The sequence below is a fragment of the Nothoprocta perdicaria genome, unplaced genomic scaffold, assembly GCF_003342845.1.
Source record: "Nothoprocta perdicaria isolate Ctin4 unplaced genomic scaffold, notPer1 scaffold_28, whole genome shotgun sequence".
NCBI lineage: Eukaryota > Metazoa > Chordata > Aves > Tinamiformes > Tinamidae > Nothoprocta > Nothoprocta perdicaria.
Window position 1 is genome coordinate 1,596,178 of NW_020455510.1, and position 72,089 is coordinate 1,668,266.

Here is a 72,089-nt window from a genome sequence, read left to right on the forward strand (position 1 = left end):
TGTTGCTTCTATACTTGGAGTCTCTTAGTTTACAGTATATAAAGAATAATATGCGGACTAATTGTGGGCAATAGTTTATTAGAAACATCTTACATTATGTTGTAAATTTAAAAGTGAAAATAAAAAATATTTTCTACTGTCTATACTCTACAATAAGGATCTATAACTATCTTTGGACTCCTTGTCTGCAGTTCTTCTCTGTATTATTCACATTGTATCTGGATTGTAGAAGAAGTTGATCTAATTAGATCTGGAACTTTGAATGCAGAGCAGTTTTTGGTATCAACATCTAACAACTGTTTCCATAATCAGATGCTCTAGAGTAGTTGAGCTGATGGCCTTGGTGGTGTTGAARTACTCTCTTCGCTGTGCACTGTGCAAAAAGGCATCTTTTAGAGTAAAATACATCTTGTTTTTCCCTGCAAAGAACATTCCAGTTTCTCTGTATCAATAAATATTGCACATAGAGCACACAGATTTTTCAGTTTCAGCAAGTCATGGCAGCATGAAGTCTTTGGACCTAATTAAAACCTGCTGTTCCAGAGGAGTGTCCAGCACTGATTTCAGTAAATAGGCTTTTTATTGGGCCATTAATGAAACAAGATATTAATCTTGTTAATCTTGTTAAATGCTGACTCCTGAGATAGGCACACCACTGTATTCAAGGGTACTTTTTTCATTGAGAACTTTTTATTCTTGTGAGAGTGGCTTCAGCAGTGAAGTGAGAGAAATTCCTGCTGTCACATGCTGTGCAAGACACCTGTACCCATTCACTTCATACCTCAAAGAATCAAGTAGGAATTTCTTTTTGTTTAACACTAAATAGCAGTCATATAGGTTAAATGATTTAAAAACATATCTTTGAATTTCTCGTAATCTAATACTTTCTGTTCTAGGCCTGTCTTGATAGAAACCCAGAAGCTTTTCTACCAAAGATTGGAAAAAGAAAACTGGGAGAAATTAAACCCCGCCATACCAAAGGATGTAATTGCAAGCGCTCAGGATGCCTTAAGAATTATTGTGAGTGCTTTGAGGTCAGTCAGGTGAATTTCACTATCGTTAGTTGTGATCTTATGGATGAATTTCTGTAACTGTTTGTCACTAAAAGTAACTTATTTTTTTCTTTATTTTGTTCATCATAAAAGTTACTGAAGATAAAGGGTAGAGTCTCTTTCTTGATATGGCTGTAACTTCCAAGAATTAAATCTGGCTGAAGTTGATCAGCTAAAATGTCCCTTATCAGGTTCTAAGAACTCTAGTTCCATAAGAAATGAGGCATGGTTTTCGGCTAATCCTGTTAGTTGACTTTTTATTTATTATTTATTTATTTGTATCTGTGGTATTTTGTTACCTTGCAAAGATGCTGTCAAATTGAGAGGAGGATTGAATTGTCTGTGTACAGGACAAGGGAGAATCGTACAACTCTACAGAGAATCCTTGGAGAGAACTAACTTGCGTTCCTATTATATTGATACTGCTTATCTTAATTTGCAAGTGTCCAAGCCCATCACATCTAAAATAAGTTTCTGGAGATATAGCTCAAATGTATACTAATATGTATATTTAAGATTTATACTTTTTTTTATTCTAAGTATTCTGTATTTGCCAGGCTAGAATTATGTGTTCCTCTATTTGCAAATGCATTGGTTGCAAAAACTATGAAGAGAGTCCAGATCAAAAAAAACAGTTGAATATGCCAAACTACATGGACTTTGGAAATAATGAAGGAAATAGCCCAGTTTTAACATCAGCATTTGAAATGTTACCAAAATTGAAGACAGACAGGTGAATATTTGGAAATGACAGTACATAATCCATCAGTCTATCTGACTTCATTAGTTTTGTTATAGACATTATTATACTTAGCTAAGAAATAGTGACTAAAATGACAGATGACTTGTATAACCCTTTTTCACTTCACATTTTTTTGTTTATGGAAATAAGAGAGTACAAGACTGTCTTAAGGAAAAGCCTTTAGAAATATGGCATGCATATTCCTAAATATGCAGAATTCAGGCTTATATTTATTAGTTCTGCTCACAAAACATCAGGTTTTTTTTTTGTTTATCACATTAGTACAAAGTTTGTGTTGTTCAGTTGATTAGCATGTTTATATCCCCTGGTCCATCTTCTCTGAATTTTCCTTGAGTTCGTACATCAGGGAACACTTGTGTCAATTCTGTAGTGAAATTCTATAGTCTTCCAGAGAATAATGAGAAAAACTCGAGCAATCTTTTGGCAGCAAAAACTATTCACTACAAAACAATGAGATTCCTACAGGGATATATGTTCTGCAGTAACAGTGCAGTAGCTCTGATTCAGCTCTTTGCATTCTAATCTTAGTTAAAAGTTTTAAATACAAATAGTAATTTGTCTTTTAAATTACTTTATGTATTTAAAATGGAGATATTTCATACTAGTTTCTTCTTCCCTGTCAGGCAACCAGCTGTGTGTATATCTTGGGAAGAAGTGAAAACAACATGTGCTTATCTCCTGGTGCAGGCTGAAGAGGCAGAAAAAGGAGGTTACTCTGTCTGTTTAGCTGAACAAATGATTTTGGAGGAATTTGGGAGATGTTTATCCCAGATACTACATGCATAAATTTAAAGGACAGAAGATTAGAAGATGTTCAATATAGTAGAACTCCAATGAGTGTTAATTTTGATATGTTACTACAGTCTCCATAATTTTGCCTCTTGATGTTACTTTAATCTTTCATAGGACTATTTGCATTGACTACAGCTGAGTTGTTTCTGATTATGCTGAGTAAGTGCAATTGTAATCACACCCAGCATTTTTCAGCCATGTTAGGCTAAATTTAATTTATTTTCTACTAAAATGAATTTTTTTTCCCGTACTATCTAGACTTTTAATAATAGGAAGTTTAACTTAAAATGTCTTTGTGAGATGTTTATGTGAGTAGAGATATAGTAAAAATAGAGTAAGAGCCTTAGACTTTTGTGTTATTGCATGAACTGTGAGAAAAAAATCCATTTCCAGTTGTAGTTGGTAGTTCTACTAAATTGAGCTTTGAGACTTTCAAAATTTAGCAATTAATTTTTCCAGTCTGCAGATTTACTTTATTTGTTGTTTAATGTTGAAAACAACATAAAAAACAATCCTGATATCCTTCTCACAACTCCCCTCCCCAATGTTAAACAACAGATATTTTCAGCAGATGATTCCCATAAAACAAGAGGAAGTTGGCCCCCTTCTGCCTTGTATTTTAGAATGCCTTTTAAGAGAATGTGACAGATCTTTGTTTTAATGTGCATAATACATCAAAACTTGCTGAATCCTACATTTGCAGTCTACTTTTCTGTAAAACTCAGAAGAGTTATTGTTTACTTTTTTATTTTTCTTTATGTGGACTTTTCTTTGCTCTTTGTCATTCTTACTAATAGGTTAATAGTTCTAAGTTTCCTTAGAATAAATCTGAAAAAGAAATAAAAACTATTGCAAATATTTTGAGTGATGATAACAAAAAAAAAAAAAAAAAAAAAAAGCTAATGATATTTGGTTCTGACATTTTATGATGCATTAACAATATGGACTTAGGTATTTTTAGCTGTTGTGCTTAAAAGAATAAAGATCTTCTCCTTGTCTTGTTGAGTGATGAAGTTTCTTGCCGGGACATCAGGTAAGACTGATGGCTGTTTCAGTCATTTGCTTAATAATGGGTCCTGGGTGGCCCAGACTGGGGAGGAAGGTGATGAGCTGTAGCTGATATTTGGATGGATTGCATTTGTGTCTGTTTTTAACAAATGCTACTGGCAACTGCTGAAAGTCATGGGAAAAAATGGGTTCCTGAACTCCAGAAGGCACCACGTGTGAACTTTATATCTTCCTGGCTGTTCCACTTTGTGAAAGAATTTTGTTGCCTTTGGCGTGAACACCTATGTAAAGGCATCACCTTAAACTGTACTTATCTCCAGAGAAAGTTCCAGTGAAGTTCACAAAGACTATAGAGCCTCCCCGTAAAGGAAACAAAACATGAAGAAAAGAGGAAGAAATCTGCCCATGTTATTAACCCCTGCCTTGGTGAGTTAATATCAGAAATYAGCTTGCTAGATTCACTCCCAGTAGAGGTGAAGTTCAGTAAGATTAAAGGTAATAAAAAAGAGACTAGGCTTAGGACACCTAAAAAAGATTTAAATAAAATCAGGAATAGAACTGMAAAATACAAGTAAAATGATTGAAAGGAATGAGAAAAAAAAAACTGAAAAAAATTGTCATAATCTTTGGAGAAAAAAAAAAGAGAGACTCTAGTTTCATTCTTGTACAGATGCATCTCAGTTTAGAAACAGGTATCAAGTGACACTGCTATGATATCAAGTGACAAATTATTGAGTCTAAAATAGAGATGACCTCAAAGAGCAAGGAAAAATGAAATAAATAAGAAGAATAATTCTATAGCTAAAATAAAAACATAGGAGTGAAGAGAAGCTGGACAAATATCATAGGAGAGGAAATGAATGAGGGAAGTCCTGGAATAGATCTTTAGGCTCCCCTCTCTTATAAACATAATATAATGCCAAGACTTCCACCCAAGTTGTCATTTAAGAACTCTTAGGGGAGGCCTTCTGCATTTTCTGCATTTTTTTTTGAATAAATTTGAAAAAAAAATCAATGTTACAACAGTAAGGATCATGGTGGGAAAGTGACTGTGTAAATGAGAAGGACATAAAAGAGAAATAGTGAGAATCTGAGCTTCAGGTGATACAGAAGATGAGAGCAGGAGTAGAATGGATAAGGGGTAAAAAAAAACTACAGATGTAAAAAGCTGAAATTCATTATTTTCTGATATTTTGAGACGAGTAAAAACAATTTGAATTAATATACTTTATATTGCAGGTGGTCTAAACTAGATTTTATAGAAACACTGCTGTGTTGAGGAGTGAAGTTATATTCTAGAAATAAATACAGAGCAATAGTTGGCAATATAGGGTGGAACTGGCAAGGCTAGTAGAAACACTTTCTATTAAAGTTAACCAACTTAAACTCTCAGTAAGTTCTATTTTTATAAGCAATAAAGAAAGCTAAAACTGGCTCTATATTGTTGATGAGTTATAAAAGTAAAACATTTTGCAGTCAGTGGTGAAAATGCTTGAGAACAACAGGGGCACAGCCACAGTTCTGAGAGTGTCAGGTAGGAAAGATGTATCAGTTCTCATAACTAAATGTAACCCCTTTYCTACTAACGGAAGGTTCCGTTTCATAACAAATACTGCAAGAGAAAAATTATCTTGGGGAAAAAAGGGCCATAAAGCCAGTTCTGAGTAGGTCAAGGTAATTTGAAGTTTGTACAGAAAAGACTCAGAAAAAAAAAATTGATTACAATGGGAATATATATGTACTCCATTAGGGAAATATTAGCTTTTCAAGTAAGTTCAGAATTTCCCTATTTGCTTCATATAAGCCTACTAAAAATTAGCTGTTAATGAATGAAACTTATTAAAATGACTTTTAGTTAACAACAGGAACTAAATTGCTGCTTCATGGTACTGCTGCTCCATCTAGCAAAACAAATCCTAGCCCCTACAGTTAAATACAAGAGGAAAAGACAGCTTGGAGGTCTCCTTAGAACAGCTATTGTGCTGTTCTTCATAAATGATCCTCTCTCTTGCCAGTGTTTTGTGGATGTGTTCCATTTCTGAATGTAAAATTATGACGTACCAGAAATAATTAGATATTCACATTTCTGAGAAAATTAAGAAGGAATTAAAAATAACAAGCAAGCTCATGGGTTTTTAAATCTATGAGCTATTTACATTTTAACCTTGCAGATAAAGCACAAAGACCTTTTTGAATCTGGGAATGTGTCAGTCTTGTCTGAAAATAATAAATCTTGGAATGTGTCAGTCTTGTCTGAAAATAATAAATCTTGTATCTTAATATCAAAATTATTTAAAACAAACTCTTTTTTTTTCTTTGTTATAGGTATATGAGACAGCACCTTACTGGCTTGGCAAACCGTTTTCAGGATTTTTAGTGCAGAGACTGCAAATCAACTTGTCAAAATTATTGAGAACTTCAAAGATAAAATGTTTCTCCTGACCTGAGGTAGTGGCCTATAATCATGAAATTTTGCTGAAGGATGTTGTAATATGGTTAGTGAATTTTTATTTAGAGGTATAGATTGATACAGATTAAAAATTATGTGGAGACTGAATTTCTCAGTTTTTATTGGATGAGAAAGACCAATTCTAATACAAACTACTCCTTGATATCTCTACATAAAAATTAAAAGCTACTTTATAATGTATCACACATTAGTAAGTTTGTGTTTTTAATTTAAAAAGGGATTTCTCCCTGCAATTCTTATCTTATTTGATCATGGCAGATTTCATCAAATAGTCTCAGCTGTTTCTAAGGATCTTAATGAGTAAAAGTTTCCATTTCAATTTATAGATTAAAAATTTTGTAACAAATCTGCCAGGAGAGCAGAGGAACTTGAAAGCAAGTGGAAGTGTGAGACGGAGACCTGGGAGAGAATCATAACTGGAGCAATGCAGAGAGATTTAGAGAATAGCTTGTAGTTTTTCCATACTTGTTTGGCATCAATTTGAGCATAGTCATCTCGAAGATGACAGTGTTTTCCTAACTCTACTAATAATATGTTTTCTAATATTTCCTACAACAGCCTTATTATTTTTCAGAACTGTGGAACGCTGCTATCTCAGAGTCACTTTTCCGATTGACCACTGGTCGCCAGATGCGTGATGAAGTAAGTCCAAGGTCAAACCACACCAGCGGCTCAGGATCAGCAGAGTACATGCCTGGACACAAGCATATTTATAAAGCAGCTCAGGCAAGAGTAAAAGTCTAAGCTTAAACACAGCTCCTGAGGTAAAACGGGAGGTCCGCCTCACAGGCTCTTTCTTACAAGGACCGTACAGCTCTAATAATCTCATCATTTGGTCTCTGTCATTTGGGCATTATTTCTTTACATTTTTGAGTTTCAGGAACATTTGGTGTTTTTTTTTTCTCCTTTGTTCTTTCCATTAGACCTGCTGCAGTAAGGGTGGTATGTATGCTTGGCACATGGGACGTGGAGCTGCGCGTAATCAGCTAATGAGGCCTGGGTGGGCGCGTAATCAGCTAATGAGGCCTGGGTGGGCGCGTAATCAGCTAATGAGGCCTGGGTGGTCCTACCAGGTGAGCTCCCTTCCAACTGCTGCAGCGTGGCAACCTGCTGGGATGGCATTACTCAATTAAACTTCGTAAGAAAGACATTTTGGGAAGTGCTAATACATTACTTAGCAAATATACTAATTGATAGCACACCACCAAGCTCTATGTTACAGAAATTGTGTGGTCTGGGGCTAAGGAACAGATTAGGGAGACCCGAATTCAGGTCTTAGCTCTGCTACAGGCTTCCTGGCTGGTCATAGAGATATCCACTGAATTTCTTTGAGCTTGATTCAGGAAATATTTAAGTCTACATTGATTGATAAAGTTCAGCATGTTGTAAAGCACTTCATTGAATAAGACTTTTCTTGTTCCCTCTATGAAGTGGGTAACAGGCCATGCTTCTTGTTCTTTAGTCTGCCAATTACTAGGGGCTTGACCCCCTTACCCATCCTAACTCCCTCTGTTTGCTTCAGTAAGCTCCTTTAGGTGGGAGACTCAGATTCTGAGCCTGCCCTCAATACAGTGGGGTTCTGGTCACACTTGGGGCCTTTACTGTAATGTAAAATGTAGAAATACTGTTCTTAGGTTAAGGAGAGGAAGAGGTATACAGTGAATTTGCACAAACCCCATAGCTGTCCTGTAAGCATGCCCCAAAATGCTGCCTTCGTAAATCTTCATTATAGTGTGGATATTTGCCATTCAGTATTACCCACTTCAGAGACCAAATGTGACTCATTATTGAATTACTACAATCTGTGCTGATGTAGAAGCACCCCTGACACTATCTCTCTGTGAGCTGTTTTTTCAGAGTAATTGCATTAGTAATAGCTGGTTACACAGCAATCTCATGTTCCTATGAAATTAAGGTAATTACTGTAGCTAGAAACACATCCCTCTCTATTCTGTGCTGGCAAGGAAGCTGGTAAAAGGCAGTGTAATGTTTTCAAGCCTTTGTAACAAGAGAAACATTAAGGTATAATTATATTATTGACATGGGGGAGGGGAAGTTACGTATTTGGGAAGAGCTTGGAAACAAATTCAAAGCTTAAAATTACAAATTACTGTTCCACAAAGGGAGAGAAATAGAGAAAAAAATTTTTTTTTTGTTTAGGTTCCTTCTTGCCTCTAGTATGTAGGAAATGTATTTGGAATATTTGAACAGAACTGTGTTCTATGCTTTGGAAGAGGCCAGTGTCTGTCTTTGAAGCAGTTTTATTATGCAAAAGGTAGTATGTGCATTTTCAGTTTGAGATGGATTGTCCAGCTAGTGTGGATTTATCATTAAACTAATGTAAATAGCAATTAATTTGTTCTTATGACAAGCCTCCTAAATACTAGTCCACCTGCTATAGAATTTTAAATTAGTTTTCAGTTTTCACCTCAAGTTTTGTATTTTGGGGGAAAGTCTGACATTTTGCATTTTCTTTAGCAAAGTATTAGATGTTTAGCATAACAGCTGAGGAATAATAGGCCATTCTGGCAAGCTTAGCTAGTGAATGTTTAAGTCCTACATAGTTCAAAAGAGATACTGAAACCTCTTATCTCTTCACAGGTATTGTGCAGCCTCAGAATTTATAGACAGAAGGTGCCACTGGGTCCTTTGACACTGACAGCATTAAAAAAAACCCACTGGTGTTTATCTGACTTTTGGGGGGTTGGGGTGGAAGAGGAATGCGGCGCTGCTGCTCTGTTGCTTAGGAGATGTTGATAATTTCTTTTATCTGTATGAATCACAGTACTGCTTAGATAACAGCACATGCCAAAACTGAGACTCTTGCACTAAAGCAATGAGAGAAAAATCTTTCTGCAAAGAGCACAGAGCCTAGCTCACAGATGTAAATAGTAAATAAATAAAAACAAATGTTATTATCTATTTTCTTTGACAAGGAAATCAAAGCAGAAAATAACTATATAAATAAAAACAAATGTTATTTATCTATTTTTTTAGACAAGGAAATCAAAGCAGAAAAATTAACTTTATTATCTTTTTGGAAGTTTCAGGAGTTTTCTCAGCTTTCAGGTTGTGTTTTGCTCCATCAGCACAAAGTGACCTTAAGGAAACCCTCTTTTGCAGTTTTCTAAATATAACTCAAATGCTAGAGAAAAAGAGAGGGAGAGCTGAGCACTGAATAGCTTTTTTTGAGTGAACACGAATCACATCCATCACATTGTTTTTGACTTTAGTGGCAATGAGTATGCATACATTTTTTTCATTTCCATGGGTTAACATTTTTGCTTCTTTCAGAAAGGTTTTTTTTCAGAGCCTTAAGCYACTTTTTACTGAGAGTCTGTCTTCCAAAATGACTTGTTACAGTTTTAAAACTTACACATCCCTGCACTCCTGAGAGACCTGAGCATGTGCCACAGCTGGCTTATTTGTTGGTGCAAGAGGCATAAGGCATTGATAAGATTTCTTCCTTGGGAATTATCCTTGCAATTAGACCTGCCAGTGGGATTTTCATACCCACCTGGGCCATGTTGAATATGTGTTGTTTTTTTTTTTTTTTTTCTGCATGATAGGGCTGGGACAGACAACAAGAGAAAATTTTCCTGTCTGATGCAGGCGCAAGATTCAGTAGTTAGTGAAATCAGTGGAATTCACTTGGCTTCGGTGAGCTGTGGTCTGCTAGAAAGACTTGCCTGTATGGAGCTTTGTCCCTTTACATCTCACCCACTCACAGAGCTGCCTCTTCCCAAGATAGAAATTGGTATCTCTGCAGCATCATTCACCCTTTTGTTGCACAGTTCTGCTAGAGGGAATAGTGAAAACTCAATCTCACCTTTTTTTTTCCAGCTTTGCTAGAGGGTAGAGTGTAGAGCATTGGCTAATCAGCTGTATTATTAAAAGCATCATGTGCAACAAACTGTAGCAACAGCAGAACTGACAGCCAAGGAATAGCTCAGTGTTTTTTTCTGGCAGGACCCTAGGTGATTTTTTAACTGTAATTTGTATGGGAGATTGTGGAAATTATCATTGTGTATTACAATGATAAAATATTAAACTTAGCTGAGAGCTCCAGTGTTACCATTTTATTCATTTATATTACTGTTGTGYTTTAGATTCTCTTCCTGACAGTTAATGGCATAAACCCCACAAAAAATCCATAAGGGTAAATTAAAAGCTAAACCAAAGAGAACTGATTCAAGAAAATTATAAACATTAGTGTGAGCAGTGTAGGAACAGAAAAAGGGAGATGCTTCAAAACAGAGTGAGCTCACATCAACGTTCAAAACTTATGTCTGCCGGATCACATCAGTGTAAATTAAGTGTTCTGTTTTATGGGARTGAGTGGAACAGCTGTCCTGTGCCAGTGTGATGATGGAGCAGCTGACACAAGATTTCCGTGGGTAATAAACAAAACTTGACAACTTGACATTTGCACAGAAAAGTTCAGAAGCACCTTGCTTTCAAGATGCTGTTAATTTTTTTTCTATATATCTAGGGCAAGAATCCAGCTTTTTTTTTGGAGAGAGTTCATCAAATTGGCAACTGCAATTCCRTAAGTATCTGTTCAGATTTTGAACTCTGTTATAGCAAAGTTGTAGGAAAAAAAACAGGCACTGTAAAGGTAGTGGAATTTAAATATATGAAATGGTATCAAGAGAGACACTTATCTGCCTATTAATGCTTCAGGCAGCTATCTAAATGAGGCACAAACACATTCTTATTGAATCTGTTTCAAAGATAATGCATCCTGTATATGTGATATGAAGGTATTTGGCATTTTCTGTGCTAGAACAGAGAATCACAAGGGCTTTCTCTACAGGGAGACACCTCATTCTCTTCAGCAACAGAGTAGCTGGGAGTGAGAGGTGCAACACAGAGAAGCTGAATACAACTTGTGTGGAGTTGGATGAACATTGCCTCATTGCATAGGACAGGTTTGGCAAGATTTTGGAAACATTTGAATTTGTCAGTCTAATGTTCTGAATAGTGCTGCTTCCCATGGTCGTTTATGAAAATTACAAGGGCAATTCTAAGCTTTTCTTTTACTTATGTTTTACTTATATTTACTTATGTTTTACTTACGTTGTTTCTTATAACGTAAGAAAAAAGAGAAGAACCATATTAGTAAACCTCTGTTTTCCATTATTTTCAAATGTAATTTTAATGATATAACATGAGGATTGTGTTGAAACAAGCAAATTTAGCATTTTCTAGTCTCTAGAGAGACTTGCACTGTGACATTTGCAGCAGTTATATTCAGTTAACATTTTTTGATTATTGTTTTTCAGCATGAGGAAAGGTTTGCAGCAAGTAAAGGAAAGCTATGTTTTATTCCAGGTATTTAATATCCATGTTTGGGGCTGTAAATCTTCTTCTAATGTTCAGGAATTCCATTGGTGTTGAACTCAAAAAGCCTACAATGAAAGAAAACAAGCAAATGAAAAGGTATATATTTCCTTGGCATTCTTGGCATGCAACCAAGCAGAGCTTGGTATCAATAGTTAACTGCTATAAATTATTCCAACTCTGCAGAGTTCAAGCTCTAGTTTCTGATATGAGCAGGAGTTGTCTGCGGGTCCTTCATCTGTTCTACAACTGTTGCAAGTGACGATTTGTGTATCTGGAATATTGTTAATTCAGCCCTGAGAACATGCACTCATCGTGCTATAGACAGGATGGAAACCCTGGATGTTCTCTGTTGTCCCAGGGCAGCTGTAGTGCTTTCCACAGTAGTGCCCCAAGGGTGAAGGAAAGATTTCTTGGATGAGTTTTGCCTATTTTCTTTTAGCCTTTTATCGGTGTGCACTGGGACAGAAAAGCCAAGTTGTGTRGTCATTCATTTTCTGAGGCTGGCTGAACTGGCGGTGGGAACAGCTTTTGCTTTCCCATTTAAGGCTTTGTTGCTACCATTATTCCTCTGCTGGAGCTTGCTTATAGGGGCACTGTTGCAGGAATGACCTGTGGGAGGTRTGTAAAGCAATGCCTACTAAGCATGTGCTTAACCACTTTTCTTGTASAAGAATATATTCCTAAACTGTTGTTCTAGTCTGTTGCAAAGCAATCCTGCAAGGCCTTCTGTTTCTTCTCAGAAGCATTTRGGGATTATACTAAAGACTTCTGTCTTCCTCAGAATTCATTTTGGCCTCAGTTAAAATAATGGATCTGGTAACCTGTGTGGCCCCACTCCAGAAAGAGGAAATGTAACGCAATGCGCTGTGGTGCTGCAATGCACTGTGACTCAGTGGTGCTGTGCCTCCAAACAGTCACTTCCCAACAGCACAGCTCTGCTTTGTACTTACTTAGAGGCCCTCTAGCATCATGAGCAGTAGAGAAACTGTGAACTTGCTCTTCCTTTCTGCATCCTAGAGCCATCTCATTTTGCCTGAGTCTGATATTGGGATTATTTCACCACAGCTGAGACTCTGCATCCTTCTCTTGCCAGGACTGCCCCTGCTACTTGCTCTCTTGCTCTGTAGTCTAAACTGTTCAGTGGAGTTAGGACTATTACACAAGCAAAAAATCTTCCTGCTGCTCAAGGATTTTGCCTTTAATGTGTTGAAAAGACAAGAAAAGAAATATCTGTAACTTGTATACTGGTAAGTTATTTATACTTTTTTTTTCTTTAAATACTTATTAAAATTGTTAAAAACATACTGAAGTCCTCCAGGGTAAGCTTGTAATGCTGTTCTTTATTGTCAGAGGCATATCTTCTGCCATCTAGTAATAAACAAGAGAAAAACACACAGTTTAGGAAAACTGTTTCATGAACATTCAGTTTAAAACAACTTCTATACACATTCTGTGAAAAATCATGTATTAAGTTAATTTTGTGGATTTGTGATATTTTTCGTTGTAAGCGAGTAGCAGGTACCATTTGCTGTTTTTTTTAATGCTAGAAGTATGAAAATGTGTGATTCTCTGGCTATGTAGGAAGGAAGGCTGTAGCTTATATAATTTTAGGCAAGATAGAGAGTAAAACTTCAGCTCTTTGGAGGAAGGCACTGAGTCTGTGTTTTCCTGTTCCCAGTAGACAAATAAATCTTTGCCATCATCAGGCATCCTCATCAAGAGAAGTAAAATGTTTGGTTGATTCTGGATTCTCTTATATAACCAGTGTTTGTATATTAATATGTAAATAGAGCCTATTTATGGAAGTATTTGTAGCTGAAGATGTGGTCATTTAGAAATACATAAGCCTTAAGTTTATAAGTTTTTAAGGTCRTAAGTATTAGAAATAGAGATAAGATTGTTGTCTTGCATCTGAAATCTTTAAAATATTTGCAGATTTTGAAATATTGGTGCCAATTTAGCTTACAGATTTTTTTTATAACATGCTCTTTTCCTCTCTTTTTCTTTTTTTTTTAATAGCTGCCACATATTTACAAACTTTGAATAAGTCTCTATATGGTCTTTTCTGAGGAAAGTGGCGAAGCATTGCCGATGCAATCTTTCCTTGCCTGTTTCATTGCAAGTGGCTTGGTGAATTTAGAACCTTAACAAAAGTAGTCATGGTGGCAAAGYTATTAGAGAAATCCATGTGGTTGTACTTCTTCAGCATTTTAGTCCTTTAGGTGTTGACTGTTTTTTGTTGAAGACACCAGCATCACAAGAATTTAGGTTTTGGGGTGTTCTCAGTTTTTTTTAGCTGGTCTGATGCTGGGGCGTTCAGCTGCAAACCTAATGCAAACCAGAAAGAGCAGGAAAGTAAAAGTAATTTTTAATCCATCTCTTTATTCCTTTGGTTATGGACTAGCTGCTGCTGGCCTGCAGCAGTCTTCTACCAGCACAACTCTAGTAGCTTGGAGAAGCTCTAATCTGCATCATTTTCATGGAATTTACAYTGAAATTCCTGGATATTCCAGGAATACTTGGAATTGTTGTGGAAGCAGCAGTTTGTTGCATTTGCAATATGGCATTAAGGTGTTTCTATTTAGTGTTGATTATCCTCCTTGGAGGAATAGTCCTGTGATGTGTTAAACCCCTCAAGGCTATTCCATATACACCTCTGAAATACTTTATTTTCCATCTGAGCCACTCCATGCTTATTCTGTTAATATGCCAATCTAGATAAACCTTCTAAAGGAAGGTAGACTTTGGAAATAATGAATCTAAATGGCATATAGTAAATTAGTAAAAACCCATGAGCCATCAGATACTCTTTCGGAAACATAATATTCCCAAATTTTGTCCATAAAACCWTAAAGTCAAACGAGCAGATCAGGTGTAGTCCACAGTCTCAAGAGCAAATGTCACTGAATAATCTCTGAAGATACTGAGTAGGTGTGCTCAATATTGAGCTTTAGTGTTTTGAATACCTCATTAATTCAAATGCTGTGTTTTCAAAGATAATTTTAGAGGAGCCACCTACTCTGTGACATTCTGTTGTCAAACAGGAACAAACTTTCCACTTACTCGTCACAAGCACTTGTCTTCTCTCAGTTATTTAGTATAATGAGGTGATTACTTTCTGTGAGGATTCCTCTGAGTATCAGCAAAGCAAAACAGCTATTTACCAACTAGCCTTAAAAAATACCAGAACTGGAGTTAAAACAGTGCAATAAAACACATCGATCAGTTTGTAGGTAGGAAGACAGATCAGTTTGTAGGTAGGAAGACAGACCATTATGTTAGGTTTTCTTTTGAAAGGTTGGACAGAAGCAGAACAGTAAGACAGAACATATGCTTTAGTCATATACCATCAAACAATCATTAAAATTATGAGTCTTATAATTCTGCAAGTACTATTGGACAGTTTCTCTATGAGAAAGTGCATATAAAATAAATATGTTTGTTCTTCACATAGAAATGTATATATATTGTCATATAAATAAAAAAAAATTCTAAAAAACATTTATTTCCTGCATAATACAAATATGCTGACAAGTCCTTTGTTTTGGCCATTGCTTAATACTGTRTATCAACCTACGAATTCAGTTAGGCACAATTTTTGTGTCTTAGGTTAACAGGTCAGACAGCTTCCATGTACTGTGATTGCTAAAGAATCTATTAATACTYGTTTGTTTTTTTAGACCAAATAAGCATATATCTTCACTATTCACAGGAGAGGTTTTTGAGTATAACTTACAGCGTCCTTTGAGGTACAACATTGATTGTGGGCCCCAGTTTCTCCCTGCGACTTTACTCTGCAAGTTAGAAAAAAAAAAAAGTGAGTATCATTTCACCAAAAACCAACACTCTCATAATAGTCAGTAGGGACATTTTAAACCCACTCTTTACCTTTGGAGCGCAGCAGCTTTCAGCTACAAGAAAACCCATGAAGATGGCACAAACACAAACCAGTACTGTTCTAGCCTTCTGAAAGAAAACAACAGTAATGATAACTACTTTTGCTTTCCTGCTGCAGTTGGCAAAATAGAGCAATGAGTATGATGAATAGCTTCATGCATATGCCATGGTCTTACCATACTGTCACGTCTCCTCTCACTCCCTTGTAGCATCCAAGTGTCTGTCAAAGATCTGGTTTGCTACTCTTACCCGTACAGAGCTCAAGTAGCTGAAGATCATAAAATACAGAAATCTCAGTTCAGATTATCATGGCTCTTTCCACCCCTCTAACAGGCAACAATATGTGCACGCATATTAGTTTGTGAGAATTAGATAAGTATTTACCTTCTTTTGTGATTGAAACAAGAAAATGATGTGTCAGGCTCTTTTATACTGGGGTAGCTAATGACAGTTGGCCCCAGGAGATCTGGAAACAGCCTGTACCTAACAGAAAAAAAAAAACCCTACAACAACAACAACAAAAAAAAAAGCGCAACACAAAAGTTGCCTAAATGTCAAGCACTCTCAGTAGGTGGTGTACACATAATAATGGTCCCGCTTCCTTCTACAACAAACAAGTGGCTATAAGGTTTGAAAAAGCATTTCCTTTGTACAAGGAGTCTATAACGTGGTTTCATAGCATTTGTGGGTCTGTAACAATTTTATTTTACTCTTATGCGTTTTTCAATGCATTCATTACAGCCATTATTTGTTTTTGTTTTCCCTTTGCTTATTGTACATTCTTATTTCACTTTTTTTTAGTATGACTGTTTCAGGTCTTTAATCACTTGATTGCAGTAACAGTGACTGCATTCATTTAATATTAATATAATTACAAGTAGTAAAAAACTGGGTAGTTTGTTCATGTTAAAATGCCCCCAACTGATGATATAAGGTTTAATACTGATCTGTTAATTTTATGATTTATGGATTTAATGATGAAACAAGAGGTTAATTTACATTTCACTTTTACAGAACTCTCCAGAATTCAAATATATTTATACCATAAAAGAAAGAAAGGTGGTATTTTTAGACACCAGTATATGAAAATGAARCTAAGGCTTATAGCAAAGTATTTTGTAAAATAAAATCAAGTGATAAAGAAATTATAGTATCTTCTGTACGAGGTGGTCCTAGTACTTTTTATAACAAAGTGCAAAAAAAGGAATCTGATCCTCTGTTCCATTTTCCCCTCAAAAGTTCCTGTTGTGGTTAAATTAAATTTTGGACAGGTCTGAAAAAATAAAAAGAAGCCAGGTCAATTTTTTTCTCTAATTTATGCTTTTGCAGAGAGTGACACTGACTGGAGCCTGAGGATCTCAGTAACTGATTCCAAATGGTGGATCTCACCAAGCAGTGGCCTTTCGGATTCACCATGTGTGTGACTAGATGGAGAGGGGAAGCAGCAGGTCAGTGTGCAGGGTATTTAGCCATTCTCCTGCTCAAATGGGTGTTCATTATAACTGTACTGCATCTTTTTTTTTTTTTTTTTTTTTTTTTTTGGATTGGATCGTATTGTTTTGTGATTCATGACAGGGAAGGAGAGATATTTATCTGAACATTTGGTATTTTCCTAACTCTCTGGTCCTCGTTTAAGTCTCTTGCACAAAATATTTGCTGACCTATGAGTGAAAGAAAAGTTATTCTGAGGAATAGTGTGGGCCAGTGCATCTAGCACAGCAGTGGGCCACTTAGACTGGCTAAATACATGGCAGATATCTGGATAAAACTGTACAAGGTTTTTGWGCCATTGAAATCTGTGGTGTGAGACTTCCTTCTACTCTCCGATCCTTTGGAGATTAACAGAGTTATGTCTAGAAAAGTGTGTTCACTAATTCCTGTGGAATGTGTCTGCTTGCATTTTCGTCTGCTTATACTTTTGTTGCAACCTCTTTTGATGAGTTCTGTCATGTAACATGTTGCRTGATAAATTATTTCCATTAACTTGCTTCTTGCTTGTCCCATGTAACTTTTGCATTGTGAGAGTGAAGACAAACTATTCCCTATTCACCTATTTCCTACTGTAGGCCCATGTCAGATTCTAATATACCGATCGCCATCATTCTGTCTGTCTTTCATTTCTCATTTTAATGAAAGGTCTTCCATACTCTGCCCTCTCGTTACGTGTTCTTGCTGCACTGTTTCCTTTGACAGAAGAAGTGAACAAACCTGCATGGTGCTTGGAAGAGGATCRCAGTGCCACAGAGAAATTTTCTGTCTTCTGCTCCATGATTTTCCAGATTCATCCCCATGAGAACTCCTCTTAAAAGCAAAACTGTTTAAATGTGCATATTAATATATTCTTAAAGCTATCAGTTGTCAGGGAAAAGCAAAACTTACATTTTAAGAGATAATACTGATCTGAGTAGGAAAATACAGGTCCGTGAAAGGACCTTAATTTTCAGAGGATAAACATGTATCACACTGAGGAATCCACTCCTTGGAGCTTCTAAAATTTCTTTCTGAAAGTTTAGTCCATTGGAAGTTTGCTATGTGTGTATTGCCAATGCAAGGGATCTCCTCAACTTTAAAAAAACAAACCGAGAGAATTGTTTGATTTTGTTCTACTATCAGGTTTCAGACAGAGAAAAGTGTTGAAATTTGGGGATCTTAATTTCARAAAATGTGAGGTCTTATTTTTAATATATAACACACTCTGTTTTTTCCAAAGTTTCTAACTACAAATAATTAAATCCATTTTGAAAATCAATCTTTTAATTTTTCTCACAAGCCAGACTGCTCAAACCATGAGACTTCCACTGTTTCTTGTTTTGGTCTGTGTGCAATAGCTGAGGTTTTCTTCACTTGTTGATGACTTAGAGAGATGCCCCTTTGGAGGATTTGTCTGTCTCACTCTATTTACRTGGCATATGTTGTTAAGCAAAAAACAGCCATTGGTTTTAATGTCATTAGTCCTTTGCACAAATGCATATTGGGAAAACCTTCTGATTTACTGAGTATCAGACCATGCACATTGTTTCTTTTGCTAACGTTTATTCTGTGTTGGTAGGGATAAGTTTCAGGTTTTGTTTTAATAAGTCTAAAGGGCACAGCTGGAGAACATTCAGTGCAAGTGAYATGGGATCCCCACGCGAACACGTTACTTTGTAGACTGCTAGAGTCTGCACTGGAGGAACGTAGAGGGATAGATCCCTCTCGTGGAAGAGAGCAATCCACTTAAGCTATCCACTTGCTTTGCAGACAGAGACCTGTGCTGCACTAGTGTGAATCATATAAAAAAATGTAGCACAAATATCTGTTCTCTTGCCATTGCAGAGTGATGTCCAGACTATCACTGTGTGCTGAGTTATGCATCCTGTGAAGAGTGGAAATTTGGTTACTTTGTGTGCCTGAACTGCTGCACGTGAACTTCTCTTAGCATGTGTTTTTACTTCCCAATTGGCAAACCTGTAAGTAAGAAAGATAAGATGGTGAGAATACACAAATAATGTTGTCTCTCTCAAACAATCCCGAAGTTTTGTTCAGCTGCAGTTCAAAAGATGAAGAAAATAACTTTTTCAAAGTTAGTCTGCCTATCCTTAGTGGTGATATGAATTGAAGATATGAATGAGAAAAATCACACCCCCAAGGAAAATTCTGATTCATTGGAACTATCTGGAATGATTTACAGAGTCCCAGGAGCTGGGATAGATAATAAACATAGACTGGCCAATTTCAAATGTGTATTTGGCTGTTGAGCAGTTCTTTCTCTCTGGAATTTACCTTTTCAGAGCCAGGATAATATTTCATGAACCAACCCTTGATGAGATGAATTCTGCCCTCTGATAAGTCTTTCATATATTACAGGTGATAAAAGGAAGAGAGGCAGGTGGCTTTTCAAGTACTCAGCTGTTTCTTAATGGAGAAATAATGTCAGCTTTGGAAGCAGCTGCTTCTTGTGTTGTAAGGTGGTGAGATAGTAAAAAATACAAGGAGAATCTTTTCCATAAATTTAGTATGACTTTGGTCATTAAGACTGTAACTATAGTCAGCCTACAGACATGAAGATGTTTAACTCTCTGCTAACTCGAGAAGCTTTCTGAAATCAACGAATTAGTTTTACACCATCTGTATGCTGCTTCACTAAAAGCTGCATCAAAGCCAGTCAAAATCAACTGTTTTTTTTCATCCTGGTGGACTCAAASCATCCTGAAAACAGCAAGCTTTTTCATTGGCCTCAGTATCTTGGAATAAAGACTTCTATGACCAGCTCTCATAATTTTCCTTGAAGTCCTGTCTGAAGGAAGCATCAAATTGTGGATAACCCATGTTATATTTTTTTAAAGTAAGCTTTCAACTTCCATGATTGCAGAGAAAATGAAAAATGGAACTCTTTAAAATGAAGCCTCCYTAGTACCACACCATGTTTATTTCATTTTATTTTTCTTTTTTTAGTCTGCCTCATATTTTTAGTGACTTCAACAACATTTTTTCATTGTCTGAGTTTGGCAATGACTATATAGGAAAGCATAGCACTTGGTTTCTTCTGCATTAGCTGTGATGAGCTTTTCTCTTTCATTTAGCAATGGACAATACTTTTCTTTGTCTTTCTCTGTAAACACAGAAGAACTACCTTGTCTTTTTGGCTCTTGCGATCTTTGCTAGTTCTGAACTGTTTTTCACTGCAGTTGTTCTGATATTGTCTTTACTTGCTGATCTTTTTTCTTTATACTCCCCTTTCATTATATACGGCCTTTTCTCGGGCATTTCTTTTTCAACTTGCAGGCACTTGGGGAACTACTGACACAGCAAACCTGGTTACTTTTCCCTTGCTTTGGGTTAATTTACTCTTGAGCATTTAATACAGTGTCTGTTACTACCTGCTTGCTATCTTGAGTCCTTTATGCCTTAGCTGATGTTTGTAAGTTTGCAATTAGCCCCAATTAGCAGTTCCTGTTTCATTATTCAATTCACTCTCTCTCCTTCTTGTCATTTGAAGATGTTATTGCTTCTACGTTTATCTTCTAACAGTCCCCCTTCAAGTGCCTAAATCTAAATCACCCACTCTCCAAAGAAATTCTTCCTTTTTAAAATCAGTGATATCCCCAGTGTACTCCAGGTGTTTAATGGATCCTGTTTTCCCAGGCAAGGTCAAGGGCCCCATTGCTATACTTTTTGATCCTTGAAATGCTTAATTAGAATCAGGTATCACAGAAAGCCCCCTCTCCTTGAAGAAGAATTTTATAGCATGTGTCCCATTACATCACTGCCTCTTTATCTTCCTGTCCAGACTTTGAACAAGTTTTTCACTTGTCTTCTGAATTTCAGGAAGGACTAGGTACTGTTGATAGAGTCCAAAAACCCTTCCTCATGTCCTGTCCCATCTTTTCCTGAGCRTGCTGTAGCAATCTGTAACAGTTTGCCTAAGCAAGCTCTCGTAACGTCATTTCAGCCATAGCTTTGATTGTCTATGAAGATCGTAATCCCAYTTACGTGCACCCCTCACACTAATGCTAGGCTTAATTGTTAGAGGGAGTTGTCAGGCATTCCCCTCGTACCCACTTAAATCTTTTGTTGCCTTGTTCACTTTAGTCCTCTTCTTTTGATGCTCTTAATGTTGGATTGAAAGGATTTTGATTATCTTTCTGTGATTATCTTCTACAGAAGAACATTAGATGAGTTATGACAAAGGAAGATGTAGCTTTCTACATTGGTTTCTGTGAACTAGCTATTTCAGAACATCCAGAATGTGATGGTCATTCAGGACAATAAGCCAAGTAATTGCACTAATAACGTAACATGATGCTAAATGTATGCACTCCATGATGAAAGATGTAGCATTTAATAAGGCCTGTGAAGCATGTGCTCTAGTAAGGAAAGAGCTCAGGGCATCTACAGCCCTTTTCATTTCCTTCAGAAAGGTTGGATCTTGAATGAACTTTGCAGAGGTGCTGGCTGGTTTAATCCTCCAGAGTGACTTTTAAGGGGAAGCTCCTCACACATGGTCCTTGCCTTACCTGTGTTGCAGCAATTCCTGTGCCTGGCTGCATACCCTGTTGATCTGGACCCCAACCTTGACCTGGGCTTGACTTCTTGGCTTAATTTTGGACCTCCTTCATTGCCATGTGCTTTGCTGGTGAGCTGGGCTGTTGGCTGAACCTGGGCATTATCACTGCACCTTCTCTGCCCTTCTTGCTCAGGTGCTGTGGGACTGTTACCCAGCTGGGTTACCCAGCTGCCTCTGCCTGCCTTCTCGCCACCCATATGCTTTCTAGCATATGCACATCATATGGTGTGCCCATAKTCTAGAAAAAGATACAAATCTTTTATGCTATGCATGAAAGATCTGTATGAACTGATTGACAGAAGAATGCAGGGACAATGTTTGAACAGTTTAAAAGGTTCTTGTTTTGTAAAATCCCTCCTAGTGAAGCCTTTATACTTACTGTGCTATTCTGCATGCTAATTGCCCAGTATTAATGGCCAATTCTGCCTCAGTCCTTTTGAAAGTTGTTTATTCTTGTTGTACTGGCTCTACTGAGAGCTAGAGGCGGTAGTTTCTTCTGAAAATCATTAACAAAGTTCAAATCCATATGTTGGGAACCCCATGTTCCAACAAGCTCTTCCCTGTTCAGCTGCTAAATTCACTTGTGTTGAGTACACCACTAGCTCTTTCACAGGGAGAGGTAGGGACTTACGGTAAACTTTAGAGTGATTAAAACCCAAATCTTTGAGACAGGTCAGTGAGGTCAGCAGAAGGGAAACAACAATCAGGATGATAATTAAATCTCAGCAGAGAAAAATATAATGGCAGAGAAACAGGATATGTGAGCTGGTTTTTAGGAGGGGAAAAAAAGAAAGTCTTGTAAGAAAGGAGACTAGTTACTGTCCTGTTATATGCTTAAGAAAGAACCTCTTTATACCAAGACAAAAGCAAAGTGCTRTAGGGCAAAGTAGTGTGATTTTTTTTTTCCCTGACCTGCCACCTTTGAAGAGATTACAAGATATATCCAGAATGTCATTTAATAGTCTTTTTCTTCAGCCTGTAGTGAAGAAAACTCCCATGTGAATAGGCAGTGATTTATGAGCTGGGTCCTTATGGTGAAGAGGGTGTGAAGAACACTCTTTAACCTCAAATTAGATAGTTGGAAGATGAGCAAACTATTACTCATATAATTCAATAATCCAATTACTGCAGATAATTGATGCAATCATTCTGCTTCATTTGGCCAAGGATAAAAGGCCTGATTGTGATATTCTTTCTAATGCAGGTAAACTCTAATAGTGCAAATAGATGCTTGACTTTACAGAGGAGGATGTATAAGACTAGCTTCAGAAGCTGGATTCACTGCAGGAATATTCAGATGTATCATTTTCCTGCTCACTGGGTAGAACTCCATCGGCTGTGAAGTCTGGTGCAGCTCTCGGGGATTGAGTGCAATGGGARGAGAGTTACAGACCCAAATCCCCACACAGCTGCACCCATAGATCTGAACTCAGTTTTAAATTATGAAAACACTGCCTTTCAAATATTAACTTATACTCAGTAAGACTGTGTATTAGGATGGCTCCCCACATAATATCTGCTGAGCTGCATGATCAGAAATCAAATTTCACTTTGCATGTATAATAGCCTCTATTCTGCTGGCATATAAACTATCACCATTTTCCAAAAATTAATTTTCTTTTCATGCAGCTTTAATACGATTGTATTCTTGGAGTCCACAGGGAGACACAGTCTTCTAGAAACATGTTTCTGAATGTTTATTATACAGTTCAGAGCTGCTGATTTGCCTGAAGGTCAGAAGATTGTCTTATTCCTAGGACTGATTGCAAATTTCCAAATTTAGCATCAAAATTTATGATTTGGAGCTCTCAGAATAAATTTTGCTTAATATTAAAAATAAAATTTAAAAAAGGGAAAATGTTCTTGTGCTTTTCAGGACAGAAAGCATACTCCCATTTTTCCTATAACCACTAAAAATACACAGCTTGTGGTATTATTAAACAAGAACGAGATTCTTGCATATATGTAAGACTACAGGACTCAGAGCTTTAAACAGTACTCTAGGGACAACAAAGCTAATAATATCCCCAAAACAGCTGGGAAAACAGCATCCCCTTGAGATGTGGCAATACTGTTCTCCTGTAACTGATGGGTTTTTCAGAAGGAAGTGACTGCTCAGGCTTTCCCTTCTTTTGCCCTTTCACTTGGCAGGTGACATAAATGGCAACTTTAAACCAAAGACTTCTGGCTAGTATTACCCTGCCAGTAGAGATGAATGTAATGATTGTAGTGGATGTGTATAACTGATAGGTTGGCTCTCCCTTCATTGAGAGTGATTATTCATTAATGAGCTCACTTAATGACATTTTTTACCACTTTAATTCCTTTTTGCTTTGGATGAGATGCCTTAGTAACCTGCGTGAAATTTGATGGTCAGAGAAGTTTGCTTCAGACAATTTATATACATATATACATATGTGTATACACACACACACACATCACAGTCTCTTTTGCCAACATCTCTGATTGTGATTGGCTTCCTAATGTTCACTGTTGGTGAACATCTGATCGTGACTCACTCCATCCTTCTACCATGACTTAGATATATTAGACTGCAATTCTAAGAAAATGCTTTTCAAAACTCTTTCCTCTTTTTAGGTCTGTCAGGTTTTTGGGAGGCCAGTGCCTGGTAWCCAGCACCTCAGATCTGAGACCTGCAAATGACAGTGTTGTTCTGAGTAAGGTAAGTCAGAGCAACCAACATAGAACTTATAATGCTAGACCTTAGCAAGTAAGCAGACAAGATGGTCTTTTTCTCTTCACTCTGATTAGTTGTTCTCTGCCTGCCCTCTATGTCACATCATGTCTTCTTGCTAAATGTTTTCATGTCACATTATGTCCTTTTTACTAAGTTAGAGGCTTTATAAGAGGGAGCTTACAGCTGTGAGAGGAGCTGAGCAAGCTTTGAGAGACCATATAAGTAGAGAGGAGCTTCAGCTTCTCACTTTCCTGGTAATTACWTTGGCGTGGGATAGCACCAGGTCTGCTGTCTAACCTGTACTAAACTTTATCTAAATGAAATAAAAGATGTATTTTCAATGTCGTAGTTTTCCTGTTTAAATATTACTGCAGCATGGCATATACCATATATTGGGCAATGACACCTTCCTTTCTAGCACCCATGACAATGAGTGCCAAAGCTCCATGTGTAGTTTTTGTACTGACATCTCATAGGAACCCCCTCAAGTGCCTGTGAACTGATAACAGTAATTACAGCTCCAGGCTGTTGGGGCCATCTCATCATTAATGACAACCACAACCTCTTAAGTTGACACTTTCCAAATCCAGAAAATAAATCTGTTTCAGTGATCTTCTTAAATGTTGTCATCTTAATGCAAGGACCTAATTTTAATAGCGAGTATCACTTAGTCTCTGTATTTCTCTCCATTAGCTACACACAGTGATTTGTTAATTATTTTTGCGTCCTGCTTTGTAAAATCCCACTCTAGTAATTGCAGTTCTATGTAAATTAGACATTTGTACYGATTTCTATTCTGCATTGAACAGCCTTCAGATTTTTGCTGTAGAACAACATTACCACCTCGTGGCTGTTCAGGTCATCTACTGTCAGTCTCATAGAAGAACAAGACTCAAATAACTGCCTAGTCTTTTGCTAAACTGGCAGCTTTCTGTGTTTTATATTATCTCTTATTTTCACTTGAACAAGAAAAAAAAAAGAACTAAAACACTAAGAATAGTAACAGCAAAAACGTTCTATCATTTTAAAGCTAAAACTATTTTTTTTAAGAAACACAAAGTCTATAAACTTTCATAATGCAAATGCCTGAATTTTATCTGCTGCAAACTGTGTTGCACTCAAACTCTAACAGTACGGGTAGTATCACAAAGTTGTCCCGTTTAACAGTTTTTTGAACTCACCTTAGCTTTTGTCGTATTTCTTCAGGCTGACTCTCCAAATAGTATAAATCCATTTTGTTTTCCAGAAATGAACAAAAATTCTCAGCTTATACCAGTATGGCCTTTGGCTGTCTAGCACAGTCACATTGAACTATAAAACTCTTTTACAAATACTATTTRCAAATTAAGAAACTCAGGGAAAAAAAATGCTGTCATCAAAGCTTTTAAAACTGTGTATACTGCAGATGCTACTGGGCTGTGTARTGGCTTAAAACTCTACCTACATGTGCTGCTTCAGAGCGGGCACCACGAAACAGGAAACATTACCAGGAAAACAGAAGTGTCCCCTCTGGATATGATTTTGCTGGGACTGTTATTAGGTATATTTAAAGGCGTGCTAACAAAGAACAGCTTTTGTCAGGACAAGTTAGTAGGCTTTCTTCTGTAAGAATCTTATTTTTTTAATGTACTTTGACATCCTGAGATTCAAATTAGCATCAAATACTTATAAGTGCACACAAGTTCTGCCCTTAATAATGTTTTGCTTTGCTTATAAATAAAATTTTGACTCCCTTTGGGAATTTGACACTCGACCTCCTTGCACRCTTCTGTAAATCCAGTCATGTGTGTCTGCATCTCAGCATGCCTTAAAGCTTCCAAAAATCTGGCCTTAAATTCCTTTTGAAAATAAAGGATCAGAATCCTGCATCTTCTTGATTCTTCAAAAAAATGTTCTTCCAATCTATCCATTGCACATACGATTCCACTCTGAAGTCAGGAAAAAYAGAAAGGTAAAAAGGTTGTTTTTGTGTTTGCGTAGGGAAAAACAGGCTTTCTGTYTGGCTAAAGAAAGGAATAATACCTATACATAATGACTGCTGTAGAATGGAAAAAGCAAAACATGGTAAATCTGCCTCCCTTAGCCAGTCAAGAAAGCTTGGCTTGTTAACACTATCATAAATAGGTATTATTGATAATTACTCTGTATTATGTGAATATGTAGCTAGACTGGGGAGAAAGATACCAAAATAATGATTATCATGACAAAACTATTATATTTTATCAAACTGAGTCCTGGAAACAGATGTTTGAGGGCTGTGGTGAGTGATAAAATACTGTTTATAATATATGGTGAGAAAAAAATACAAATGAAAATAGCAGAGAGAGGCAGAGAGAAAATGTATTAATTTAGGAAAAGTTTTATATAGTTTGGACTACATGAAATTAATTAAGATTTCACAGATTAGGGCACATTTCTGAATTACCAAGAGAAAAAACAGTATCATTTCTTTMATGGCCTCTTTGAATCGGTGAAGGATTCTGAAGGCACAAAATGACAAGAGGATTTTGTGACTAATGTACTTGGCAGCTGCTGGGAAGCAGAACAGTGCACACAGTAAGAGAGACGATAGCCATTTTTTTTCTGAACATACATTCAATGCAAAATCTGCTGAACTGTTCTGTGATACTTTAAGTATCATGAAAAATAGTGACAATTAAACAAATGTGTAATACCTYTCTTTAAAAACATGATTATTTTACCTGTTTCCTCTAGCTAAGAGCTGAGGTCTGCATTCATCCTCTTTAGTTTGAAGGAKCCAAGGAAAGCACCTAATGGAAAAGGTTCCTCTGAATTCTGAGACAGGCTCTCTCAAGCTAGCACACAGGAAAGGTGATTCGCATCTCCGGATAGCAGAACTGTCCTCTTCAAGTTCTCCAGCTGCCTTCATCAGGGTATGAGCCTGAAGTTGGTGGGAGGAATCCTAACTGAGGTTACCCAGCGTGAGAAGCCCTAAATAACAATTTCACCCTGAAACTGCCGAAGGCCCTTTGTGAAGCAGGATACGATCCCTCTGCACAGAAATCTGAACAAATAGACAGCAAAGAATACTAGTTCTAGAAATGTGARATAGGCACTTAAATTGACATAAATGATCAGAGCCTCAGTTTTAAATCTTTTGGGAATGTATTTTGGCCATTTCCCAAATGCGTTTCAGAATTTCCCCTGAGATAGATTCTGAATGGGAGTTGTGAATGTCCCCTAGCACTCAGAAATGCTCCAGACTTGAGGGTGTTTGATCACTATAGATTCTTCACTGATTCCATCAGTTAGAAATAGCACAGATGATGGGACATACATGAACTCAATCTCAAGATCTCTGAGAAAACRTATTTGGGAGGAATGTAGTGCTTTAAAAGAAAGGACATAAAATAATTCTGCTCTATAACTCACTTTGCAAAGCTCAGAGCAGTGAGGTGCGTACTGATGCACATAAAGTTACAAGTGTCTKTCTTGATGAGATGTCAAATATTGAGCCTGACTGACATTCACACACCCAAGCCCTGAGTCTGAATAGCAGAGCAGTCTCTGAGCTGCTGCTTCCTGTGGGAGGTCAAGTTATATGTTGTCCCCAATCCATCCTTGCTCCTCACAAAATGAAGCAGCAGAACTATTGCTTACTTTAATGTACAAATGATCAATATTGCTCAAAAGGCAAAAGAACAGCTAAGTTTAAAGCTTTTGTGAACTAACTTATCCCAAGCTGCTCAGTTCTCTTAGGAAGTTAGTGTGCTGSTCAGGCAGAAAGGACCGTAGTTCCTTCTTAACTGTTGTAATGCTAAGCTTGAAAGCAGATGAATGTTGATCCTAGTATGAAGCCTTCTCTGTATGCTGAGTGCCTGTCTAATTTTTGTATGCTAATTCTTTTGCAGTCTGACCTTTACGTAAGGAGGCAGGTGGGAAAATACACATATCCTGCCAGCTGCCTAATGACTTCCTCATCTGAATAGGCTGGTTTATGTCAGCTGTGCCACTGGAAATAGCCTCTTCTACAGCAAGCTAATCTTCATTTAAAAAAGTCTCAGTGAGGTTATCTCACAAGTGGAGCACTGTATCCAAAACGTACCTTTTGGGAGAGTGAAATGTAGCATGAATTTCTGCAGAATCGTTAGCCAAAAATGGGGATTTTTAAGTCTCTTGTAAATTGGTGTGGGGTGCTATACACAGGAAGAATCTTCAATTAACTTTAAACTGTGGGTCATGTTGTAAGGGTGCTTTTGTAACTCTTTGCRCACAAATGTCCATAACGTTCTAAGAAACAGTTCAATATGGAACTTTCTGGACCAGCTTGGACCAGCAGCCTTTGATGGACTTTTCTTCCATGAATTTAGCTATTTCCTCTCAGAATGCATGAAGCCTCCAGAACACACTGTGCCTATCAGCACCCAAATTTCATAATAAAGGGAATGGAAAAGGGCGTCTCTTGGATGTGGTCTGAAACCTGTTACTTGATACTTTCATCAGGTGAGTGAAGTGAATTCCCCAGGCCCTTTCTCTGTGATGTTCCAGATTGTCACTCTCCCCTTCTTCTTTCTCTAGCTGAAGAGTCCAGTCTATTTAATCTCTCTGTGTACAGAAAGATGCTCCATGGCACTGAAGATATTCAGCCTTTTCCTATAGCTTTTCTAGCTCTATAAGACTCTTATCTGCAGTGAGGTGACCAGAACCTCAACTGGTGTCCAAGCAGGGCATGGTGGTAGAGTGATGTTTTCTGGGTTGTTTTCAACTTTTTTCATTATAATTCCTAAYATTCCATTTTGCCTTTTAACTGCCACTGTGGTTTAAGCCAAAAATTTTTACAGAGCCAGGTACAGTGAGTGTATGTTTTTTTTCCCTGAGATAATTTAAACTACTATTGCATGTAGGTAAAATGAAGGTTGTTTTTCTCCATGTGCATTACTCTCCTTGTGTGAGCATTTAATATCGTCTGCCCTTTTGTTGTTTGGTGGCTCAGAAGCAGCAAGCCTCCTGTTCACTTTTGGTTCTGAGTTTGACCACTGAATAATTTCCTGTCACTGGCAAACATTACAGCAAAGTTTGACTCGTTTTTTAGCCTTCAGCTTTTGTCCTGAATGCAGATGTGTTTGGTTTGCAGATGTGTTATGCGGAAGTGCGATGCGTTAGGCAGAAATGGGCAACTTAGTAAAATAAGAGTCTCTTTTTTTATTTTCTGCTGAAGCCTATAGTATCTTATTATCATTATTGCTCTGTTGAAACTCAAGTCTTTCAAACTATGGTGTAAAAGTCGTCTTTTATGTGATATTTGTTTGAGAGACTGATTATGGAGATATTAATCCAACCATTTGCAACTTTAGATCTGAGACATGGAGATATAAGAAATTCTTCAAATAAAAAAGCACATTAATAAAATAAGAGTATTATTGAAATTGGCATAGGGAAAAAAAACACCATTTACTGCTTTTCCTCTGATTTTAGAAAATTAAGAGCAGTGGAGGACAAAGAAATTTTAAAAAATGTATCTCTGTATTTTGGAGTGAGTTTCAATGTGATAATGTTGCTTCCTATGCACAGTTCAATGTGATATGCACTATCTTAGGCAATTAAACAGAAATGATTCTTTGTGTTTTTATAATTTATGCATATAACAGAGCAATGAAAAGATCTTGTGGGACTCCCTGCTTAGACGCTGTTGGAAATCTTCCAAGGAACTTGATCTCATGAGATTTTTCACTATGGAGAATTTTAAGCAACCATTGCATAGCAATGAGGCTGATGAAATATATCTTCCACCATGCAGGATGCATTTTAACTTTAATATGGTTGACAGTGTGCTAATAATAATAATTTAAATAATATCAGTTGTTTATTTTAATCTCAAATTCTTGTCTTACATGACAATAAAACAAAATTATGCTAAAAATAACAATATTAACCAATGGTAAGATTATATTCTCTCTTTTTTTAATCGTAGATTCGGCTGCTTTTTTTTATAGGAAGATGCCTTGTGACTGAGTGCTGCAACTGCATACKGCTTTTTAGCAATTCAGAACCAGACTCCACAGAGGTCAGTGGAAAGAATCCTCTTGGTTTTCGTAGGCTCTGGTCAGGTCTCCAACTGGAAAATCTGACTTGCTGGTGAAAGTGAGAGTCTGAAACTCCTGAATTAAATTAATCTGTGCAAGTTGCATTTCATTCTATTCTTTTAGTAAGTTTTGGAATCTCATTTGTTTCTCAGATAGAGTAGGTTCAGAAGGACTTTCAGTGTACACTTTTAGTATTACTTCTGAAAAAAAAATCAAAGAAAACTCAACAAAGCGAAACTCTCTCTGAAGCTCTTGCTTGAAAGCCCATTGAATGTGATGGGAAATGTACTCTGATAACATAGGAGATTAGATCAGAGGCTGGGTGATTATCAAAGGGACAGCACAAATTGATTGACAAGGTGAGCCTTGTGGCTTCAAATTAGCCACTAATGGCTTGGCTTCTAGAACATATTCTGCTGTGATAGAAGTGAACAACAGGTTATGTAATAGTTGTTCTGCGAAATATCCTGTTGGTCTGTGCACTCTGGTAAGCAACAGTTTGAAAGGACAGTGTTTCATTACACTATGGCTCAATGTGAGAGTCATCTAAATGTGAAGAGCATTATTAAATTTTGCAGCTTTTCAACCTTTTTCTTAATCTTTGTGCAATGTTTATTCTGTAGGGGCAGAGCATTCTGATCTTGGTGTATCAGTGCTCTTAAGTGTTTGTTTAATTTGGAAGCAGGTATCATCATTAAAGAGCACAGAACTAGTATGGTAGACATCATAGGAAGCACAGAGCTGGTGTAACTAGTCCTTTGTTTAAAAAGGTTTGTCTGAACTGGTACAGAAAAGTTAAATTTGTATCCCTTAGAGCAGAGTGACAGTCTGGGCCTGGTTTATTACAGGTGAATAATATGGAATAGAAGCATGAAAATATAAACCTAGTTCTTGTAAATGAAAACATGGACAGGAAGATTTCCATGGCTCAAAGGAATAGAGATGCATTAGCTCAGTGCCATAGAAAGACTGTCTAGCAGTGTTCAGTCATGCTCTTGTGGTGCTCAGAATCAGCCAGCCGAAGTGCTTCAGAGGTAAAACTTGCTTTATTGTACTATAGTTTCAGTAGTATAGGTACATCCTAGTCTAAATAAATTAACTTGGGTTTGGTATACTAGGTAGTGTGTGCTGTTATGTATTTAGTTATAAAATGCCAGTTAAAGGGAAACGAATCCAAATGTAGTTGCTTCTTTCTTTTATTTTATCATTACCCACAGCAAATTTTTACCAAGGCAAAATTTTACAATGCAACATCACAGAAAAAGAAATAAAGAAAAAAAAAAAGAAAAAAACAAGAAATCCTAAAGCTCTTTGCCATTTGTCAGATTATTGTAAGCAATAATTCTCATTTTTGGTCATTTGGATCTTTTGTTTAGAATTCAGTCTAAATTTACAACAAAATAAAAGTTTTTTGTTTTTTTGTCTTTCAAGATTGGTTTGTTTCTTCTGGTGAAGGTAGATTGTCAAATGCTCCCGCCTCTGCAAAGAAAAAAAAAAAAGAAAAGAAAAAAGAAAAGAAAAATCTGAGAATTAACAAATAGGTAAGTATCTGTTTAAGTATTCCATTTATCTTGCAAGTAGAAGTTTATGTCTAATTGGATTTACCATTCTGTGAATTGTGAATTTTCCAAGTGAAAATATTTTGACTAAATTTATTACATGTAGCACAGGGAAATTTGGGAATTTTTAAAACATCTCTACTATGTTAACACTAGCATTGTAGTAAAGTTTGTTTTTTTTTTCACCCTGAAAATCTGAATTTCTCATTTTGTGCAAGAGTGTGTAGCAGGTCTTGCTAATAAATATTGCTAAGTGAGACTACTATAACTTTGTATCTTTTGTTACCTGGGCATACAAAACCGTCTCAGGGAAAAGACATTTTATAGAATTTGAAAGTTTCYTTTCCACTTATCCTGAAGCTAATGGTAGCAATACAGTCTATTCTGAGTAGAAGGAGCTGTATGTCATTACTCCTAAAGAGGACACTGTCATTCTGGAGGTTACAGTGCAGCCTGCTTTGCTCCCTCGTCCCAGGAAAGAAATAGCTGGTGAAGTAGCCTCTAGGATATGTATTTTTTCTTGCCTAACTCAACAGCTCTTAGCCTGCACATCGGAGTATACAGATTGAAGCTCAGCAGGTTTCACACCCTCTCTTATTTTGCCCACATACTAACTTTGCTTTCTGAACTCACAGCAGGCTATTTCTACAGCCTGAATGTTTCTAAAGCTCTATGTGTTTGGGGCTCCTTTCTACTTATAGTGGCACAGTAACCATATAAYAACTTTCTTCTTTGCTCAGCAGTGAATATACATGATTAATCTACTTTAAATATATGTTTGAGTTTGGGACAAATATGTGTTTGGGTCCTGCAACAACCAGGACAATTTGCATATGCATGTAATACATTTTATGTGATAATTTGCATAATAAATAGGGGGGTTTAAATATTGAAGTTAATTATACCAATGTAACAGCTAGCAATTTGGTATCATTCCACAACATGAACCTTTGCTACAAAATGGCTTGTAATTATATATGAAAATAGGAATATAGTAGTTACAGATTTAGTGAGTTATMTGCTGCCTGAGTCAGAAAACCTCACTCTAACAGTTTCACTGACAATATCCTTTTCTCCCCAATATTTTCTTTGCAAGAAGTTAGTACTTTTTTGTAGACAAGAGCTTAAGAGGGCTGAAAAAGATGCAGAATCTATGGTTTGCTTTGGCTGAGTTCTTTTGACAACTTTATTCATACATTCATAACTGTGATAAAAAAAAAAAAAAGCCTCATAAGTCAGGTTACCCCTTCATGCTACAATTTTTAATTCTTATAAAATGAACTCTGAGCTCTGGTTTACAATTCGTGTCACTAATGACTCCAAAGAGAATTTAAATAGCAGCATTTTTCAGCTGTTTATTAACATGCAGCTGAATAGTTTTACAATGTTGTGTGACTTCCTTGTAGAACACACGCAGAAGGGGGAGATATTCATCATGAAAACAAATGTTTTGGACTCTCCACCAACTGTTCTCGACAGTAAACTAAGATTTTGCTTAGTATAAAACATCTTAGTAATTTATCATCTACTCTGTACTCAGACTGTATGTAGTCTGTGTTTTCAGCTTTTCTAAAAGTTGGGTCCATACAAGTAGTAGATATTATTTTTACAGTGCCCAGAGGAATCAAACAGTATTAGTAAMCTGCTGTGTTGGGTATTTATTCACCTGCACTGCATTGAAATGGAACAGACAAACTGTCTCCATGGATGCCCTTGCACATACAAACAGGTAGGAAAGCCTTGTGCTTTCAAGAAAAGTCCTCTTTCTCAATAAATTTTACACTAATAAAGACTGACAGAATCATATCTTTAGTGATTCTACTAATTGTAATCAGAATTAAAAGATATTCACTAACCTTTAAGATGCAAGTAAGTCAAAAATTCGATTACTGTGCGCACAATGTTTTCATCAGCCAGTGGTCTTCCAAGATTGCCTAGAAAATCTGTTGGTTATTATTTAATGTTGACATGATAAAGATTTAGTGTATATGCTATTGGGGTTAACTTTGTAAGCACTTGAAAAGATGATCCATTAAAAAAAAAAAAAAAAMCCACACACTTAAACCCAAAAAACAAAACTTAAAATCATTTATGGAAAATGTTGCCCTATACAAGGAGATATTCCATGGAAGAACAAAGGAACTGAAAAATACTTGTGATTCTGAAATTAAAGTTGCCCAGCTTTACGTGTTACTGCTGTGTAAAAGCTTCTTTGACACCTTAATGGTCATGCTTTAAGGCCATGTGAATAGACCACATGTAGAAGTGAGATATACCTTCTGTTTTCAGCCATCCCTTTCTGTTCTCTAGCCTAATATTGAAATAAAAGGTAGGTTTAACAAATAAGTTCAGCAACTGACAATAGTTAAAAGGTCTTTATGTAGTCTGACTTTGTTCACAGTCTATCAATTAAATGATTTGCAGTCTCAGCCACTACACCTGAGACTGACTAAAGGTTCAGTGACATATGTTACTGAACAAGAGGATGTTTAGATCTGTGGTAACAYACAGGTCAGAACAAAGTCTGACCTCTGAGGCCCAAATAAAGAATATTGATGTGGAGAACTGTAAAGGGATAGGGAAGTTTCTGGACTATATACAGAGAGTCAGAGTCTAAGAAAGGATAGGAATTTGCATTTTGATATTTTGTCTTTCACTGAGCTAACACACAAGTATATTTCTTACCTTAGTTATTTTTGTATTTTAATTCACTTTTTTTTCCTCTTAAATTTTGTTTCTGTTATGGTCAAAACTTATTACAAATTGGTAACTTTCCTAGTTTTGTTTGTAGATTTTTTTAAAAACTACTGTTCTATGTTGTCGGGAGAGCTTATAAATTCTGCAGTATTCCTTCAGAAAGAGTACAGTCCCTTGCATCAGTTCTTCTAGAGGAATAGTTTGCAAGTAGATTGCCATTAAGACTTTCTGAGAATCAGTTGAATTTAACTAACACCTGATTTTTTAATTTACACACAMAAAAAAAATCTGAATACCTTATCCAATTTTATATTCAAATTTTCTTTTGATAGAAACTACATAAGGAACTTCAGACTGAGAGCAATTTTTGCTAAAGAACAGTGCTTAAAATGGGGGAGAAGGAAATCTGTGATTTTAAGTTCTCATCCAGACAGGTTCATTCAGTGCATTTATTAATAATTGTGGACATGCAGCTGTACCTCACAGAAATAGTAAGGAATTCCTTTTGCATTTCCATAGCTTTTAACATAAAGATCACACTGACAGCTCATTTAAAGAATATGTCTACAACTGGCAAAGTGCTGCCTTGTGAGCTGTACTGTTACACCTACTGCCTTCCTTTCATATTTCTGATTGGGAAAATATTTTTATACTAGTTCTTTATTTGCTACTATTTGCTGTTAATGGAGGAATGAACATATAATAATACTTAATTTCAATTATTGCTTGCTTTAATTGGGGTGGGAACCTGACTGCTCTTTTTCAATCAGGGGATGAGCTTCATCCTGTCTCATTTTAGATATCTGCAGCAGTTTAGTTTCTTACCATCAGGAGAAAGAAACAAGTGTTCCTGGAGCTTACTAAAGGCTGTCCTGAAGTAAATGTCTAAAATAGATCCTTAAATTCAAAATATTGTGGGGGAGGGGGGTGGGGGGAAAGACCATGCAGTTTGGATGTCAGACTTCAGGTCTAGACTAGACTAGCTGCCAGTTGCCATAGTTTTTCCTATGGATCAAATCCTTTATGATCTCCCTTCTTTGCTGAAGAAAAAGGTATCACTTGAGTGTCCAGGATGAAATTAGAAATACTTTTGATTGTATATAAATAAAAAGAGAGAGAGTTCATTCAAACTTGTTACTTTAGAAGTATCATAATTACGGTACTGGGCAAGCCCTGAGTTATTTAAATTATAAGCATGTAAAAAAAGTATACCTCTTGTCCTTTTTCTTTCTTGCTTGTCTTTAGAAAGACTTGTTTTTGTGTGCAGGCATAACCTTGTATTGAGGCAGCTGAATAACTCAAAGACAGTAAGTAAATCACTACACGTAACAAATGAACTCTGCTAGCTTTCAGAGCTTCATTACCTGCTTTTATATCCTCATCAGGCTGTGTTTCACGTTTGCCAGTGAAACCATGTTTGTCATTAAATGACCTGTGGTTATCTACTGCATCTGACAAAGAAAGAGAGATCATGGTAGTTAGCTGATCCGGTAATRGAGTTTGGCCATGTGGCTTGCTTTTCATGGACTTCAAAGAACAGAACATGATGGGTGCTTTTAATGGAGTGTTGCTTATGTACAAAGTGACAAAGAAGCATTTTCTTTAATGAAAATGTCACTAAATAAAGAAAACATTTCTTCCAAAATTGGGCTTATGATTTGTATCCGTCATGACCCAGTCCTGTAATACACACTCACCCAAACTCTTACTGAATACGATGGTAGTTGTACAGAAAACGTGAGTTTGTACATTCATGCTTAATTTGGCAGGTTATTTTTTTGCTACTCTTTCCCCTGTTTTTAGAAGATGTTACCAATGAGTTTGCTTAACAGCAACTAATTTACATAAATAACCTTCAAAAACTATCTTACATTCCCCTGGTGCCTCTTCTCTCCCCCTTGCCATGGGCATTTCCTTTATCAGCAAAAGCTGATCAATACGACCTGCAACAAAGGATGAAGGATGACGCCTATTACCCCGCCTTGGGTACACGCTGCTTGGCAAGTACATTTCCCCAGAGGCTCTTTGCCAGTTCAGTCAGTTCTGCTTTGGGGCAAATATACTTACAGACATTTACAGAGCCAGTAAGCACATTTAAGACGCATTAATTTGCTTTCAAGTATCCTTAAAGGTAGTTAAAGAGAATGAAAACAGGCATATTAATGGGTAGTCACAGTCAGTATCTCGGAGACTCATCATGTATCATTGAGACTGAGGATATGCAAACACTGGTAATGAGTATTATTAAATTAGCACAAAATAATGATAAAGGAGAGAGAGGAAATGCAGCACTTAGTCGTCTCAAATGTTCTTTTATACTAGGCATTTGGGGTTCAGTCTTCATAAACCAATGTCCCAATTTTAAGCATGCATTAAATACTTTTCCACATAGTGAATTTTTAATATTTATAATATTTGATTTTGTATTTTGTTTTAATTTGTTTTACTTCTATTGAAATAAATAGAAGAAAGCCATGTAGAGGAGGCATTTTCAAATAGATTTAGTGTTGAATCTGAAAAACTTTCAATACAGTCAAATGCCATAAAATTTTGTAGCACTTCCACAGCAAAGATAGCCTCATGTGACTCAGAATTCAGAGATGAAGTTGCAAATTTGGCTAGTTAGATGTTTGCCGTGCCAGACCTGCAGAGATCTGGCTCACAGCACAGCTTGGCTTTGTAAAGGCAAGTTATTGCCTGCAGTGACTTGCTCCTCTGCAAGGCAGGTGATAAATATTTAAGCAAATACTCTCCCAAATGTCTCTCTCACAGATTTAAAGACACTGCTAGTCAGACAAAGTGGGTAGCATGCTTTAGCAAGGGGAAAAGCTTTAGGGATCTGAAATAACACACACAAAATGAGCACTTGACTTACGTGGTCCAAGCAGGTAACCAGCACTATTCAAGGTCCACCCTCTTTTTTCTTTTGCCTTAAAGAAAGAAAGGAAAAATGCGAGTAAGCGAGTGGCTGAGGGACACACGGCAGACAGGGAAGCGAGCAGCACCCACACGGGGCTCTGGGTGCAGAGGCGCCTTCCCGGGACCCTGGGGCGAGAGGAATTTGCAGAAGGGAGAGGAGCCGCTGTCGAGGTGGGTAACAGGCGGCCTCCTGCCCGCCCCGCGGAGCTGGTAGCCGGGCTGCTGCCATCCACGCGGCTCTATAGAAACGCAGCCACAGCTTGCCCTTTGGRAGCAGTAGCTTTCCCTGGCCGCAGGGCTCTCTCGGATAAAAGTCCATTCAGCCGCGGGAGGACATCCACAGAGGTCTGCTCTAAGCCCCTCCACCCCTGGGAACTAGTATTCAAAAGTCTAATAGCATTATTTGATATTGCTGCCTGCAACGCGCTTAATTAAGAGCCTGCCTGTTGCCCAGGTCGCTTCTGCAGCGGAGCCAGTGTCCCCGGGCGCCCCCGGGAGCGACGGGCACTTACGGACAGGACGAGCCCGAGCGTCTCCGAGAGGGCGGCGAGAAGGACGAGGGAGAGAAGCAGGAAGCCGGTGCCCCTCGGCATCTGGAAAGAGACGCTAGGGTGAGAGGCGCGCGGCCGGGGCCGGGGCCGGGACCGGGACCGGGACCGGGGCCGGCGCGCGGGTACCTTGAGCGGCTCCGCGGGCGCTCAGCGCATGGCCGCGGGTGCCGGGCGGCCGCCCCGCCGCTCTTTATGCGCCGCGGGGCAGCCGAGGGCCGCCCACGGCGGCCCCCCCGCTCGCCGGCTCTCCGCATTAGGAACGGCGCAAATGACAGCAACTCAATTAGAGGCGGTTGGGAGTGCGGCGCGGGCTGCGGGGAGATAAGAGCGCGCGCAATTACCCCTCATTAGGGCAGGCGAGAGCGGCTCTGGGCGGGCAGCCCGGCCTGGCACAGTCCGCAGCTTCGCCAGGGCGTCCTTGCCTCTCGGCGGGGTAAGGGGGAGTAAACTGAGCGCAGCTCCCTTCCTTGAGGCAGCTGCAGAAGCAGAGCTGAACGGGGACATGTCCCTGTGATGCTGYCTAAGGAGGTGCACAAGATTTGGGCACCACATCTGGGAACAGAGACGATATTCCCCTCTCCRTGCGAGTCAGGATCTGGTGGTCCCTTAAAGCCCCTTTGGCTCCTGCCCTCTGCTCTAACATCAGAACAAAACCGGATGAGGAAAAACTTGTTACTTTTTACTTTCTTGCAGCTTCCAAGTGTTATGAGGGAGTTATTTAGAAATCTGTCTTGTATGTTTGCTTGTTGCCCAGTATTTTGTGTCTGCAATAATTTTTTCTTTTTTCTAAAACTTTTGTCTGAGAGGGTAGATATTTAGTTCTTCCCACTGACAGAACTAGCCCCCAGTGTGCAGGYTGCACCAGTGAAGTTTCGCTGGCTCATGTAGGTTAGTTGTGGTTTCGGCGTGCAGAGGGATGAGCAGAAGAGAATTAAAAAGGCAGCAATGCCAATGTCAGCTTCTCTTTCTTTCCCCTGGCCAAATTACATTTTCTGTGCAGCAGATGAGCCCCCCAAATTCCTCTGTCAGTGTGAAACATGACAGATGTTACACAGAGTGAGCTAGATACACAGCTCCTTCCTCTGAAACCGCTTAAGCTCTTCCCTGCACACTTGGACGTGGAGTGTGTGCTTGCGACAGAGCGGGAGCAGAGGCAGCTGTTGAACAGCTCAGTGCTCTCTCCCTTTCCAGGTGCTAAAGCAGGTGAAGCTTTTACCTGAAAGCAGCATAACATTCACAATCCGGGTGAGGAACGCAGGTCCTGGGTCTTGGGGTTCTCTTTCCTACCTGCCGTTTTGTTCTTTCTGTGATAGGAGCAGTAGGGCTTTAATAATCTCCATGTCAGCAGATGCCTGATATAAAATGACTTGAATACAGTTTATTTCTTACAGTCCTCAAAAGCTAATGCACATAAATAAGAAGCATGAATTTTGTGGATTTCATTTGATATTTCATATTATATTCTGAAGGTGTTCTGTCAGCCATGACCTGATCTGTAAAATTCAGACATATTTTTTTGCAAATAACATATTTTTTTGCAAAACGTAACTTTTCCTCACCTTGTGAAAGATGCACTTGATGAAATTTCCTGACAATCTACTGTAAACTTTCAAAAAGTCCTTTTAAAAACTTGAGCCTTCTCTGTGGGGAAAAGTGCTTTCTTTGTGTTATTTGAATAAAATCACAAGAATTCTGTCAAAATGTGGATTTAAGCAGTGTTATAAAAACGTGTTAATTCTGCTGGCTTTTGCTACAGTTTGTTCTTCAATTTCCCTTAAAAAATATTTGAATCAATGTATTTAATCTGTAATTATTCTAGTTTCCCAACATAATTCTTGCTTCTTCTTGTCATATTGCAGAGCAGAATAAGCTCTTCATCTTCATTGGAGTCAGATGCAAAAGAAAGCTGCCGTGTATACTCAAAGGCTTCATCTGTCACCTGCCCATCACGCTTCTTGTCTTTAGCTTAGTGTCAATTACACAATTTTATCAGTCATTCCTGCAATTTATGTTCTCATTCCGTCAAATTTCTCTGTCAAGAATGCTATTAGTCTTTCTTGTATTCCTTAGGAATTCTAACCATCATTGCTCAGACAGAAGAATTCCAATTTAATCTGAAGCCTATTTTAGCTAGGAAAATGGCCATCTATTTGACTATACAGTTCATTTTCTTATTGAGGCAACTCTTCAACATGCTAATTCCTCCATTGATTTATATGTTGATTTTTTGGTTGGGAAGGCTTAATGCCGTTTGCACAAGCTCTTAGATTATGCCTGGTCCTTAACCACCAGCTCACTATGAAACAAACCCACAAGGAAACTCATGTAAAAGCTGCTGAAGTCGATTGTACAATAAGCACAGATAATGAAACTGTCTCTGGTGTCTTTAAATTGATACATGAGAGACTGGATSTCTGTCTGTCTGTCTGTCTGACACAAGAACACGTACTCTGTTCTCTAATTGTAAATGCATTTCATAATAATTACGTGAAAAGGAGGAAATACTTTTATTTTCCAGCCAGAGTAAATCCTTCAAAGAAATGTTTGAGGAAATGATGATATTGGTTAGACRGTCAGAGTAGTGAAATATTGGTCTCTGGAAAAAAAATTAGCTGCTTTTTTGTCACTGAAGATTTCTTTCTCAGGACCCATAAGTGATAAATCCTATCTATTTAATGGAAAAAAAAATCTTTGATACACAGGTAATCAAGTAAGAGGACCTGTTTTGTTTTGGATTAACATAGACCATTAGGAATGGCTACTTTGAATGATGTTCAGGAAAAACACTGATTAAAAGTGGATTTTGCAATATGTTTTGAAAGGCTCCCTTCACCACAAAACTTAGAGAGATAACAAAGYGGAAAAAGAGGTCTTTGCTATTTCTGTGTGACAGTCATATGTGACATCAGTATATGAGTATAGCAATGGATTAATAATATTAATAGCACATTAATATCTGCAGCTTGTACTACCAGTTTCATTCACTCTGAAACAGTTATAATATTTAAAGATCAGTGTTTTAACATGGAGATTTACCATAACTTGGTGTGGAAATCACAACTGCAAGGCAGTAGCTAAACAGAATACAGAAACTGATAAGTCTGAGTGTCCAGAACTAATGAGAAATTCAGTTGTCATAAGGCTGTGAACTGCCTCGCTGATCTAAAGTTTAAATGGTGGCAAATTAGGACAATGTCCTAGAAGTGAGAAGTTATTTTGAGTGTTTCTTTCTATCCAACAGCAGCTCTTCAAGATCTGAGTTGCAGACAACTGCTCTTTATTGAACTGAGGATCACTGAGGATCACAGAATCACGGGATCTCAGTGAAAAGAGAAGTTGAAGATGACGCTACTTGCATTTGATCCGGAGATGACATAAAGCTTCAGTCTGCAACTGTATCATTCTAAATTTAAGGTAGTTAGCTCTTTAAGTCTTCCAGAAACCTCACATGTATAGAACCTGTTGCCTCCTTAATGGAATAGAGAAAATGGTTTAAAAAAATAGTAGTAAGAGAAGGGTCATTTTCTTCATCCTTCAAAGCTTTGCTATTGTCTTCTTCCCATTTTCCCATTTTGTAATTCTCATCTAACTCACTGGCTAAAATGTGGGTAATTTTCACTGAGTTAGTCTTTTGCCCATTTTACCACCTGCAGCTCAGTATCAAATAGAACTAAATATTATAGATACCTTCTGAATGAAGGACTATTTTATCTTCTGAATTACACATGTATCAACTAATAATTTACAGTTACTATGCAATCAGTGTGCTACTAATGCTATTATTCACACTACATATATCATTACAACAAAAATGTGATAACCATACATTAAACCATCTTACAGCTTTAAAAATGATTTTTGGCTTGAGAAGCACATTAATTTTAGAGTAACTTCATATGAGAAATAAGTAGTAGTGTAAAAAGAACAAATAATAGAATAAAAGAGGAAAATTTTGGAAATAAATTGATTTACACATCAATAATATTGTGGGAAGTGATAAAAATCATTCTTCATTTCTGTGTCCTAAAGCTTTCTTAAGGAGTGTTATATGTCTGTGGGATTGATCAAGTTAGGTAACAGGTTCAAAACTAGTCCGGACATGCTGCCAGCCAGCACAGTCAAAGGAGGCTCGTATTCCAAAGAAGTCAGATAGAATAGAAGCTCTTTCATGCAGGTTTAGCCAAAGACCTGAAAAAACACCTGAGAGTCTGGAGTATTTTAAGAAATTTCATATGCTAAGGTGTCTGATTGGCATAGCAGAGGATCAGTACAGGTTGTGTGTCCTACTGCCAGCATGGGATCAAATACAGCATGCCAGCCCTTGGTGGTACCAAGGTGGTACCTTAGGGTGCCCCTAAGAGACAGCTGCTGAGGTGCTAAGCTTAAGCTTAGCTGTTACGGTGTTAAGCTGTTAAGAGCCCATGTCTACCCAAAGCAGGACACCTCTTGCTGCTCCTGCAGGATCTCAGGAGGGAACAGTGCCTACCTGCTGGTGAGAAGTGACCTGAGAGACACATGTTGTCAGCCTCCTCTCTCCTGCTGAGCAGGTTCTAATCTCACCAAAAGTTGAGCATCTGTCCTTGTTTAGAGGCATCAAGGATCTGAAATATTTTTTTCAAGCTCTTGTTTGGTGTGAAATCATACATCTATTACAAGCTACTTCTCATTTTAATTACTGTGGGTACAYATGTGAATAGCTGTTTGGGTATACTATAGGTATGTCATACCTTGCAATATCCTTTTTCTTTCCTTTAAACATCACATAAAATAATCTTTTGGTGCATTTCAGTGTTAAACAATCTGAAGATTGACTGCTTTTAAAAATACTTGCCTGCGTTACAAATAATATTAGTTCCTTATTTGAAAACAACATCATCATAACTCAATTGGAATTTCTGTAGTGGCTTTGAAAGCTCTTAGAATGTGCTTATGACTCATGATGCAAAAGGTTCCTATTATTAAATTATAGCTTTGCATTTAGATGAGAATGAAGCCAATATTGTGCAGATATTGTCATTTTCTTCATAAGATTTCATCTCTGTGTCCATGGATGAAAAAAGTCTGTCAAATATAAACAATTACCACACATTTTCTTAAATTGCATTATAGAATGGAAATTAAAATGGGTTAATCTAAACATTTCCGCAGAATCACAGAGTGGTTGAGGTTGCAAGCGACCTCTGCAGATCATCTAGTCTGTCCCCCAGCTCAGGCAGCGTCACCTACATTGCCCAGGACCATGTCCAGACAGCTCTTCAGTATCTCCAAGGCTGGATATTCCAGAGTTTGTCTGGACAACCTGTTCCACTGCTTCTCAGGAAAAAAGTTTCTCCTCACAGTCAGATCGAGTTTGCTGTGTTTCAGTTTGTGTCCTGCTCATTGCTTCTCATCCTGGTGCCGAGTACTAAAAGTGTCTGGCTCCATGCTGCTCACAGCCTCCCTTTGGATGCTCACACACATTGGTAAGTTCCTCCCAAGTCTTCTCTGCTCCAGACTGCAGAATCCCAACACATTTCTTCTCATATAAGAAATGCTCTAGTCCCTTCATCRTCTTTGTAGCCCATTGCTGGACTTCCTGCAGGAGCTGCAGGTCTCTCTAGTCCTGGGGAGCCCAGCACTGGGCACAGCAGCCCAGATGTCCCCTCACCAGGCCCAAATAGAGATGGGGGATCCCCCCCCAACACCTTGACCTGCTGCCAGCGCTGCCCCTCATGCAGCCTGGGACACCCTTGGCCTGCTTGGCCACCGGGCACGTTGCTGCCTCCTGCTCATTTTCCACCCCAGGTAGACCCCAGGATCTTCTCTGCAGAGCTGCTAACAGCTCAGCCCCCCATATTCCCTCCAAATACTAAYCCTAAATTACAAAAAGTGATTTTTTCGACTTGTGAGTAATAAAGTACTGTATCTTTTCACATATAGAAAAATAAGTTAGTGCTTTTATATCTTTTTTTTTTTAACAGAGGACAATGCTAGTTACTAGCCTTATTATTAGTCAGCTCAGACATAAAGCATATACAAAGTAATGCAATAGTGACTTACAGAATGATATTTTCATTAAGTACTTTGCACCACTACTTTTATGTTAACTTTTAAGGTATAAAATGAAGTATAAAGTATATTTTAAAGTATAAAATAATTGAGTAGAATGTTTAAAGACAGATATTCAGTTACAAAATACATTTTTATATCTTTGTTGTTAATTTTAATTTTTGTTAAGGTGCAAAGCAAAATTACCAAGATATTTTATTATCACATACCTTTCGCTATCCTGCTGCAACTACACTGAATTAGTCTCTTTCTACTTTGATAAGAAATTATCTCTTTTATAGGTAAGAATTATTATTGATAAGAAACTACCTATATTACCTGCCTCTGGGACAGAATACAAAACACCATTTTTTTTTCAGACTGTTTTCAAAATCTGCAATTGTCCTAGAAAACTCGAGGCAGAAGGGCTTGGGCTCATTTGACTTCTTGCAGGGAAGGCTGAAAGCAATTGCTAAGCAACTCTCACTCCATATTCTCCCGTATTTTCCTGTGGGAAATGGAAACAACTTTCTTCTCTTCTCTAAGTCTCTTTTCTTTATACCCTGGGGGTGGGAATACACTAGTTGAAGCTGAAGTTGATGGCCCCAGTGCCACAGAAATCCCTCCAAAACAAAACAAAATAAGCAAACAAAAAGTCCAGAAAAAAGTGACCATTTGATCTCAAGCTTAAAAGAGTTTTCTGTGGTGCAGCTTGCAAATGTGTAATTTCAACTCAGATAGAGATGGTGGATTTTATAAAGCATTGAGATACATAATCCAAAAGAGATTGTGTAAAGCAAAAAAAAAAGAAGCCTTATAGTTATCTTTGTTCACACCTGTGATTCACATGGAGATGAAGCTTCTATTTTGCTTGGTAGGATGTATCCTGGGATCGTGATGTGCACTGAGTACTCACAGCACTTCAGACCCTGATTGGAATGGCAGTGCTTAACAGCTTTCAAGATCCTAACTTTCCTAGCTTCCATCAATACTTTTGACATATAAGGTGGACACATTGGCCTTTTTTGTATTTGAAAAATCTTTGGTTAATACATTTTACTGTTTTCAGTGGAATAAGGAGGAGAAATGTCAGTGTGGCTGTGCTGCATGTGACCTTTTCCATGGCTTTGCAGAATAAAAATGCCAATGATGTCGAAGTGCTGCAAAACATAGGATAAATAAGATGACTGAGCAAGAGTGCTGTATTGCTGAAAAGGAAATGTTCATGTGTTCTATACAAAACACAGYTTATTTCAATTTATTTCAGCTTCAATATTCTGTCTTGCCCTCTAAAGTGCCTATTCTTTCCACTGACTACAGAGGGAGCCCACGCTCTTAATTTAGACTAGGATTTAAGACAGAATCATATGGTYGTTTGGATTTGGGGGCAGTAGGAGAAGGCTGAAAGTGTTTTGGCCAGCCAGACCTACAAAGGAAGGGCAGCTCAGGTGCAGGCCCCATCTCTTGGTGATTGCTGTGGCTTTGAAATAGCCTTTAAATCCTCCTTATCCAGTCCAATAAGCAGTGAATGTTCACTAAGCCTTTGCTATTACCAGCCGTTAYCAAGCCCACTAACAACATGGATAGTTCAGAGGCAGACTATATGCACTACCTGCACGCTGTGCAGTAATGCCTGCATTGAGTAGGTCAGTCCTGAATAAATTCCCTAGGTTCTCACTGAGGCAAGTATCTTCTCTTGCTTTCTCTGGAATCCCACACATACTTTTTACCTATAATTGCCTGTTCTGAGGGCTGCACAGCCACAGGGTCTGGATCTCTCTTTCTGATAGCAGTACAGGCAGGCACATTGTGTTCATCTAGAAAAAAGTCATGCTCTTTCTTCTTCTGCTTACAGGGTCTCACAGATTTGCTGAGTTTACTTYCTTTTTACCTTCCCAAGAAAACAGAAGTGAAAGAGGCCTTCTAGCTGCTTSTAGACATGAGAGTTGGATATAAGATATCAGCTCTTCAGTATCAAGTAAGAAAGAGTTTCCAGGAGTCCCCCTTTTTCAACTTCTGCTCTCTCATGTCAAAGAGATAATAGATTTCAGTCCAGTCTATTACTGCCAAGGCTCTTCTTTCATCCAAGGTGGGTTAGARGAAGAAGCAAGGCAAATTAATAATCACAGAACCATGAGACTTTATTGTATCCATGAGATGAAAGAACTGTTCTGGGATAAAAGACTGCCTGTATATCCATTAAACAGACAATGCTTGTGCATTGCTTTTGGTCAGGGACAGCTGTAGTGGTTGGTTAAACTTCATGTCTTGGAGAAGCCCCAAGTGTTTTTATCAAGAATGTTTATTAAGTAATTTTCAAGGCAGTAATGGGGTTATGACAGTACATTTCCTACTTTTTTGCTACTGAAGTTGCAAAGAAAAGCTTCCATTCAGCTCACAGAAAAGTGCTGATATTACATGTATTAAGAAAAACTTTGCACTGTCCTTTTATCTTCTGAATAGGAAGGGTTATTCTGTTCAAGATCACACACTTTGTAGGTTGACACGTTGTGCTCCTCTTGTTATACCAAGAAGATTTACTGCCTGACAGTGTCAATATAGCGTCCTAAAGCCTGGCCCTTGGAAGGCAGGATTCTGGATGCAGCAATCCCATTATTTTTCTGTTATATCAGTGGACCTGCACAGAGTTCACATTGGCTTTTAATAGCTGCAATTACAAAATTATAAGGCTTTGAAGAAACCACATTGAAAGTAATCACAAAGGAGATAAAGCTTCCACCAACCCGAATATGGTGCTGGATGCATATAAATAGGAATGGGATTAAGTTATTGCTGAGAAAGTGAAATACGAGRCTACTGTGCAGCTTTGAGGCCACATGGTAAATTATCAATAGAAAAAGAATTTAAAAAAAAAAGTTCCCAATCATTTGTATATTGCAGTGCAACGTGCAAGCTGCARCTCAGTGTGATGTTTTAAATGCTGAAGTGTATCTGTTGTCACCTAATAGCTTGTATTCATTCTTGCAATAGTTGATATTCATTTTAAAGTCTATTGATGACCAAGTTCTATATATTACTTAATTAAGTATACAAAATCAGTGCTACTCTCTGTAGAATGGCAGCACACAAACTTCCTGACTCCAGCAGCTACTTTGAAATTCAGATGTCAGTGACATTTGGGCTACTCTTCTGTAGCCTTTTCAGCTTCCCAGCAGGATCCTGGTCCCAGTCCTGCACCAGTTTCATTGTCCTCAGGAAACCCACACACCAGTACATTCTAAACCTTTCTTCTCAAACACTGACCACTCCTGCCTTTCTAGCAGAAATCTCTATGTTAGAAATTCTCTATCATGCCCCTTCCTCAGTATGACTTAAGAGATCAGCTTTATGTTACCCTGAAATCTATTTAGAACAAAAACTGTGTCTAGAGCACCATAGGGAGTCATTGAGCCACTACATGAACTTAACATTGCCCGAGTTATCTCGCTTCCCCTGKGAACCTAACAGTTCCTTAAGTTAACAAGAAGTATTTTATCTTTAAAAATATACTCTGCTGTTCTTAACAAGAACTGGTGATTCAAACTGGCAAATTAAAAATGTCAGATGAGTAAGCCAGAGTTGTGTGCTGCTGTTTAATGGGCTTTGTTAATATTCTAGGTGTTGAATCGAGTGCTTGTAGTGGAGACTGGTAGAATAAATACATATACATAAGGCAGAAAATGACCTGCCTCAGAGCCTCCCTTTGCCATTGTGTAGGGTATCTTATTTCTATTAAAGATAAGTGCTTCACAAGGATACTTAATATACTGGCAATGCCTCGCCAGATAATAAGAATAATGTTTACAAATCTGGCCTCTGGCAAAACAAAACCAGTTTTGGTTTTAAGCAGTAATACCAGTTTTAACAAGCCATGAGGGCTCTAATATTAAGAATATCTTCTTTGATTGGAGAGCTGCATCAGCATCACAAAAGGGCAGATTTTTGTAATTGTAATGGTGAGAGGTATCCGGACTAATGCTCTGTGTTTTGTAGGTGTGTGGTTTCACACAACATTGAAATGTCACCTGGTAGGGACTTGGTGCCATATAGATTTTTTTTCCCTTTGAATTCCATTGTACACCTCATGTTTTTCTTTTGCTTTTCAGTGCACTTTCCTAAATATTTTTACTGTGGTAAGATGGGTATAGAAATTACTGTTCTGTAAATATCTGAGTTTTATGAAAGGGGAAAAGAAAAGGATGTTACAAATTTGTTCTCAAGTTAAGATTTTTTAAATATAGCGCTTAGAAAACTATCCCTGCAGTTTTTCTTCTTTCTTTTAAATTTTCCAAAATAAGTTAAAAAAAGCAGTGGATCTGATCAAAGATCTGACTTCTTCATTATATACATCAACTCAGTGAATTCAAACTTTTTGTTATTAGTAATGGCTTCAAAAGCTTATGAAGGTGGTGAAATGGATTAAGTTCCATATATCATCTGCATATAAAACTGCTAGATTTTCTCTCTGAATGCTCTCTATTTGTTAGGTAGAATATCCTAGAAAAAAAAAAAAGAGTTGCTATTGCTATTATCTGGCAATACTTAGAAGGCAATAGTTTATTGACCTTTAAACCTTAGTACGTCAGACTTAGAAGAGGTGCTGCAGTTCATTCTTTAAAGGTCATTCTCTCCCCAGATGCGGAATCCTCTGTGACCTGCTCTTTAGAGGGCACTTCGTGAAATTGTTTAAGGAGCGAGAATGGARGAGAGGCTGCTCTGCAGAGAAGGGTAAGCAAGCCACTTGTGAGCACCGCCAAGGTGTCACACCAGTCTGCAAGTTTGGACATAGGGAGAGGCTGTTAGTCCAGTTGTTGAATGTATTATTGCATATCTACAAGGAAATCCAGTTTCCTTCTATGAGTACTATTTATATCATTATTACTACGATTTCCTRTTGTTAAGAGATTCCCCCCAAAAGTGCTATGAAAGTACATTATACTTTTGGTATGGTCAGATTTTAGCAGAATCAGATTCCATTCTTTCAGCTGAGCATGATGTGTTTCCTCATATCTTCACACAAGCTGCAATCACTTCTGCTTTTGAAAAGGATTTTTATATGTTGCACAAATCATTTTCTTCATTCGTTTACTTTGTGTTTTATTGTGCAAAAAAAATGATGAGGTTGGGTTTTCTTCATAAAGTATGACCAAAAATTATTGTGATATAAATTATGTCAAAAGGTTTAGTTGGAAGAATGAGATTTTAGAAAGTTATCTTTTACCTGGYGATATCCTTTACTGCTCTGAGTGAGGCAGCATGCCATCTTCTTTGGCGTGCTGCTCAAGCTGTTTTCTGGAAAGAGAATAGAAATGGTTATGTTTATACTACACCCTGTAGAGTATCACAGAAGAAACACAAGCTGTTTTTAGATGAGCTAGTCTGGCTACAAGGAACACGGAGCTCCTGCTTTTCTTGGCAGAGTGCATTGTTTCTTGGTAGGCTAGTTGTATTATTTCAGTTGAAATGTTACTATAACCTGAGTCAACTTAATCTCTCTACATATAAACTGCCCAAACTATGCAGGCATCTCAACGCCATGGCTCTAGAGCAATTGCAATAATTTTATGGAAAGGAATTCAGTTAAATTTCTTGTAATCCGCTTATGARATGCCTCTAGGAACATTGCAAAAAATTATTTCAGGGGACATCTCAAAGCAGASCAAAGTTTAACCCCTCCCCATCTTGCTGACTTACACATTTTGTGCTGATCTGGAAGGACTCATTGTGCTTGAACATGGTAGTCCTTTGTCATGGTTTCTCCTCTTAGATGGGATTCACCTATGGTGCTAAAATTGGGCTGATACATCCTGGAATCTAAACATAAGAAGGGGCACTTCCTGGAGAGACTTGTACAGGAAATGTCCCTCTCAATTTCTGCTCGTGAAGAATGAAAGTGAAGTTTCACGTGGATTCTGCTTTAGATTTACAAGCACCTCTTCCTTGTGTGAAAAGATTCCTTGCAGCTGCTCCTCTGGCAGTGGTGACAGTCCATGTCCTTTTTCACTACAGACATAAGAATTCATTGACAATTATTATATATCACATCATTCCTTCTCACCAGCAAGAGCAGTGAGACAGGGCATGTTCAATGTCCCTCTGCTCCTGCTGTTGCTTTTGAAAGTAATGCAAGGCTGACAGCCTGACAGGGTAGCTGAGAGCACACTTTGGGATTCAGCTGCAGGTCTGTCCTCTCTGGAAGAGCTTCCTGGATGGATAAGGAAGGCCTGAGCAGCAAGTGCAGCCCGATTGCTTCCTATGCTTACATGTGGAGAATTTGTAATACGCTGAATTCTCATAAAGGAAAAGAGAGAAGAATAATCACTGTCTCCCCTCTAGATGACTTGCTAGACCATCCACARCTCCCAGGTTAATCCTGAGGGGACAGATTCATGAAATGACTTAGATACCTGGGGCTGGACTTAGAGGGACTTTGGAATCCTGCTCCAAGTGCAAAGTTTTGACATCCCTTCCTGAGCTCTCAGCTTAATGCTGGAGATACCCAACTTCTTTTTGAACTTCAAGTTCTCTTGCCTTGGGGTTGATGGATCACCARGAGCACCTCATCCTTCACAGCTTGGGAAGTTTACAGAGCACTCGTGGGGTAGTTTGATATCGAGTGACTATCTACTTTATTTTTTCTGTTCTTGAAGTGGCTTCCTTAATCATTCTCTTATCTGCCAAACATATGACTGAAATCCAGTTCTCATGAGCACTCACTGCCTTTTCTTTTTCTTCCCCAAAGCTCTTTGTTCTCCTAACTCATCTTCATAGATTTACCCAGATTTTCAGAGTATCTTGCCTAACACTCTTTTGCTAGATTTTTATATAATTTATTTTTTTTTTCTTTATTTTGCATATACAACTGCAGAAGGAAGGTGGTTGCTGTTGTTTTAAACTAGATATAGCCAATCTAAATATATTTATAGAAGACTTGTATTGCCAAGTAGATGTTTGGGGTCAGGCCAGAATAACTTATCATCAACTCTAGCTTGCGTTTACACTGCCCATTCTGTGCTAGTGCCGTAGGGAGCCAGGCCATGTGTCCCTATGAGGTGTTTTAGAGCCTTTTCTGTATTTCAGTATGGGTGAGCAATACCAAAACACTGGACCACTCAGCTCAGGCATTTAAGGCTGTGCAGGAGGGCAGCTACCCTGCGGCCGCTCACACGTCTGCAYTGCTATTGGGATTCTAATAGGCTGACTAGGTTTGGCAAGGTGCAAAAGGAAAAGCGCTTCATCTCTTGCATCCTGTCGCATTGTGCACATGTTTTGAGTCATATTGGTCTTTCAGCCACACTATTTTCTGCTTGCACACTGCAAGATTGAAGACACTACAGTACAAGTTTGATGCTTTGGACTAGAAATTCTGCTGAAATTCTATAGTTGCCCCTTTCTTAGTCATAACACATGTAAATGCCTTCCTCTCCACTGTGGTTCATTTGGCTTCGGCTCCTGATGCTGGACGTGCTCGGGAAGAGATGTGACTATTCAATGTGGCTTCAGTTCGTGTCTTGCTCTCTGAATGTGCTACCTGAGTAGTTTTCATCATGGTAACCTAAGAAGAGGTTGTTACCTTTTCCAAGAGGTTCCGCCAGCCCAGATGGAGGGACTCAAAAGATTTTCATGATATCTTAAAAAGAGTAATTCTCTTTCAGCACATTCTGTTGGTCAAAAAAAGAAAATCTCTAAATGTCTTTCATTCTCTCAAAACATATCTAAAACACATATTATATCCACATAAGGATGGAGGAACATTAGAGAAGTGATCCTAAAATCCATCCTGGAACTGTTTACCGTGTGCATCAGGAGGAGCAAACACAAATCACCGCAGCTCTGATCTGGAAAGACAACTGAAAATGTTTTGCCTCCCATGTATTTTTTTTCAGATACGTGAGCTCACTAATTCCTGCAGCTGCAGAGAAGCCAGACAGCAGAGCTGTTTAGTTCATGAAATGGGCAACAATAAGATAGATATTTTGGATAAGAAGTCACATTTTTATAAAGTCTGCAGCCAAAAAACCCAGACTTCCAGGTTCTCCTCACTTTTGCAACCATTATGTTTATGATAAGATATCCTTATCATAASTATTGAAGATACCCTTCAGTACTCTTACCTCTGTTGTCTGCAAGAAATTTCCTCATCTACAATCTAGAGATCATTTCATTACAATAACTTCTTTAGAGTAGAGAAAAAAAGCCCTTAATTTAGCTAAGACTGTTCTGATTACAGCATCTCCACAGTCTGCTGCTGCAGGTTTCTGAGATGTTGCCCACATKCTGCTGTCTGTGCCTGGAGCCTCTGGAAACCTGCTCTGTCCTGGCTGCAGGCCCTGTGCTTGAGTGCCCGTGGGCTCACTTCAGGGGAAGGTACCATCTCTGCACAAAAACTCCAATTGATAGTCCGTGCCTCTTTAAAATGAGAAGCAGTGCCGCTACCAAAAGCATTCCTACGTTGCACATTCAATACATTTTCCTCTCTTAGTTTTCTTGCATTTTCATGARGCTGTTATTGATTTTCACTGATGTGAAAACCAGAGAGGCACTGCAAAATGCTGAAAATTTTGGAAGTCGTGAAATCTGGACGAGCAATTGCTGGAATGGAAAGTGACCAGAAGCAGATGRCAATACAAGAATGCTTGTAAGAAGCTTGTGACTTCTTCAGCCACAGGTTTCAGTCATGCTGTTTAGAAAGCACATTGCAAAAAGTCTGAAACTGAAGTTTCCAAGCCCCTCATTGCATATGAAGCAGAAATTCTTTATAGCGAGAATTAGGAATTCAGTGTTAAAATGCTGTGATGGCCAGGGCTGCTACATTCAAGAGGAAGCAAACAAAAAGAAATGAATGGTTGTCAAATTGCCTCTAAGGAGGTGCAGCCGTCTCCTGCTCTGCCCTTCTCTCCAGAGAGCTGCTCTTCTGACCAGGAGCGGGAGGCTGCGGCATCGCAGGAAGGCGGCCAGACCTTGTCTGCACCTCTGACTTCATGCTGATTCGTAGGGCCTCTGATGGCCTTGCTAGCAGGGTAAGGATAACAGAGGTAAGAGGTAAGGATAATATTCACACACACACACACACACACACACACACACACACACACACACACACACACACATATATATATGCATGGATGCAGCAGTGCAGTAAAAACCCACTTTTGTCTGCCACAAAACAGCACCCACTCAAAGGCCTTTTAAAGAAAAAAATGGATGCTTTATCCCATGAAAATTTTGGGGTTGCCATCTTTGGAAAGATGACACACTTTTACTGTGCGGTCTGGAGTAGCTCCAGTGTAAAAATGCCATCTGGAGTCTGGGGAATTCATGTTTCGTTTTGAATTTAGCAGGCCTAGTAACTAGGAAATTACTGAAGCAGGTTTAGTACTATAAGCTAGTACTGGAAATAGTACTTTCCGGGTCACCCCTATTGGATTGCTTTTTTTGTGTGTTGCTCACAGTAAAACAGTTGCCATTTTAGTCTATAATATTATATGCATTGGGCAATAAAGCTAAAAAAAGGAATGACTGGAACTCACATTTCAGGCTCTTTGCAGGTGCTTGAAGAGCTCACAGCACACGTTGTCATGGCTGTAATCATAGCACTGGGACTGTGTTTTTCAGGAGGTGATTTTTCACTCCAGGTAATTCCAGGTGTTTATGCACCTGTGCTAGGAATGTAGGCTTTTACAGTCAGCAAGATCTCGACAAAGTGATTGTCAATACTTCAGTTAGAAATTTCTCTCTCCTGGCAATTTCAGTAGTCATTCTTCACCCCAAAATTTAATACTCCAGCTGTATCAATGCTAAAGCAATGCAAACATTTTTTTTTCTTTTTCAGATTAAGCTGGTGGCTAGTTACTTCCCTGTGTGTTTGTTTATTTTCTTTCTTCCTTTCTTTCTTTTTTTCCCAAGRCAGCACAGCAGTTCAATTATTACTGAAAATTTACAGGCTCCTTTTCCCCTAAATAATTGAATAAAGCAAATTAAATAAACCAGAAAAAAGCAGAAATATGCTTGGCAGACAGCTAGCTTACTAGTTTTCTTGGATAATTGAATAATATTTATCAAATAAACTTCGTATGTACTGAAAAAAAACAAGAAACATTATAGACTATTAAGATACTTATGCCTGTTTTTTGTTAGCTCTCGACTGTCTTGAAAAGGTAAATGGTGTGCATTAGCACTTAGGAAGAAAACAAGCAATTTCATAAATGTTTCAGTAATAATAGTGATAAAAACACTTGTCTCAAAGTGTATTTTGCTAGCACGACAAAAAGAGATAGAATTATGATTTTTTTTTTTGTCACAGGCTGCTTTTGACTATAGAACCTAGATAGCATTAATATATTTATGTGAAATATATATGGATCTCAGTAGCATAGCATGAGAATCTGTGTCTTACGATTCACCAAATAAATAAAGTAGTTTGGGTGACCAAAAAGATTACCTCTGCTATTGGTTAAAAATAACCTAAAAGTAGGATGATGAACAGAATGTCTCACCCTAACCCTTGGAAATCAGTGTTTCTTAATCAGAATCCTCATACCAGAAGCATATTACTGAAAACCTGTATGTTTTGACAGATGTCTCAGTGTGAGATGATGTTCTTTGAGGAGAGTATTTCCCTATTGGAGGTTTTTGGTTCCTTCAGGCTTTAATGACTCTATCTAGTGACTCAAGTTAGGGAAAATAGGCAGCTTCAGAGTGTGTATGGAGGAGAACAGTGTGTGTTTCACTTGCAGACATCTCTCTAGACTTTAAAACATCACCATAAAATTTTCCTTTGACAAAATACGAGGAAAAAAATGGAGGTAGAAATTATTTTGCCTACCTACCTGGGGGAGCTGCATGTGAATTTGTGAGGGTCCCACTTGAGTTAACTCCCACTTGAGTTAACTCCCACTTGAGAGATCTATTCAATCTAGTTCAGGGTGCATTTCACTGAGCAAAAGGTAACTGTGGCTGATCTCTTTCTAGGCTCCAGTTCTGCAAAAGCAGTTTGAACAACGGGCTCCTCTGTAAACACGTGCCCGGTGAACATGGGAAGCTGGCTCCTGCTCAGGGCCCTGCAGGCCAACACAGACCTTCACTGCCCTCACGCAGGCATCAAGGCCAAGTGCACCCGGGCCACACCATGGGCTATGGAAGACGACAGCTGAGAAGGCTGTTTGCACCAAGTGGCTTACGTGGCTTCAGGGTCCGTGCATTACAACCAGGTGTCTATGGTAAAGAGCTGGTAAGGGCTTGCTGAAAATGGACGTGTTTCAACAGCTCCACTTGGAGCATAAGGGTTAGGAAGATTTCATTGTRTAAGCGGGGAAATTATGCAAAACTATGCTGCTGTTTTGATCTCGGTCCCTCTAAATTTGTTGTGTTATTCTCAGAGAAAAATAGACACCTCAACAACATGCCCAGGGCAGGATGATCACTGGCCTTTCCCATAGTTCATGTCTTTTGATTGGACAGTAGAAGGATCAGCTGTTCCTTGTTCTACACATTTATCATATGAGTAAAGTGAAATTGAAACAAAGAAAACATCTCTAAAATAATGCTTAACAAGGGGATTATTGATTAAATCTTATTTCTGTTACAGACTAGAACCAGCAAAAAATGGCTTGTTAACAGAAAAATTAACTGTGAAATTGAAACAATGCATTTTGTGCATTCACAAAGATTGCACTCAATTGCATATCTAAAATAAATATGGCAGATATTGCTGCAGATTTCAGGCTGTACCTGTTAAAATGCAATTTTTTTTTAACCTTCTCTTCTTTTTATTTGCAATACATGCATGAAAATGCCAGCTGAAGGGAAAAATTGCTAGAAGAGGCATTAGGGACTGTAAAGAGCAAAGACAAATTTATTTCTTTATTGCAGAGGTCCTATAGATACTGTGTGCATTATAGGAGCAATTATTGTAGTTTTGGGACCCACTCAAAAAAATTTACAGTTCGAAGTGGCAGTTCTGCTTTTTTTCCGATGTGAAGTTCAGATGTGAGAAATAGCACAGTCATTTTCTCTCCCAAGATTTCCGTCGCCACAGAGGTCTTGCTCGTGGGCTCAGTCGTTGATACCATCTCTTTAAAGAGCATCACATTTTTCTGTCAGTTATCGCTGTATGGCCTGCAGTTTGAAAATGACATTCATAGTTTATATAAATGAAATTTACTCATTTTGCCAATATTTATGGGTAGCTTGCTTAGTTTATTTGCATTTTTATTCCTCTATTAATGCTTATTTGAAGAATGTATGTGATATTTAGGCAAATTTTAGTGCTTTCTAAGCCGTTTTAGTATTTAGAGRTGTTTAAAATATTTTTATTAGACTTTTTTAAACTAAGACCTTTAAAATGCAATTGGTGTCAACTATGAAGTTTTGTGAGTCATCCCAGGCTGTTAAGAAACATACTTGTCTTTTTTTCTGGCAATATTTTTAAAACTGAGKCCTAATTCATAGACAATTTTGAAAACATTAAATAGGAAAATATTTGTCTCATCTGCAGATCAGTTCAGCTGGATGGAGGTGATGGGAATTGCAGTTGTCTGTATACAGTTCTGGGTATCCTTTTCACTCAGTTTGCTACATACAGTCCTATTGCTCAATCTGCTTCCTCAGGTATTTTTCCTATTGGAGTTTGCTGAAATAGTCTTGCTGTTTGCTGTTTCCTTCCTCGCTTATTTGTTTTGAATTTTTCCCTCCCCAGGCCCCTACCAACCCTTGCAGTGAAACTCTTCATGGAGCTTGAAGAATGGAGCAGGAGCTGGGTTGAGACTGTATTAAAGTACACTGGAGACCATGGGAGAGAGGACTGGAACACAGTCCTCTCCACAGAGTGATAGGCCCAGTTCTACGTCGGCTCTTTCGCTGCAAATGCTACCATACCAGTGAATTTGGCATGAAAATACTAGCAGGTAAGATGCTAAACACTRAATTATTAAACAACATTTTTAAAAAATGCCTAAATTTATGAATCTATGTGTATTTGATACTATAAGTAGCCTCTAAGTTCTATAAGTATGCCTCTAAGTTCTAATTAACCTCCTCCATATGCCTGCATCCACTCTCTCCATACCCACCACTGCGCGTGATCAGCGCAGGTGCCCCTCGCAATTTAGCATTCCTCTGGCACAGGGTGCAAGATTCCCACGCTGAACCACTCCAAAAGAGCCTTAAATTTGGGCTTCCAAGTTTCGGTGATGCAATTAGTGCAGACATTTAGTAGTGATCTGAAAGCCTAACAACTTAAGCTCAAAAAGCTTTAACTTACAAAACTCTTAATCTTAGCTCTTGTTAATATGGTATTCCATACATGGTGTTGTCCCCGCAAAGTACAATCATAGCAGTGTCTTTTCTATGYCATATCTTTGCACCCTACACATTTTGTTTTAGTCTGTTTGAGATTCTGTAAATCCCTTTGCCCTCTATGCTCACATATAAAGTATTTTGCTTATTGCTACTAGCTTTAAAAAAAATACTCCCAATAACTCTCTGTTATAGGGAAAAAGGTTGAAATTCCAGTGTGAACTCTCTCTTTTTTTTTTTTCCAATAAATCTGTGGGCAAATAAAATAATTGAGGATGAGAAAAGGCAAATATTTGTTTCTATATAATAGCAATTACAGCTATTTCACTACCAAATTGCAGGACTGGAATCTGTGCTTACTAGAATTATGATGCACAAAAAGGTCTTTGGGGAATAAATGGCCCCAGGCTAAATTCCTGTTATAAAACCGCAGTCAGAACAACTGGAACATTTACACAGAAAGATATTTAAAAATGTTTGCTTTGTGTTGTTTGGTTGTGGATTTGGAGAAACCGCTGTCAGTGACAATAACTACTTGCTTCTCAAAGGGTTATGTACAACCTCAAATGGTTATGTATGAGCTCTTGCAGCTGAACACTGTTAACTATATTATTTTTTGCTAGTTCCCTCTTTAAGAAAACTTGTTCCTCTCTTTTGGGGTTGTTTTGCCCTTTAAAACATGTCATTCTAGTCTACAGTTACATGATGCTCTGAGTTGCAGGGTTTGAGGAGGTTGAGGGATAAGAAGAAAAAGGAGCCGGTGGTTCCGTTGTCCAAGTTCACCTGATTGTGCAGAAACTCCCAGGGTAGAACACATGTCAAGCGACTGTGAGCTGAAAGTGGTAAAGTCAGAGCTAAGCAAAAGCACATGCCTGTGGTTCCTTCCTTAACATTTAATTGACAGYAAGACTGAAGTGCCTTGTCCTTATTGTTTTTTTAACTCAGTTTAGCTTAGTTCTCACGATAGCAAGGTCAGCCAGATGGCTTTGGGAGGAAAGCCACCAGAAGAAGCTCCTCTTCTTCCCCACTTTCCCCAGTCATTCATTCCTACCCCACAGAGATTTTTTTACAAAGTAAAACCAGGGAGGGATTCAGTTCAAAGTACAGCTCCTCACATAATCGCATAAATTGCATTCAAAGGCATTGCTTTTTCAACTATGCAATTCAGTTTGAAGCAGCACTTGCATGAAAGCGCATTGTATCATAACGTATCTTTATTAGAATATAGACACCTATAGCTAAACAGAAACTGCACGTCATCACTCATACTGGCGTTTGAACATGGCACAAGAATCCATAGTATTTTCATGCCATGACTATTACAACATACTGATGAATGTGAGTGCACAGAGCAGCTCATTTAAGGATGTTMCCACACAAGCATCTCTGTATTGAGATCGGGGTCTAGTCCTCCTACAGCCCTGATTTTTTGGCAAATTTGGTGACAAKACTTCCTCCAAATGGAGACCCTATGTGACATAATTTGGATTTTTCAGTAAACTCTGCCCCTCGGACAGTTCTGGGATGCTTAGCAGCCTCGTTGCTGCTACAGCTTTTCATTAGCATTTATAATTAATCTTTTTAGCAGAGTAGGGAAGGCTCAGAACTCTATGGCTAATCTTCATATACAATATTTTTCCCTGGTGAAGAAAATGCCTTCTAAAAGCTGTATCATTTTTCTGTGTGAGTCAGGAAATTAACTCAGTTACTTTCTTTCCTAGACTTTATGCCCTCCAAAAAGAGACAGATGTTCTTATGCCTGATGTCAAAACGACCCTAGGCCTCGTCGCCACAGCACCAGGTAACGTTTCCCTACCACTGCATTTCATTGCTTAGAGACCAAAGGACTCGGGTCAGCTCCATTCAGATCCTGTTAAATTGGTAGTTAAGTTATGTCTGCTGTTTGTCACTATACAGCAATGTATGTGTGTACATATATCTACACACATATAAACAGGTATACATATACTCATGCACATGCATATATATACACACACACACATACATGTGGTAAATTTGCTATTGGAATAATTCATAGGTGTACTTCCATCTCCTGGCCTAAGGATACAGTTACAGTATGCTGGGCTCTGATAAATCACTCGAATTTCAGAAAAGAACGTGGGGGCTCTTGGTACTCACTGGTTTTGAAGAGACTGTCAGAAACCAGCTGAGCACCATGCTCCGACATCAGGGTGACCCAGGTGGCTTCCTTCCTTTCTTCCTCCCCTCTCATTTGCCTCACTGATTTCAGCACTTTCAGAGTGCAGACCAGATTCTGACCTGTGCTGCCTTCTAGTCTATCTATCATCTGCTATTACACCTGCTCTTCATAGTCCATCTGCTTCCCGGTCATGGTTGGGGCTGATTTTTTTACTATTCTGTGGGTATGCCTTGAAGAAACATTTTTTTAAATGTGTTTTAATGTTTTTAAATGGAGGTTTTATGATAGTTTTGTCCAGATTTTGGCCTGGCTAACTCATGAACAAAATGACATGGCTTAGCTTCCACTGCTATTAAGCTCAAGTGTAAGGCAAGGGTATGATGCGTTAGCAGGCACAGGCTTGAAAACTGAAATATTTCTTCAATTGCATGGGCCAAAGCAATTAACTGRTACAAAAAGTATGTGTCTTGAAAATAGATTAGATGACTCCAAGTCATCCTCCACRCTCAAAAACATTTTTATCCCAGTAGCCATATCCTGTATGACAACACGGTGACAATCAGGCAGATTGCTTGGGGACACGTTCCCCTCAGCTGGCGGTGCTGCTGGAGTGCTACTGATAGCTCATGTAATAAATCTAATACTTGCTGATACAAAATTTCCATTTATACTTKAAAGTGTCTTCCTTTCGTGATTACTACGCAACTCTGTTTACACAAATGAGCAGTGTTTTACATTTTAATACCTCCAGTGATACAGATTCAGTCCAGAGCTGAATCTTTCAGGCAGGCGTCTGCTGCGGATCTGACTCAGCGAGGCAGTACTTAATAGATGGCTGGGGAAAGAAGAAAGAGCAGGACGAGCGCAGTGGTAGCACTCCAGTTATTCCCCCATTTATAACACTTTGTGGCAAGAGCTGTAGCTSAGAGGTCTATCTAGATGTTTAATAGCCCTGATGCTTTTATTTTTTACCATTCAGTTACTCAGTCACTTTTGAACCTTTTGATCCTTTCTGCTTCACCTGTAGTTCCAAACGGGGCTCCATATTTTAGTTCAATGTCCTGTACTTCTTACTGTGTGGAAAACAGTGATCRTTGTTCTATGCATGATTTTATATAACTTTATCATGTTGTCCCTTTTTTTCCAATGCAGAAGACTCCAATTCTATTTCATCTTATCTCTTGCAGATGCTATTTTCTATTTTCAATCTTCTCTGCTGTTGTTCTTGGCAATTTTTATCCTTCTCCTCTCTTCTTCTTGTGTGAGGAAGCAGAACTGCACAGAGTATTCAAGATGAAAGTGTGTGATGGAATCAGATAGAATTTACTCACTTTATTTCTAGCAATTTCTAGTTTTTTTTTTCCTGGCTTACCTGATTACCCCTCCATCGTAAAGTTAATACATTAAAAAAACTGCACAAATAGGTCCGAGATCTTTTTCCTCAGTACATTACCTTGTTTAAAGCTTACTATTAGATTCTCTGTATATAGAATCACAGAATGCTTAAGGTTGGAAGGGACCTCAGAGGTCATCGAGCCCAACCCCCCTGCTCACGCAGGGTCCCCTAGAGCATGTGGCACAGGGCTGCATCCAAGCGGGTTTTAAAGATCTCCAAAGAAGGAGGCTCCACAACCTCTCTGGGCAGCCTGTTCCAGGGCTCTGTCACCCTCACTGTCAAGAAATGTTTTCTCAAGTTACTGTGGGACTTTTGGTGCCTCAGCTTGTGGCTGTTTCCTCTAGTCCTGTYGCTGGCTTGGTTGTTTTAATCTCAACCCCTTTTCTTTGAAATTATCTGAACAGGATTGAATGTGCKCTGTTGTTGTTCCCTTTTATTCAGCACTGTGCAATCATTTTGGAACTCCCTGCTTTTGGGGTTGCTTGCCTTTCAGACTGGCAGGCCAACAGCGTCACATTTCCATGCTCACCTTTTCAGCTCGTGTAGGAATATGCTGAAAACAGAGTCCCCGTGTGGGACTGCTGTTTGGCAGCCCTGGGTTCAAAGTCAGTGGAGATGTAGCCTGGGGAAATCAGCTGCTTCTGAGTGGCAGCAGCTTGTGGTGCTCACAGACACAGTTTGGGTTATAGGTATGTGTCCCTACCAGTGCTGCCCTTTTGATGTTTCCTAATAGGGAGAACATCACCTAATAGGACCATAAAAAACAGTGAGAGGGAAACATAAAAAGCAATACAGTGTGTAAACACTGGAGTCAGAAAATCCTTAGTGCGTATCAGCTGGTGATCAGGCTGWCCTGGTACAGTACAAATGTAGCCAATTGCTGCTACTCCTTTGGCAGAGCAAGAGTTAAAAATCTTTCATGTTACTGAACCAAAGAAAGTTGAAGGTAGGTGTGAGCAGGGGCTCTGCTGTGAGCACAGCTGCAAGCAGCCTGATGCACAAGCACGAGAGTGGTTCAGTCTTGGGCTCAGAATTACTCRATCTCTCTGAACACGCCATGTGGTTGAGCCCTGGTTTTCACAATACTGCTAGGAGTTAGGCCCTTTTTTTTCGCTCTACATTTTAAGGTATTTCTGCTGCCTGGCAYGAATCTGGTTCAAGAGATCATATTTTAGAGTGCTCCCAAGCTTAGTCAGATTTTTTGCTTTATGAATTTAGTCAAAGAAAATTGTATTAATAAAATGGAAGGTAGTAGAAGACAATGGGAAGATCAGCACTAAGGAAATATAAGAAATAGCGGTATTAAGGAAATTAAATTACATCGAATGCACCTCATTTATTTCATGAGCAATATGAGTAGGTGTGATAAAGGAAAAAGTATTTGTGGCTGCCTAATGTGAGCATGGTGGGCAGTTCAGTATCAGGAAACACATCCATTACAGAAATGAGATTTGCATAGGGTCAGTATTGACTGACGTGCTGCTCACTACTGCAGCCAGCCAATATAGTGCGTGAGGTCATGAAACGAACATAGGAAGCAAGTCCRTTTTCCACAGTATTTCTGTCTCTCAGTCTGTGATAGGCAGAAATAGCATAGAGCCTTTGGCAGAGCTCGAGCCTGTGCAAAGGCACGGTGCTAAAGGTAAGCCTTGCACCAGGAGCATGTCAGGTAGCTTGGGATGAGGACAGCACGAGCAGCTTTTGGGTCTGTTGCCTGYACTTAGCAGGCAGAGATGCCTAAATGCACATTTTCCCTTAGTGCAGGGGGACTTAGTGCAAAAACCATTGGTAGGTCTTTTTCACTCCTATTAAAATGTAGATTTATCAGCAACTCTAACCTGATTGCCACACTCCCCACCTCCATGAAACCAGTATAATATTGCTAGATTTGTCTAGAGCTGGGCATGAAAATGGTGCAAATTAGAGGTCTTGGATTTACCGATGTCCTCATGCACAGAACTGCATCCTCATGGATCACAGAAATGTTGGAACTCCCTTTGGAAGTGTCAACTCAGTGGCAATACTCAGGTATTGCCAGAACTTCTTAAAATACATATATGTATGCATATATATATATATATATGTATATATCTTTCAGCAATGGAAAATTACCCATTAGGCTTTGTTAATATAGAAATACCACTAGCTAAATTATGCACTATATTTTCATGTCTTCCAGGGCAAGTACAGTCTCATATTTAAACCACGGTACTCTTTATTTTTGTAGATGAGCTTATGCAAACAACTTGTGAAGATTAGAAGCAACTCTCTGAAGGTAGGGAGATACAGCAAGTTGCACGTTTGTCTTCAGCCTCATGCTTGTCTTAAAACCACTTAATGCAGCAGCTCTCTTAGAGAGCTGCTCTGAGCCCGGACTGTGAGGAGCGCCGTAGCCTTCCAAATACCATGGCACACTCTGCCCTACAAGAAACCTTTCAACTGCAACATTAGCTTAAAAATGAATTAAAAAAAAAAAACAGCAAGCACCTGGCAAGGCAGACTGAAGCTGCCAGATGCTATCACTTTTCCAAATACTAAGGTTTTCCTTGGAGTATTGTTGTACATGTACCTCTGCCCTTTAACACATCACTGTGTGTTGCTAGAGATCTCCACAGCGTGAGATCAGATCTTGAGCACAGAAAGGAGAGAAAAGCGCTCGTCCCACTAATGAGCCCTGGCAGTCTGCCACAAGCAATCATTGCTCTGGAAAGGAGGCGGAAAATACTTCCTGGGGGGCCAGAGCACATGGAGGTGATGGACAGAATGGATCAGAGCTCCAGCACCTCACCAGGCTGGACGTTCGGCTGAGCACCTCTTGAAATTATTTTCTTCTTAGTTTTGAGCAGCACTGCAGGCAATATGCTTGCTGGATATGCTCTCATTTCCTGGGGATACTTTAAATTGCCTGCTGTGAAGGGTGCACCCTTTAAAAACCTTTTGGCATTTTCCTCTTAGTGCTGTAGCTTTGTGTTTTTAGACCCTCTGTATTCACTTTCAGTAGTGTCGACTGCTGCTACGTGTGGCATTCGGGAAGTGTAGGACTCTATCTACTTAACTATAACTCTTTATTACCTCTGAAAGCTGAACTTCCCAGAACGTGATTTGCAGTGGTGCCTGTCACAGCTGAAAATGGACGTAAAGCTAGAATTGAGTTAAGGGCTGGATGTTTTACAAGGAGACCATCTGGAAGTAAGAACTATTTTGGAGTGGATGAAAGGGCTCATGCGAGCTCGAGACTTCGACTTGAATCAGATTATATCTGCAAAGAGGTATTAAGGTTCTGGAGAAAGGAGCCCAGGTACTTCTTAAAAAAGCCAAGCTTAAAAAAAAAAAAAGAGTTTAGTTTAAGCAATTTATATCCTCCTGATGATGACTGATTGAAGGTCAGACCCTTGGGTTGAGGCCCAGACTCTCTCCGCAGCCATGGCCAGGGCAAGAGCTGGCAGTGGAGAAGTGGAGACACAATTAAAGCTTTATCCCTTAAAAAAAAAAAAAAAATACGAAAGCCTATAAAAAGCAAATGTTCTGGGAAAAAAACACCGTTTTACCAGCAGAAGTGCAGTGAGAAGCACTGAGGCAGCCCGAGCTCGTGCTTTCATTTAATCACCCCTTCCTGTGAGGCTCCCGCATGGGGCGAGAGGGGAACTGCGGTGTGAGGCCCCCGCCTTCGCTGCCCCACACTGTGCCCCACACAAGCTCCTTCGGCCTGGAAGGGACACGGATCACAGTAACGTGGCAAGGAGGGGACTCCAATAGCTGACAGGCAAGAGGAGACTGCGCAGGATGGCCCTTAGCTGGCGTTGGRCAAGGGCATCCTGCTTCATCAGCTTTACTGACTCTTCTTATAATCCCATCACAGGGATTTAGAGGCCCTGACAGTCTGTCAGGTGAGTGGCCCGATCACCCTCCCTGGTGGTACAGCTCCTGCTGGGACAATAGTGACAAAAATGCAGAGCCACTGAGGCTGGACACTGTCCTCCTTTAACAAAATTCTACCCCCCCCCCCCACAAAAAAAAAAAAAAAATCAGTTTTGAACATCAGGTAGCTGTTGCAAAACGCATGTGCCAACAAGCAAAACTGCAGCTAGAGACTGTAAAACAGAACCGAACGAGGTTCTTCATTCAAGCTCAAATTATCTACAGACTTAAAATACAGGAAGGTAAGTTTACCATTTGAATGAAGAACTAACCACTACTGGTGTCTAATAAGGAGACCAGAGAAATCCACAAGGGAAAAAAAGCCCACATATTATTTTTATTTCCATCAAAATGGTTTCGACATTTCTGCAGCAATATTTTTTGAGTCAGTGCAAATGAAATAAGCTAATCACCATGGGGCTCTTTTATTTGCCACTGTATTCCTGACTAAAGAGAGCGCTGTGTGATGGCTGCCTGTGTGTTTTGCTCATGCAGTTCTGCATATCCCACCTTCAAGGGGGTGCGTTCTCATATGCAGGTTTGTAGGAGAGATACCTGTGTCACAGAGCCATAAAATTCTTGTATCATAGGAAAGCAGAACAGAAGTTCTAGGTTCCTTGTTCTGCCTTTCTTTCCCTTCCCCACTCCTGTCTCGATACCGTATCTGTGCGGTACAGCTTCACGGGATTTTTCTGCATTGCTACCACCTAATGGTCATAATGTCTTGCCTTACCTCTAATGGCAGCAATTTTGTCTCACTCGCATACAGCTTTCAGACAGAACATACAATAGCTTTTGTTCACTTTAGCAAAAAAAAAAAAAAAAAAAAAAGGTAAAATACTGAAATTACTGTCAGACTTTCATCACGCAAATTTTTCTCTTTGCCTGGTAAAGTCTTTTTTTTTGCTCAGTTTTCCTGAATTTCTCATAATAAAGAGGGTTATGATTAATTTGCAGATTGAGTAACCTTTTTCTCAATGCACCCTACTCAATAAATGAACAAGCTGCTTGCAGTAATTAAAGTAATGTCATCCTGTGCTCAAATTGCTGGTGCTAATAAGGCTAATTGGCAACAGCAAGCATTAACTGTGATTAGTCATATGCATCTAATGTCATCACCAATGCCTATAATTTTCCACATAGACGGAATTTCACATCTGTTTTAAATCAGTTGCCTGTTGTCTGCATTGGTGTTCTTCCCTAGATTATTGTACCAAAGATTTCTTAGTACAATAGATGACAGAAAAGTTGATTTTCTCTTTCAAGTGTACAAAGACGCACAGCAGAGAACAAGGCATTGAGTTTTTCAAACCACCCTTAACCAAGTCTTTGATTTCAGTTAAATTCATGTTTCTCTTCTTTTGCRGTGGTCTTTGTAGTCTTATATCCCTTTCTACAGGGTACAGATTATTCACAGCAGAACTTTCATCTGATCAGTTTCAGACCACAAACTTTATGTCGCATTGAAACAGATGAATCAAAGGTTTGTTTTGGAAATCTGCAAAAGATATTTATCAGGATGATACATTTTCCAGGCTTTTCTATAATTTATTAAAGCCTTTTTTTTTTTTCTGTAAGTAATCAATTTGTTGTGTCAAAGCCATTTAGCAGGCATTAAATTATCAAAAGATCAAGTGTCTGATATCAAGCATACTTTTAGAGACCATCTTTTCCTACTTCTTTGCAACATCCTTTTTTTCCATATGTGAAGACTTCTTTCTCCCCAGGCTTCTGTCGACCAAGTGATGGATTCTATAAGCACTTCTTAGACATCCAGTTTGGGCAGCTTTCCGTGTTGCTGGTCAAACAGCTTCAGCTTTTCCAGGAAGCTCTGCACTGCTCACAAGCTYGCGTTCAGCTGGTGTTGGAGCTTGCAGGAAGCCTCCAAGTAGCAGGTTGTGTCCTCTGCATCCTGTTGGTTAGGGAAAGGCCAGCTTGCCTTAGGCAGAACCAGGCAGCTATAGGAGAGGGAAGCTCTGCTCTTAGAGCAGTTCCAGCAATCCCTACTGGGTTTATTGCCCTTTCAGCTGGCTTTTCTCACTTCATATTCCCAAGTACACAGCAGTTACTCATAAAAGTTGCCTGGCTCCTTACTTTATTGGATCAGGTCATTACTTCTTGCCTTTGCTCACTTGTCTAAGACTGAGCACTCAGGAAAACACTTGTAATTCTGCAGCTTGCCCTATTACTCATGTGAGTTGTGTGTCTCGCTCTGACTTGCCACTGCGGTTAATGTGACACTAACATCAGTGTCCCCGTTCTTTCAGGTATGAGGACCATCKTGTTCTAAAGATGGTTCTCAAGGTGCACATGATCCTCAACAGCAAAGCAGCAGGTATGGAGCAGGTTCAAGTTCCTCRATTGTTTTTGCCTATACAGAGCACGGGTGGTATTTTTGGAAGGTCTCCCTGCAGTGGAGGAGGATTGCGATCACACAGGCACAGCGGACACGGACACGTCTGGCAGCCCTGATGGACTGCACCCCTCAGAGCTGGCGGATGCACTGCAGGACACGGGGCAGCTTAGGGGAAGAATTTGACTGAGCAAGCCTAGGCCAACTTTTACAACTAAGAACCTACCCTTTTCCAAGGCAGCATAGCTACGGAGTGAACATGCCTGGCCTTGCTTACAGCTGCAGCCCTCAGATTCAGCTGAAACATTTGTGTTAAGTGAGGGCCCTTCTCTAGTAATGGAAAACCCCCTTTCCAGCCAGATAAGCTTTACTGGCTGCAATGAAGGTATTACTAGGTATYAGGAGTCATTGCTCTCTTAACAGCAGTAAGTGTAGTGGATTAGAGCAGACGACCAACTCTCTATAAATTAACACAGAGTRAATAATTAACAGTCGTGTTAAGACAAACCTTAGAAAATTTGTCATTTTTTACCTCATTAAAAACAGTACATGATGGGAATGTAGCAGACATTTATTTATTTTGATGTGTTTTTATTTCAGATTTGACAGAAGATTTGTTTAAAGCCCATTCTTGAAGTAAAAAGAAAAAAAACCAGCTCTTGGCCCTGCCATCAAAACTTTCAAGGACAACTTTACCAGGTAAGAACARAGTCCTAAAATAATGGCAAACCCACAATCAGTTTAGAGACTGGATATGGTGCAGCAAGTCACAGTATAGAAGYGATCCTCTGTTTAACTCTGTCACCTACTACCCAGGACAGAATTGGAGATATCTGGACAGCAAGATGTGAAAATGGATAATACTAAAAGCTTTTCTTTCATAGTGGTTTCTCAGACAAGAAAGACAAAGATAAAATTAGAGCAATAGATAAGTACAAATAATTTTGCACTCATCTAAAAACTTAGGTCAAACTTAATATGCAATACCAACAATTTACAGAAAAGTTTTTTCACTCCAACTTTTGCAATAAACACTTCACCAACACAAGTAGTACCCAGTTCTGTCTGCATTTAGATTAATGACTGCTTAAGGTTGATACTGCCTTCCAGAATTTCAGTGCTACAATCAAGACAAGGGAATTTGCATTTTTTCACACTTTAATTGTTATAGAATGGTATAATCATTAAGAAAGTCTGGTATTAGCTCATCAGTAATAATTTCAAAAGGTTTTTATTTTGTAAGAGAAAGTGTCTAGCTTTTCCTTTCTTATTTTGTGACCACACCAGTCTCATCTTTATCAGTATAAGGCCTTACAGTGTGCTGATAACGAGACATACAGCCAAGGTGCTTTAACAGGCTTTTTATTAGCTGTGCTGGAGTCTGACAGAACTGAGCAGGAGGGGAGGTATGTCTTTTAATATCTCATTAATAGCTGTGTTTAAGAACATGCCATTACATCCCACACTCTGAAGTGGTAAACAGTTGGATAAGTTGATGAAAAATAACACAGCTTTAGCTTCAGAGTCAGTTAAGCTTTCATCTGTCATATAATACCCGTAATCTATTCAAAACAAATGTATGTCTTGAAATTGAACCAATTGCTTCCTTTAAAGTTAACATGGGACATCTCAAGTCACAGTCTATACAGTCATTAGCAGAACACATAGTAGAAAACACTTGAGAATCATTCAAATCCTCAGCAACTGTGTATGGAAGGCATTACTCTTAACACTATGACCCAGTGGTGCCTGTCGTCACCTCCTGTGGAAGGAATCAGAGTCCAGGCAGTTGGAGTGAAACCTGATGTGCTGCAGACGTGGTTCAGGTCATGGAGAGTTTTATCAGTTCCCTGCGTGGCTGGGCACTGAACACATCTCCCACAGCTCAAGAGCCAGTAAACACACGGCACCTTAGACTCAACAGCAGCACCTTTATTCTCTTCACCAAGAAAAGCTATAGGTTAAAAACAAGAGGTTGCTTCTTATGGAGTTCCTAAGCATTGTTATAGGTCTGTAGAACAAATCAAGGCCATATATTGCTTAAAAATTGTCCTTGCCTCCTCACACTTAAGTAGTCCTCCCACAATCTCACAATGGGGAGGACAGCAACAYAGCTCTAAGCATGCCCCGAGCGGAGACCGGCATTAAGGATGTGGTGCTGCTTCTGTGAGAACAGAGCTCTGGCTGCATCCAGTCCAGGTCTGGAAAGGCAGGGAGAGCAGCACCCACTGGCGGCCAAAAGTAACAGATCTGACCAAAACAGAGCATCCTCCTGGGCCCTGGAGAGCCAACAGCACCGGTGCAGAGCAGCCAGTGCCTGACACCTGACTGACTGGGGTCACCAGGCAGCCAGAAAAACATCACCTGAGCAAGGGGACAGGCTGAGCCTCAGAGAGAGCACAAGATGCATCTGCTAAAGAAAAGAAAGAGTTAAACATTTCACAAAAGGTTTTGCTACTGCAATAATTTTTACTCCAGCTTTCAGGCATAGGAAAACATGCAGACACTTCTGTGCTTGAAGCACTGCTGCAACATAGCAAGAGTTACTATTTTGAGCAGGTCAGCAGTGATCTGCTTCAGTGTGTGAGCAGAGCCTGGAGCTGCGTACAACGCTTCCTGCTGCAACTGTGTAAGACACATGTCTGAAAACAGTCATCTCCAAGGAAATTAAAACTAATTTCAACAGGAAAATAACTTTATAATGAAAGATAGCAGCTGGGCTCAATTCACATTCTACATAACTGCTCTTAAACCATTGCTGACATTCACAGCCTCAGTCAGCAAGGCGACTCTCTGGCCTTTGAGAAAGCAATGCTCCAAAACATGGATTGCACCAGCAGCAAGGTAAGCTTACTTAATTCTTCCTGCAGTTAAATATGCTACAGGAACTTTGTGCACAAAGCTTCAAGAGTTTACCCCATCATATAACTGCATTAAAATGATTTCTATTAAATAAGACAAGTTCTACTATGAGTACGCTGGATGTGATTAAGCAGGCCCGTTAACACAGGTACTCAGAAATCTCCAGGTACCTCCAAACCTCCCAAGACGATGTGAACAGTAGAAAGTGCTGTAAGATGCTCTACGTGTGCATGTAAAGGTGTYCCCTTGCCTCACCAAAGCTTTCCCTTGTAGTTCAGCATTCCCAATACGAGCAATTCAAACCCCACAAAGTCCTGGTAGGTTGTGCACAGATCCTATCACAGAACCTCCCTGGACAAAGTCCCCTCAAACCCAGGTTATTCCAGTCTTACCTGGCATCCCGCACACGTTGCTACACCCTCTGGATCCCTGCAGTCACCCTTAGGTGGGTCAGCACTGTTCTCCTCAACCTGCATAGCTGCCAACCTCCCACTGGTACTACTTAAGGTGAAGAGAAGCTGCTGGGGTARGAAATTCCCCTTGGCATTTACCCACCTTACAGGTCAGGCATGGAGAGCAGGGGGACCCCACAGTCCCCCTTCTGGAGCGGCAGCACAAGCTGTTATGGGGCCAGTGCTGCAGCCCACAGACAGGAAGGYGCCACGAGCCTGAAAGGACCCAGTGCCTGTAGCTGGGCCGGGCGGCTGCATCCCTGCCTGGATCTCAGCACGCTGCGGGAAGGAGGGAATGCAAAACACCTCGTGCAAGCGCAGCCCACAGAACTGCAGGCAGAGCGCTGCCAATCTCGCTACCTTTAGGGGTGCGGCAAAACACTCAGCACCAATAGTATTTTTGGCAGAACTCACCTGGAAGTAACTCTGAATTCAAGAAGGAACAATTTGCAAACTTGGATTCCATTATTTGCGCACAAATAAAAGGGTAGCTATAGTTGCCTCTTGTTTTCTTTCAGAGGACCCAGTTTACAACAGGTTACAGTGACATCTGCCAACAAAGCTTGCCCAAGGAAATGCAAGACAGGAAGAAATAAGGGCAATGCCATCATACATTTGTTTTTTTTTTTTATTTCTGTACGCAATGTAATGTTTAGGCACGTTGCTTGGGACACTTTCTAAAATAAATCATTGGCCATTGTTTAGAGTATCCTTTTGGCTTTAAATACTGGTCAGGAAAACAAATGATGTAAAAATAAATGAATATAACTATTACAGAAATAAAAACGGATTTGCATCTAAAAGTGCAGGAGGTGAAGTACTTTAACCCTTTCACCAGACAATGTGGCAATATACAGTATATTGCTTCGGTTTGTTTGAGAAGGCTGTTGGAATTTTACACTGACATAGAAAATTATAAATTACACAGAATTAGTTTCCATAATCACTATATATATATACACAAACCAGCTGTGAAAAAAAACTGGTTCAGAACATACAAATGAAAGCCTCACACAGATCAGTACAGTGAAAGTAACAATTAACATGCTCTGCTGCCAAAATTGGTATTAAAAAAACACTATATACTTTTAAAATGCAGGTACTGTAATTACATTAGCAGCACGGGCATTTCATTTACTCGACTCGTCTAAGAGGATCACAGCGTCTTAAATACGCAGATTGTTCTGAAATGTTCCATCGTATAATGCTCGGCAGTAAAGTAAATCTTGGTGAATGGGTTAAAAGGCAGGTGAATCACTTAAAAAACACAACAAGCCATGTGCACTTCAAATATTCTAGTGTTTCACCTGGAAGGTATTGTTTCAAGCAAACAAGACTTAACAGAACATATGGCTTTACAGTAACATCAATTTGTCAACTAAGTTGTAGCAATAAATACTTAAAATCTCTACCAATAGACTTACATTTTTGATCTGTTTTAAACAATACRGAAAACAATTACCAATTAAAAAACCTGCTGTAAAATGTTGAACACCAAAAAGTCTTATTTAAATCACTTTTGTAAGCTAAAACAACCAAAATAACATTTATAGGGCATTTCAGTTCTACAATTCTTCGCCAACCTGGAAGAAACATGAATTTTTTTTTCTCCTCTTCATTTTCTTTTTACAAGGTGAAAAATGTATGAAAACTGCTAAATACTTTGGTCACACTAATTGTCAAATAGTTATGTCTCAAATACATTAGATTTGTGTATTCACTTTTTTATAAAACTATTCTTACAGCCATTTTAACTATAGTAACACTACTGTCATTACATGG

The 72,089-nt window shown here is 38.8% G+C and overlaps 3 protein-coding genes across 10 annotated transcripts in view; 1 reads left to right on the top strand and 2 right to left on the bottom strand.

Annotated features, from left to right (window-relative positions):
* Nucleotides 1-1,789, top strand: part of CPT1A (carnitine palmitoyltransferase 1A) — a 43,467-nt gene extending 41,678 nt beyond the window's left edge. Inside the window, exons 21-22 of the mRNA XM_026041126.1 lie at nt 897-1,034; nt 1,610-1,789. Coding sequence (XP_025896911.1) covers nt 897-1,034; nt 1,610-1,789 — 318 coding nt within the window. The remainder of the gene's footprint in view (nt 1-896; nt 1,035-1,609) is intronic.
* A 29,609-nt stretch (nt 1,790-31,398) lies between these two features.
* Nucleotides 31,399-37,884, bottom strand: GAL (galanin and GMAP prepropeptide). 3 transcript variants are annotated; one of them, XM_026041207.1, is made up of 6 exons: nt 37,804-37,884; nt 37,248-37,302; nt 36,244-36,315; nt 35,737-35,823; nt 33,532-33,609; nt 31,399-31,595 (listed from the first exon to the last, which is right to left on the bottom strand). In XM_026041207.1, the coding sequence occupies exons 1-6, from the start codon at nt 37,882-37,884 to the stop codon at nt 31,543-31,545; spliced, it is 426 nt and encodes a 141-aa protein (XP_025896992.1). In that variant the 3' UTR covers nt 31,399-31,542. The 3 variants fall into 3 exon arrangements, with proteins under 3 accessions (XP_025896992.1, XP_025896990.1, XP_025896989.1); XM_026041205.1 differs by lacking the exon at nt 36,244-36,315 and having other exon boundaries at nt 35,737-35,817; XM_026041204.1 differs by lacking the exon at nt 36,244-36,315.
* A 17,884-nt stretch (nt 37,885-55,768) lies between these two features.
* Nucleotides 55,769-72,089, bottom strand: part of PPP6R3 (protein phosphatase 6 regulatory subunit 3) — a 62,136-nt gene continuing 45,815 nt past the window's right edge. For 5 of the 6 annotated variants that reach the window (XM_026041152.1, XM_026041154.1, XM_026041153.1 and 2 more), the window contains one exon: nt 68,670-72,089. This exon is cut by the window's right edge and continues 339 nt beyond it. Coding sequence is in view for 1 of the 6 variants with exons in the window: in XM_026041155.1 (XP_025896940.1) it covers nt 55,968-55,986 (19 nt within the window). In the remaining 5 variants the exon portion in view is untranslated. Of the gene's footprint in view, nt 55,987-68,669 lie in introns of those variants that run through there. The other variant, XM_026041155.1, reaches the window with a different exon arrangement.

What these genes read in the sequence shown, in the direction of transcription:
- GAL (XM_026041207.1), bottom strand. Translation starts at nt 37,884, where the DNA reads ATGCCGAGGGGCACCGGCTTCCTGCTTCTCTCCCTCGTCCTTCTCGCC. An exon ending in AGAAGAGGCACCAGGGGAAT is followed by an intron (nt 35,824 to 36,243) that starts GTAAGATAGTTT and finishes TTTCTTTGTCAG; the next exon opens with ATGCAGTAGATAACCACAGG. An exon ending in GACTTACTTGCATCTTAAAG is followed by an intron (nt 31,596 to 33,531) that starts GTTAGTGAATAT and finishes TTTTCTTTGCAG; the next exon opens with AGGCGGGAGCATTTGACAAT.